The following is a 72,089-nucleotide window of genomic DNA, read 5'->3' on the forward strand; positions in this document are numbered from 1 at the left end:
CTACACATCTCAGTTCTTCACCAACAGCCATCATTGTTGTAAACTAATTGACCTTTCGCAAAGACCCGCCCCCCCTTACTGTTGCTTTGTCCGACAAGCCGTGGCGCTGTCACGCCACACAGAGTGGAAAATACATCGCGGAGCAAAGAGGAAACTGACAACACATCGACAGACGAGACAGAGCAGGTTACTTATGATATTAACCAAAGTCCCAGCTTTCAAACTGTGTAGTTATTAAAAAAATTCAAACAATAAAAACCGTTTTGTGGCTCTTTAATGTGTTGTGACCATGATCGTGACAGATTGCTGTAGCGCCTCAGCTCAAGAGGCTCGTTAACCAATAGTAATCAAATAAACAAGAATGAACATGAGAATGAATGTTGTTTCAAACGCGGAAAGATGTCAATATGCACAGTTTTTCAAGTTTAACTCCACCGAGGTTAATCTTCTAACTCTTGACTGCTTTGTCGGACAAAATGGCGGATGCGGCGTTCTGATTGGTTAGATCGCTTGTCAATCAAACTCCCCAAGCGCTCTTTGATGACGTAGCTGATTACGTTACTGGTGATAATCTGTCAATCATCGCCCTGACAATGTGATTGGTCCGAACAGTTTCTGTTCGGGCATAATTACTCCTCTACGGATCAAGTCCAGACCGAACTCCCCGACCTCAAAATGTTGTGGGCGGGGCTAAGTTCGGCTGGCATCCAGGCTATGAATAAATAGGCCTGAATAAACGAATTTCGGTACCGCCCAAGCCTACCGTCAGCTTGGTGTGTTCCTGCCTTAAGATGGTTTACTGGCATTTCTAAGGAAAAAGCTTCCATATGAAGCTTCAACACCTTCAGCTCCAGTAACTAAAGTCCAGCTGAACTCAGAAACTCACCAGACGCATGTTCTTGTAGACGTTGTGTTTGGACAGAGAGTGAAAATCACTGCAGAGAGAAACAAACAAAGAGCTGAAGATACACCAGACACATGATGAACACATCTGGATATGAGAAGAAACTGACTTGAAAGTTTCTAAACAGGCCAGAAAACACTACTGATATGTACATTTACCTAATCTAGAGCAAGAGTTTTCATACTGGGGCAGGAGTCAAAAAAAAGAAAAAAAAAGGAAAAATATATATAAAAACTAACAAACAAACAAACAAACATAAAATGTATATTTAGGACTGTTAACAAGCAAAATGTACAACTACCATAATATTTAATGTTTTGACATGATAAATTTGACACATCTGTGAAATTTGATACAATTTAATTTCATTATTTCATTCTGCTTTAATAATAAATTAAATATATATATATATATATATATATATATATATATATATATATATATATATATATATATATATATAGTTTACTAAGGTGATAGTATTAGGAAAAAACAAAATCTGTTTATAGTTTGGCAACTATTATAACAAGTTACCATAGAATATTATATGGTAAATGTTCACATGTTCAAAAAAAAAACAAAAAAACTTGTATTTTTATTATCACATTATACCATGACACTGAACATAAACTCATGGCTCAGTTACAGTAGATCGAAATAAACTCCTGATTCTTACAGTAGCTCGGGTCTGTGTTTGTGGATGATCGCACAGAAAGCCAGTCCATCAGTGAATGAGGAGCTCATATCTGTGAACTGAACATCAGAGTAGCCTTCACAAACATCTCGACACCAGTCCTGAAGAGCTTTCAGTGAACACATGACTGGATATACTTCAGTCAGTCCGGTTAAAGCATCATTGACGCGAGGACGCGCTCTTCAAACCGGAATAGAGACACCGGTCAAAAAAGGGAATCGATCAATCATGTCGCTGTTCAACGGTTTCAGGTTTACATTCCAGTTCCGTTCTTTTCACACAGCTGCAAAAACTTTTTTCTTTTATAAATATATAGGCTGCTCCATCAAAACTCAACCCCAGGATCCGCGTTTCTGTTTTCAGTGTCGCGGTCCGTCAATCTGTTGCTCCAGTTTAACCTGTAGTTTTCTGATTAGATCAAACCAAACAATGATCGCGTTCACAGAAGCAAATAAACACTGTATGTATACAGATCCAAAAACTTGCGCTGTAAATCCAACAGATGAGATTTTATTCCCATAAAATACTCCAAAAGAAACACTTCATCAGGACATGTCTGAAAACAAAATTATCTAACACACTACTGCACGAGCTTTAAGTCTGAAAAGGTAAAACAGTTCTTTTCAGGTTGTGGCAGAGCAAAAAAACTCAAGAGGGCAGCTGTGCGCATGCGCATGCGCAACACACACACACACACACACACACACACACACACACACACACACACACACAAACTTCTGTGTGTGCTTCTGATGCAGTGTTTACAGACGTCACAACGCCACCTGCTGGATCAGATCAGACACAACAGGAAATAGAGAGCGATTCACAAATCACAAATATTAAAGCAGAATTTACAGCAAATATCTAACATTCTAATCTATTAACCCAATTAACCCAGTGTTGCTGCTGCTAAAACATTAGAGATCATCGGCTATTATAGCAATGCCAGAGTCTTCATGGATAAACTGGAATTTAAAGACCTTAATGCAGTGAAACAGAGATCAGGGGCTGTATTCACAAAACATTTTATCTTACCACTAAGAGTTCTCCTAAATAGCAGTAAAAGTTCTTAGCTAAGAGTTTTCTCTTAAAACCTATTCACAAAGCTGCTGAGACAAACTTTTACTAAGGAATAGACTGAAGTCTTAAGCTAAGAGTAAGGGCGGGGTTGACCTCGTTGCTATGGAGTAAACACACAGTGATTGGCTGATGGGGGAGGAGTCAGTGATTTAATCATAGAAATATTGTAGAATGAGGTGTCATGTTTCCATATTAAAATAAAGGTTTTAAAATACAAATGTTGCCCTATTCAAATAAATATTTTTTTAATAAAAATGTTCCCACAGTCAAAATAAAATGTTGACGTATTGTTGCCATAAAGGTTTTAAAATGTAGGCTAAGTGTCACTAATTAAACTATACACTTAATTGTCCACCTCTTGGATGTCTGCATCTCAAGAGAATGCAGAATTCAACCGACAAATTATGTTTTATAAACAAAGTTTGGGAGAAACACATTCAAATGGTCTTTCTAATCAGCACGAGAAGAGGAATAAATACACAGACGATATATATATATATATATATATATATATATATATATATATATATATATATATATATATATTTTTTTTTTTTTTTTTTTTTTTACTCTATTAAATTATTTGTAAGTGTGAACCCATGAAAACCACTGCCACAGGTAATCAGACAATATTTATTTATTTGTTAAAGATACATTTTTGGCATCTCATCATAGATTCAAATCTATAAATCAATTTTTTTTTTTTTGCATTGCATTTTATTGCATTTATGAAGAAAAGGTTCAGCACCTAAGGCTCTGTCGCTATTCCCTCAATGGTGTACAGTGTCTTTGGGTAGATTAGGATTGTTTGTGATTTGGTCTTAGTGACTTAGGAGTCCTCTTGACTACTCCTAACGTTTCACAGATTTAGGAGCTAGTTTTAGCGCTAAAATGCTTTGTGAAATACTCTTAGAGCAAAAATTTAGGAGTCCTAAAATTAGGACTGACACGCCCATTATTTTTAAGAGTTTCTCCTAAATCGGCAATTTAGGAGCTACTTTTAGCCTTAAGATGTTTTGTGAATACGGCTCCAGAGCTCCACAAACTGCAGCACATGATTCAGTTGACAGCTGTTAAAAGTGAAAGAAAAATAACAATTTGTACAAACTCACTTCTGATGGAAAGTGTCTTTGAGCAAAGGGATAAACTTGAAATGGATTAAGCCAGTAAAGAGCATGAAAACAAACATAGGCAGGTTTGCACAGGGTGTGTCAAAACACTTAAAATACTGACTGTCACGGGGCAGATCAAAACATGTAATCATGCATGACCATTGTCTAAAACAACAAGGCAGCAGATGAGGAACTAGAAATAACGATACAGATACTCCCCCCATCAATGCCAGTCATGTTTGATTTGATGATTGTTTGGAGCTTTTCTTAATGTTTCTGGTGCACTATTAGGCTACTACTGTTTTCCCAGAGTCACTCACCTGAGCTCTCCAGTGAACCAGCAAAGAATCTCACATAATTCAACTACAAAATGCATGATTTAGGCTATTATTTCATATATTATTTCATATTTTAAGTGTTGAATAGCTCTGATATCACGATCTGTAATAAAATTGCACGTCGGCAAAACAAGTGAAGACATCACGCCAAAATACTGGGATTTCCGCACTATTAACCCTTAAATGCATACCTTGGGTCTTTAGTGACCCGGGACGTCATTCACTACCCTCCTCCTCAGTTTTTAAAGTTAGACTTCAATCTTCTTTGTATTCCTCAATCAATTCATTATAAAGAATATAACAAGAAAAAAATCATGAAATTATAAAAGAATACCTATTTTTGAATTCATTTTTGTAAAAATTGTATTGGATCGCTAACGACCCGAGGTGAGTATCAGTGTAGGCATATTTTTTCTGCACAACAATAATTGAATCTTAGATGACAGAATACGTGCAATTCACCTTTATTCCACAAGGTGGCAATGTCTGATACACAATGATGAAGTGACGATTCATTTAGACAGAAAACGAAATAATAAGAAAAACATGAAATGGCTCAGCGATTTACTGCAGAACAAGTACTGAACGCAATCAAATATGACTGTAACTGTTACTGGATGAATCTGGTGAAGCTGCTGCGATCGAAATATTGATTTTGAAGGTGTTGAAAATTATATAGTTTTGAGAATAGGCTACGTTTGAGATCGCGAATGGGCTCATATTGGTGACCTAAAACATAAAACTAGCCCATTATTTGCTGAATTTACTGGGAAATGAGCTCTGACGAGGACAGTGATGATGGCATAACACATCTGCTTAAAATGAGCACTTTCAAGCTTCAAAAGGTAACAAAATATTATTTATTTTATTCTTCTGTAATTGTTACTCTAATATCAGAGGAGTTTTATATTATCGCGACAGGTATTGATCCTTCCGTGTTATATATAGATTTGCGTCGATAAAGACCCGAATATGTAAGAATGATTGGCGAAACAGTCATGCATTTAAAGGTTAAAATAAGGGGAGATTTTCTCATTTTATTTAGCAAACATTACATAACAAGTCAGCCTTTTTATATGAAGTCTCCCTATATAATTCTTATAATGCAAATGTCCTTTTTTTGTATAATTACCATAGAACTAACAGTAAATTATGCACAATTACATGCAACTAACCGTTATAACCATATAGTAAGTACATGTTGTTAATTAATAGTAGGTACTCAGTATTTAAATATATAATATATAACGTTTTGAGAATAGCCTATATATTATTAAAGAACAAATGAAGGAAAACCCCAATTACTTCATTCATTAATGGATGGTTTACTGACAGACAAATACATTCGTAAAGGGTTAGTTACATTCATTTTAAATGTTGAAAAATAATGTTTCGCCTACGTCTGATTAATGTTACTGAGCTAAAACATTTCAACATGCTGATCTAGCACGGCACGTCGCTGTTTCGCTGGTGTTTCTGATGGAGTCACAGCGCCTCCCTCAGGAGACAAACAGCGGCACATGATTCAAAAGTGAAAGTGAAAGTTGTTCCGACATTTAAATTCTCTTCTGACGTTACACATTTCACCTTTGCTATCTAGTGTGTGTCTTTCCTACTGTTGGAGCGTAATGGGCTTTATCCAATGTACTTATTTATTTCACCTTCAGTGGAGATTTATTTATTGTTTTTTTGTTTGTTTGTTTTTTTTTGACAAACAGAATCCTGTTTTATGGAATATTCAGTTCTAATCATTGAGGACAGGCTGTTAAATTCCTAGAAAATAATGCTCACCCGAGGTGGTGATGCGGCCACGAGTTGTAAAATGTAACTTTTGCAATGTGTGTTAAGAGACAGCTATTCATTTGTTACTGTGCATGTCTGGCAAAATATACTTTTTTTGTTTTGTTTGTTTGTTTGTTTGTTTTTCGAAATAAAAAAATATTGATAGAAAATATTGATGGAAATACTATTTTACTGTGGAAGAAACATGCTGTTGCAAGTCAGAAAGACAAACTCACATGTTTGATTAATTGCATTTTTTTTTTTTTTTTTTTTATAGCTAAATTTCATAAAATTCAATTTGAGCCTGAAAAATCAGCTCTCTTCAAATGAAAAGATCTTTCTTTGGGCACTTAGTCTAAAATGTCAGTTTCTTGAGCTTCAAAATATCCAGATTAAATGAAATATGACAGAGATATAAAATATGAAAACAGTCGCCCTGATGTCTGGTGATTCTCCAGATCTCTCTTGTCCTGTTGGAGAAACAGTGTAATGTCAAATCTCCACTGCTGAATCTATTTGAAATTTGCCTGATAAATAACAAATCTTAAAAAGACATACCATCGATTTCTTTCTCAAGCAAAGGCTCTTCAGCATCAGCTGCACTTGCATTCAATGGTTCAGTAGCTTGTCCTGGAAAACCACAAGAATATCAAGTATAGTGGCAGTGCAGCACTATTCTGAGACATGATATTTCATACAGCTGAAACAATATCTTAATATTTAAATTCTAAATAATATCTGAAAAGGGCATTATGATGTATCTAATAATTGTATTAATGCTTACAGTTTGCCTACCTAATTTGTTGATAATTGGTTCTTTGAGGGAACTGTGGATCACAAAACAATCATATTCATCTTTTTCCTTCCCCTTGATCTCTGCACTCTTCCTCATCTGGAAGGATCCATCATGGTTTGGTCTGATTCCTGTGGATTCGATCTCATCTTCAGGCAGAGATGTGTGATATTTCCTAATAGTCAAGATCACGTCTTTTGGGTAGAAGCCAGTGACCAGACAGGTGAGTTTCAGCTTGCTTTTGTAAATGGATTTTCTCACAAACATATGAACATCTGGAGGAGCTGAAAACACAGGTATTAGTTTATCAATCAGCTGCAGATCATCAACAAATACAAATACTGCTCATTTACTCACAGCTGTTTCTGAGCTCCTTGTCTCTATATTCTCTGAATTTGTTGAGCCAGTCCACACACTCTTTCTCCAGGTATCCCTTGGTGTATTGGTTTACGATGGGGATATTGTCCCATTTTCTCTTGGTTGGTAGAGCTGCAACAACTGGAGCGACCCATTGAGCCTCTCCATCATCAAAAGACAAGAAGTTTTCTCCATCATAACTGTACTCATAAATGCCTTTGAGAAACTTTACTTCATCTCCCTGCTTCTCAACTTCACAACCAACTCTCCACTGAAGAACATGAAGATCTGAAATGGACACAAATCAAAATGTTTGTAGTGAGGTGGTGATAATAAAGATCATGTGTAGGTTAAACTGTATGGATGTTCCTCACCTGATTCATTGTGGTTCATGCGGTTCATCAGAATATGGATGTTCACATTAAACCACTGTTCTTTACTCTTTCTGGATTGAGTGCCTTTTTCCCAGTAATCCTCCTGCATTTTCTCTTTCATCCACTGTTGTTTGGGAATCTTTCTCTTTTCTTCACTATTGTAATAGTCGATCTGTGTGCCGTCCAGCAGACCCATAGCAGTGAATTCATAGATGCCGGGCAGATCCACAGGTTTAGACAAGGCCGTGTAAATGTAATACAGCGAGTGTCTCTCTGCAATCAAGAGAGATAAAATATGCATGAAATAGCTGATCACTAATACTTATAAACACACTCAGTACCAAATAGACTAAATGTATTATGATAACAAAGCCAGATCTGCAATTCAGAGACATTTTAGTCAAAATCCCAAGATATCCTAACAGGATCAAATGAGATCCTACTGGAAACCTTTTCCTTGATTTCAGTCCAAGAAAAGACTCTTACAACACAGTTAATGGAATTTCACTCATTGATTTAAAAAGAGCAGCAAATCATTCAAGAAAGATCCAAAACAACAAAGTGATCAACAAAACATCCACATTTATGCTGTAGATGGAAGCAGGTTAATATATTGCAGAACTGTTTTGAAAATGATGGATAGTTCCAGAGACCTGGTCTGTATTTGTAATCGCCCCATATACCCTCATTCACTATTCCTCACATCACTCTACTAATATAGTCCACTGAATAAATGAATGGAAATGAGTGAATGAATTTGGCAGACATTTGTCAAGCAGCTTATAGTGTAATAAGCAATTTTTCTGAATCTATTTTTTGAGTACCTTGCCCAGAACTGCTTTTGTGAGACTTCCTAACATATTATGATAATGTGGAATACATATTACAACATTTAGACATGTATAAAATTGTGTTTTATAGATAATACAATTTTGGTCACGCCTGTCAGACTAGAGTTACACCTCTTCCGCTAGTCATTTAGTGTAAATCGGTTATCAGAACATAACTTGTTAAATATGGATATTTTTCTTACACAAACGCATTGCTTCACTTCAGAAGGCCCTTATTAACCCCCCAGAGCCGTGTGTCGTACGTTTATGATGGATGAATGTGGATGGATGCACTTTCTTCAGCTTCATATACTTGTTGGTCCTGTTCACTACCATTATAAATCTTGGATGTGTCATGATATTTATTTATATACATCTGATTGTGTTCATCAGAAAGAAGAAAGTCATATACACCTAGGTTGGATTGAGGGTGAGTAAAGCTTGGGCTAATTTTCATTTGAAACTGAACTAATCCTTTAATGCTATATTTACAATTAACAAGCAGCTCCTGTAAGAAGCTCTGAATGTAATGATATTTCTCCTGTGCTACACTAGAGCCTATGGAGAAACAGAAATGAGTCAAAACAGCACTGATATTTCAGGTAAAACATACTTTGTTTGGTTTTCTCCCGAGAGACAGTCGCACTGATGTCTAGTGTTTCACCACTCTTGCGTCCTGTTGGAGAAAGAGTGAAATGTCAAAGTGCATCTCCAGTGCTGTGGTGTGAATCTACATGAAATTTGCATGGTTTATATTAAAGCAACAGTTCAAACATACCATCAGATTCTTTCTTGAAATTACAAAAATCAGTATTTGTGAAAATGTTGACGTCATTCACATGTGTATTATATGTTCAGTCTATAGGTGCGTAGTGTTTCTTGACATAGTGACATCGCCATCTATTGGCCTGGCATGAATAATACAGTGTTTTTAGTCGTTTTTGCAGATTTGTGTGAACGGGGATCGCTTTGACAATGTTTTTATGTGTACGTGAAAAACACAAAGGAAAAAGTGAAAGTGTTGTTCAAGTAAGGTAACACAAGGTAGTGCACAAACATTTATCAGTAGTGAGTCGTGAACACACACACACACACACACACACACACACATTTGGTGTCTTGCTCAAAGGAAGCTCAGTCCTTTCCTACCGGTATTGAGAATTGAACCCACAACCTCTTTAGGTTACTTGTCTGACTTTCTAACCATTAGGCCATGACTATCCTAACATTTGCCTTGGCAGCGGTGGGATAAAAACTTCACTTTTATAGTACACCATTGTCATGTAAACATACCCTAAGTTTGCATACCTAATTTGGTGATAACTGGATCTTTGATGCTCTTGTGGGACACAAAACAATCATATTCATCTTTTTCCTCCTTCTTGATCTCCACACTCTTCCTCATCTGGAAGGAACCATCATGGTTTGGTCTGATTCCTGTGGATTCAATCTCATCTTCAGGCAGAGATGTGTTATATTTCCTAATAGTCATCATCACATCTTTGGGGTAGAAGCCAGTGGCCAGACAGGTGAGTTTCAGCTTGGTTTCATCATTGGTATTCTTCTTTTCAAACACATAAACATTTGGAGGAGCTGAAAACACAGAATCAGTTCATCAATCAGTTTCATCAGCTGCAGATAATCTACAAACACACATTTACTCACAGCCGTTTCTGAGCTTCTCGTCTCCATATTCTCTGAATTTGTTGAGCCAGTCCACACACTCTTTCTCCAGGTATCCTTTGGTGTATTGGTTTAGGATCGGCACATTGTCCCATTTTCTCTTGGTTGGTAGAGCTTCATCAACTAGAGCGACCCATTGAGACTCTTTATCATCAAAAAACAATAAGTTTTCTCCATCATAGCCGTACTCATCAATGCCTTTGAGAAACTTCACTTCATCTCCCTGCTGCTCAACTTCACAACCGTGTCTCCACTGAAGAACATGAAGATCTGAAATGGAGAAGAGTCAAAATGTTTGTTGTGTCTTAATAAAAAATCATGTGCAGGTTAAACTGTATGAATGTTTCTCACCTGATTCATCGTGTCTCATGCGGCTCATCAGAATATGGATGTTCACATTAAACCACTGTTCTTTACTCTTTCTGGACTGAGTGCCTTTTTCCCAGTAATCCTCCTGCATTTTCTCTTTCATCCACTGCTGTTTGGGAATCTTTCTCTTTTCTTCACTATTGTAATAGTCGATCTGTGTGTCGTCCAGCAGACCCATAGCACTGAATTCATAGATGCCCGGCAGATCCACAGGTTTAGACAAGGCTGTGTAAATGTAATACAGCGAGTGTCTCTCTGCAATCAAGAGGAATAAACTAGACATAAAAAGGCATAAAAGAACTACACTCTAAAAATTTCCTGAATGAAAGTAAGGTTTGGATTACACTCTAAAAATGTTGGGTTAAAAACAACAAGATGGGTTGAAAATGGACAAACTTAGCAATTGGGTTGTTTTAACTCAGCGGTTAAATGTTTGCCCAACCTGCTGGGTAGTTTTATTTAATTCAGCGATTGCTAAAAAAATTACTGTATTGCTTGCTTAAAATGAATCCAAACAATTATTAATTTTCACAAAGTCTGCTGTTTCAGTGTTTTTAGATCTTTTTGTCAGATGTTACTATGGTAATCTAAAGTATAATTCCAAGCATTTCATAAGTGTCAAAGGCATTTATTGACAATTACATTAAAGGGTTAGTTAGTTCACCTAAAAATGACCTTCGTTCATCTTTGTTCATCTTCACTACAAATATTGACTCTTTGCATAAACTTAAAGGGTTAGTTCACCCAAAAATGAATTCTGCATTTATTGCTCACCCTCATGTCATTCTACACCCGTAAGACCTTAGTTTATCTTCAGAACGCAAGATATTTTTGATGAAATCTGATGGCTCAGTGAGGCCTCTATTGCCAGTAATGCCACTGAACTTGTCACAACTACACCGAGACTTGAATGGTTGAGGATCCAAATGAAGTTTAATTAAGGGTAATCCACAATCAAGGTCAAGAACAGGCAAAGGCTCATAAATACACAAGAAGGCAGTCCAAAACATACAACAAGGCAGAAACACACAGGGCAGGCAGGGTAATCCAGAAAACAGGCAGAGATCAAAACCAAGGGCAAGGGAACACAGGATTAACGCTCAGTTGTGACACCAGACAATACTTCACAGGGAATGGATGAGTGAACCAGGCTTATATTGACAAACTGTCAATGAAATGAGGAACTGCTGAATGCAATCATGGCTGAAAAGTCCGGGCAAAGGATGATGGGAACTGAAGTCTTTGATATTGATAATAGTTTGGGGTAGAGTGCCCTCTGGTGGCTATCAAGGGCACTCCAGCTGATAATCATGACAGATTCTCAATATCCAGAAAGGTACTCAAAACATATTTAAAAATTATTGTGAGTACAGTGGTTCTACCTACTTAATATTATAAAGCAAGGAGAATACTTTTTGTGCGGCAAAAAATAAATAAATAAATAAATAAAAATAAAAAATAACGACTTTTCAACAATATATAGCGATGGCCAATTTCAAAACACTGCTTTGGCAGTTTGATATGTGATCCGAATCACTAATTCGTAACAAAAGATTCAGCCCAGAAGTTGATTGACAGCATACCAGGGCGAATTGCAGAGGTCTTGAAAAAGAAGGATCAACAATGCAAACAGTGACTCTTTGCATAAACTTAATGTAATTGTCAATAAATGCCTTTGACACTTATGAAATGCTTGGAATTATACTTTAGTATACCATAGTAACATCTGACAAAAGAATCTATGAACACTGAAGCAGCAGACTTTGTGAAAATTAATATTTATTTCATTCTCAAAACTTTTGGCCAGGACTGTATGTTGGAAATTAACATTTATTAATATGTTTAATGCATGAACATTAATTTATAAGTTTAATGAATAATTAAACAATAAACATGCATTAAATTGCTTATTAATAAATGTTCACCTTTTGATTATTATTGTTGCATTTAGTAATTATGTGTCTGATTTTTAATTTCCAACCTATTTTAAGTTCATTTTAAGCCAGCCATATAGTAAATTTTAAAGAATAGTTGGGTTAAGTAACATTGGGCAAACATTTAACCAAACTACTGGGTTAAAACAACCCGATTGCTGGCTTTGTCCATTTTCAACCTAACTTGGGTTGCTTTTAACTCAGCATTTTTTAGAGTTTACATTATTATGACTTACTAAATTGAGATAATGACTTTAAAAGTCATAATTATGAGATAAAAACTTATTATGATATGAATTATGAATGGTGGTGGAAAATTAGCCACTGCTTATAGATCAAAATTTTGGTCCAGTTATTAGTGGATTGACAAAACTGGTAAAAATACCTGTTCACTTGTATCAAAATATATTCATGTTACCATAAATTTGTAATCGTATTTCCATTCGGTCATTACAAAGACATTTTAAATTGACACATGCTCATTAGTTACTTTGACTTTGGTTCGCTGATAAACTTTTAATCATTTACCTGCTTGAATTGAAGGCAAAGTCCCATAAAGAAGAAAAACACAAAGCAGAGCGAAGATCTTCATAATAACACTCGGGCCCATGACCGAAAGTCTATTTAGATGTGTTTTTAAGCAGGAAGTGCATCGCCTGAAATCTTCAGAAACAGGCATGAACACCGCAGTGACCTGTAAGTCTGGCGGGTGAAAAAACGACCACAGTGGGGGAGGGGAAAAACACTGTCAGCTGTGAAAAAAATTCACTTTTGTATGTGTGATGCACTCAAATGCCTGTCATGGGTCAGACTTCAAAAACAAAAAATGTAAACTGCAGTTGTTTACTGAAATAAATAAGCTTGTACTGAACACCCAAGCCATGCATATAGTTGTTAATAGAAACTCATAATCTGGTCTGCTCTTTTAACATTAATTTAGTACAATTATATAATAATAATAAGATCTGACTATTAAAGGACTACAGGGACACCTACTGACAGCACAGAATGAGGAAGTGAGCTAGAAACACCCGAGTTTTGATAAAGTGCTATACAGTTATAGAGTACATAACATTATGAGCACTGACAGGTGAAGTGAATAACACTGATTATCTCTTCATCACGGCACCAATATTAGGCAGCAACTGAACATTTTGTCCTCAAAGTTGATATGTTAGAAACAGGAAAAATGGGCAAGCGTAAGGATTTGAGTGAGTTTGACAAGGGCCAAATTGTGATGCTAGAAGACTGGATCAGAGCATCTCCAAAACTGCAGCTCTTGTGGGGTGTTCCCGGTCTGCAGTGGTCAGTATCTATCAAAAGTGCTCCAAGGAAGGAACAGTGGTGAACCAGCGACTCATTGATGCATGTGGAAGGCTGGCCCATTAAGAACATACCAGAACACATTTTCAATGACCACATGCTGTACACCCCCTTACACATTTATATTACTTACAAGATGTTGGGGGCAAATAAAAGTGTGGAAATTGTAGGTCCTGTGAACCTTAACTCTGCCCTCCTCTTGTCTGGTGTGTGAGTGAGTGAGTGTGAGTTTTGTGTCTCTACCGTTCCCACACAAAGTTGCAACATGGTTGCAAAATTCAAGCAGCAACACCATCTGCTTTCAGTTTCACTGATGGGTAAAAACAGAATGTCACAAAAAAACAGTACAGTTTGAGGCATCAGTATGTGCCTATTTATGATTTCATTTATTTATTTGTGTTATTTTTTTGGGAGAGCTGGTGTTGCAACAATGTTTGCAACCAATAAATATAAATACACAATAAATATAGCTTTGCCAGTTTGATTCCTTATCAAGATCAAAGATTTGCTGCTCAGAGGACCTTGCAGTTGATTTTGGAAGAGAGAGAAGCTTTTGATGATATAGAGGAAGAGGTTTCTGAAAATTCAGTGTCTGACAGGGACTTTGAAGAAGAGGATAAGATTGAGCATCAGCTCAAAAGAAGATTGACGTCCTGCACATGAGTAACTGCCATCTGTGTTGGCCCTGGTTGCATCTTTATCACATTGGCAGCCATGCGGGGTGGCTCATTTCTTGGGTAAGACCATTCAATTTCACCATTTTTTGACATCCATATTTCTTCACTTACGAGCTGCTGATGGACTTGTTCTGGTCCTGGAGCTGGCTGGCTGCTGATCCGGTCCTGTGTGCTTCTGGGCCTTGAAACATTGTCTGTATTCAAACCCTTATGGTCACAGATCACCTGGCAGTCATAGCCTTTGTGGCATATATGTAGCCCCTCTACCCAGGTCCTACTCGGCCCACTCTGCACGGGCCTCAAACCTGAGTCTCTGGGGTGGGAGTTGGACGCTCTAACAAGGAGGCTAAAGGATGCAACCTCTAGCGTCAGTCACCAGAGCATCTCTTGAGATCAGAGGAGTGAGGTTTACTCGCACAGCGACTACTAGCTGGCCTCTGTTAAATATATATGCATGGCCATCCACAGATGGTGTAAGGATCAGGATCAAGGTACCCTCGATCACTCCGATGACCTGTGGATTGTGATGATGTGTTAAAAAATACTGTTGTATTTCTGTGAAGTCCTGTCGTGATGCTGGAAATTTAATGTGTTCCACAGCAAGTGTAAGTAATGCATTGGTGACCGCTTGAGCAGCTCTTGACACTGATGCCTTAGTCTAAGCCCATCACCAAGTACCTGGAGAAAACTGCCTGTTGCATAAAATCAAAAGGCTGCTAGGAGTTGGACTTCAGAAGACAAGGAAAAATTTTTCCTTGTGGCACGCATCAGCTGAGGTCCAATGCTATTCAGCAGAGGCTGTTTGTCCTCTTGGCACACAGTCTCCCCCAATTATAGCTATGTCATCAAGGATACACCCCATAATCAATTTCAGTAATCACATTAGGCCCTGCCTTGAAGAAAGTGAAGGTGTGGCATGCTTAGAAATTGTATAGATTGCATCTTCTTCTAATCGATCCATGGACTCAAAAGAACATACCTGTAAATAAACGCAAGGTACGTTTACAATCAAATATGGCGCATTCACAGACTAATGCTAATCGAAACATATACAATTAAATGACAAAACAATACAGTTAATTATGGTAGCAAAACACATGCACCACTCGTGCATACTTCAATTTCCACGCCCAGACGCATCCGTGCATCTTTCAAAGTGTACTAAACCACGGATGCGTGTGGATGACTGAGTACGACACATGCACAGTACAATTTTTCTATACTCTTTACCAGACATTGTGTTATCAATGGGATATTCGCTTGGCAGGATCGGAGGAGAAAAATAGTGCATCCACCATTGCAACATAGTTCAGAAGATACACCAAGAGAACAGGAATCAAAAACGATGGAGACGGCATACCTCCGAGTTTACTCTTTACACACTCTTCCTCAACGACTGCACATTGTGCTCAGTACTGTGTGTATTGCCACCTAGTGGACTCTTCTGTCCTGCTTGCGCATACCCTGTTGCAAACGCACCGTCCGTGTGGTCTCGAAATTTGGGCTGCACACAGATGGACACAGATTTTGCGGTGTCGGCCGCAAAAATTACGCCATGCATTGGTGCACAAACGTGGACGGCCGAAGTATACCTGGTGCATTAGTTGTGTTGTTACAGTACTGCTGGCATTTTAATCTAATAAATGTTGACTGCTTTGATAATTAAAAGTCATGTTTGCATGTGTTTTGTATTGGAATTTTTCAGGTAGGCTAGTCACGTCATCACCACACTTTTTTTTGTATTTTATTTTATTTATTTTTTTGGTGATGAAAGTTACAGGAGTGCATATGGTGTATGATATGAACTATAAACACAATAATCAATAATCTTCTGTCCTATGTTCAAGTGCTTCTGGAGGAAAAAAAAAACAGCTTCCTGCGCAAGGGGGAGGAACAGTCCAAACATATGGACTGTGTGTGTCTGATTATTATTAACTGCCAGTTTTCAGTAGGCCTACTTGTGTTCAACTAAAATATGTTAAACCAACAATATCTTATCAATTAATTGTGACATTCACAGCCGCCGTTTTTTCTTCTTCTTTATTAAATCCAGGCAACTGGTTGATAAAACATTGATTAAAATTAAGATACAATTTATACAAAACAAAATTACCTTTCAAGAAAGGCTTCTTACAAAACAAAAATTAGGTGTATCAAGTCTGACCCACAGCATGTCTTCCGACATATTGTGCATCTTATTAGCCTTAGTCATGTCATTTGTTTCAAAGTGGTGGAACAAACAGCAGAACACAGTGCAGCCATTAAGTTGCCCCAGCATGGCAGTGTGTATCAAAAGTTAAATGAAAATAAGTAATAAAATAAATAGAATGAAGAAAATATTACACGGGACATTGGGGTGGGACAGTAGAGCTGTGGAAAGATTTCTCTCTCCTCTCCATCTTTTGACAGATTTATTATTCTATTTATAGAGATGTCAGTTAAAATGGGGTTAAAAACAACCCAAAAAGGTGGGTTGAAAATTGACAAACTCAGCGGTTGGGTTAAATGTTTGCCCAACCTGCTGGGCAATTTTTTTTTTTAACTCAACAATTGTTTAAAAATTACTGTATTGCTTGCTTAAAATGAACCCAAAATATTTTGGAAATTAACCTTTATTTAAGGTTTGTCATTGATTAAGTTTAATGAATAATTAAACAATATACATATTTAATTTCTTATTAATAAATGTTCACCTTTTGAATATTATCTTTCAAAATTTCAAGACTTCCTTTTTTGGAAGTTCTGTTATGTTATGACATGTAATAAATAAAACAAGACTATTCATTCTGTGGAAGTATTCATTTCCTCAAAGTAGCCTATTGTACATCTTTTTGCAACAAGCATGCATGGATGTACCTAAAAGAAATAAACATCTCCATTCGATAAGAAATTCATTGGTCTGTGTTAAATAAGAGGCGATGTCTTACTGGAAGGAGTTTTGCCTGTAGCCGCTGTTATCAGTTCTCTTGGCGCTCAGACACAATACACAGTCTTTACACAGACAAACAAGCGCTTTTTCTGGAAAAAAGCACAAAACAAAATGCACACAAACATGTCCTTGGTCTTGATATACAATAACTGATTAACACCTTCTGTTTTATTGACAAAAAAAAAAAAAAACTGTACGAGGACAGAATTATTAAAAGTTTCAACAAGTTGCATTTAGACGAGTGCGTTATATACAAATGCTGGTCATATAATTAGAATATCATCAAAAAGTTGATTTATTTCACTAATTCCATTCAAAAAGTAAAACTTGTATATTATATTCATTCATTACACACAGACTGATATATTTCAAATGTTTATTTCTTTTAATTTTGATGATTATAACTGACAACTAAGGAAAATCCCAAATTCAGTATCTCAGAAAATTAAAATATTACTTAAGACCAATACAAAGAAAGGATTTTTAGAAATCTTGGCCAACTGAAAAGTATGAACATGAAAAGTATGAGCATGTACAGCACTCAATACTTAGTTGGGGCTCCTTTTGCCTGAATTACTGCAGCAATGCGGCGTGGCATGGAGTCGATCAGTCTGTGGCACTGCTCAGGTGTTATGAGAGCCCAGGTTGCTCTGATAGTGGCCTTCAGCTCTTCTGCATTATCTGGCATATCGCATCTTCCTCTTCACAATACCCCATAGATTTTCTATGGGGTTAAGGTCAGGCGAGTTTGCTGGCCAATTAAGTACAGGGATACCATGGTCCTTAAACCAGGTACTGGTAGCTTTGGCACTGTGTGCAGGTGCCAAGTCCTGTTGGAAAATGAAATCTGCATCTCCATAAAGTTGGTCAGCAGCAGGAAGCATGAAGTGCTCTAAAACTTCCTGGTATATGGCTGCGTTGATCTTGGACCTCAGAAAACACAGTGGACCAACACCAGCAGATGACATGGCACCCCAAACCATCACTGACTGTGGAAACTTTACACTGGACCTCAAGCAACGCGGATTGTGTGCCTCTCCTCTCTTCCTCCAGACTCTGGGACCCTGATTTCCAAAGGAAATGCAAAATTTACTTTCATCAGAGAACATAACTTTGATTTTAACATATTATTTGATTTTGATGGATGGAGAAACAGACAGACAGATGGAGAAACAGACAGACAGATGGAGACAGACAGGCAGACAGACAAGACAGATGGATGGATGGATGGACAGGCAGACAGGCAGATGGACAGATAGACAGACTGACAGACAGATAGACAGACAGGCACATACCTGAGTGTGTGTCTCTTCTTGTCTTCTGGTACTGATGGGTTCAGCCTCCACACAATTCTTCAGACTGTCTGATCAGATCCAGAGATTATCAATACATTAAAGTCACAAATTTCAGCTCCAGTGAATCATGATGAACACATGAGATCTTCAGTAGTTAACTATCATGATCCATACCATGAGATTTTCCATTGAAGACACAGTAGAGCTGTGAGACATAAGTGACGATGGACAGAAGATCCGGCTCTTCCTCACACAACAGCTCATCAGGATCCAGCAGAGCAGGAATTCCAAGTTCACGCTCCGCAACATCAAACGCCTGATGATGATGAGATATAAACGATATGAGATGGACAAACTACTCAACCAGAATATTTAACACAGGTACAATAATCACAGGTAGTTTATTTGGAGTAAAAAAATTGAGATCTAAAGGCCGGAACACACCAAGCCGACATTGACCAACTAGTGGCGACGAAAGCAGACTGCGGGGTTGGTTTACGTCGGCAGCATCTGTGTCCAAAGTTGGCCTGACACACCAAACCAATGCTCGACAGCCGATGGCCAAGTAGCACGTCAGTTCTGCGCCTGCGTAAGATGTAATGCCTTTCTGAACCAGCGGGTGGCAGTATCTGAACAGCCAATCAGAACAATCAGATGGACCGACAAGCTCTGACACCGATTCAACGTGTCGAATCGGCCGAAAAAAGGCGACGAGGACCAACTTCAGCCGACGGTGCAGAACACACTGAGAAAACTTAGTCGGCCGACGAACAAAAACTGCCCGACGGCCGACTGTCGGCTTGGTGTGTTCCTGTCTTCAGATGGTTTACTGTCATTTCTAAGGACAAAGCTTCCATATAAAGCTTCAACACCTTCAGCTCCAGAAACTAAAGTCCGGCTGAACTCAGAAACTCACCAGACGCATGTTCTTGTAGACGTTGTGTTTGGACAGAGAGTGAAAATCTCTGCAGAGAGAAACATACAGAGCTGAAGATACACCAGACACATGCTGGATATGAGAAGAAACTGACATGAGGTTTCTAAACAAGCCAGAAAACACTACTGATATGTACATTTACCTAATCTAGAGCAAGAGTTTTCAAACTGGGGCAGAAGGGAGTGTCCAAAAAAAAAAGCAAATTATATATATATATATATGTGTGTGCAACTACCATAATATTTAATGTTTTGACATGATAAATTTAACACTCACATCTGTGAAATTTGATACAATTTAATTTCATTATTTCATTCTGCTCTAATAATAAATCATTTAATAGTTTGGCAACTATTTTAACAAGTCACCATAGTTACCATAGAATACTATATGGTAAATGTTCACATGTTAAAAAAAAACCCTTATATTTTCATTATCAGATTATACCATGGCACTGAACTATTATAATACCATGGCAAAAAAAAAAAAAAAAAAAAAGTTGATTCTTACAGTATAAGATATTAATCAAATTATGAGTATAAGTAAATTGGTTCTTACAGTAGATCGTATTAAACTCATGAATCAGTTCTTATCATAAACTCATGACTCAGTTACAGTAGATCGAAATAAACTCCTGATTCTTACAGTAGCTCGGGTCTGTGTTTGTGGATGATCGCACAGAAAGCCAGTCCATCTATGAATGAGGAGCTCATGTCTGTGAACTGAACATCAGAGTAGCCTTCACAAACATCTCGACACCAGTCCTGAAGAGCTTTCAGTGAACACATGACTGGATATACTTCAGTCAGTCCGGTTAAAGCATCATTGACGCGAGGACGCGCTCTTCAAACCGGAATAGAGACACCGGTCAAAAAAGGGAATCGATCAATCATGTCGCTGTTCAACGGTTTCAGGTTTACATTCCAGTTCCGTTCTTTTCACACAGCTGCAAAAACTTTCTCTTTGCCTGCTCCACCAGAACTCAACCCCAGAATCCACGTTTCTGTTTTCAGTGTCGCGGTCCGTCTGTCTCTCCGGTTTAATCTGTAGTTTTTTTTTTTATTAGATCAAACCAAACAATGATCGCGTTCACAGAAGCAAATAAACACTGTATGTATACAGATCCAAAAACTTGCGCTGTAAATCCAATAGATGAGATTTTATTCCCATAAAATACTCCAAAAGAAACACTTCATCAGGACATGTCTGAAAACAAAATTATCTAACACACTGCTGCACGAGCTTTAAATCTGAAAAGGTAAAACAGTTCCTTTCAGGTTGTGGCTGAGCAAAAAACTCGAGAAGGCTGCTGTGCGCATGCGCGCCACACACACACACACACACACACACACACACACACACACACAAACAGGCGCACCTATCTTAGTGGGGTCTCTCCATAGGCGTAATGGTTTTTATACTGTACAAACCGTACTTCCTATCCCCCTACCCTACCCCTATCCCTAAACCTAACCATCACAGGAAACATTCTGCATTTTTACATTTTCAAAAAAACATCTTTTAGTATGTTTATTAATCCATTTCCCTCATGGGGACCGCTGGCTGGACCCCACAATGTAGGTGATCTCAGGTTTTTATTATATCGTGGGGCCATTTGGTCCCCACGATATAATATAAACAAGAACACACACACACACACACACACAAACTTCTGTGTGTGCTTCTGATGCAGTTTTTACAGAAGTCACAACGCCACCTGCTGGATCAGATCAGACACAACAGAAAATAGAGAGAGATTCACTAATCACAAATATTAAAGCAGAATTTACAGCAAATATCTAACATTCTAATCTATTAACCCAGTGTTGCTGCTGCTCAAACATTAGAGATCATCGAGGCTATTATAGCAATGCCAGAGTCTTCATGAATTAACTGCAATTTAAAGACCTTAATGCAGTGAAACAGAGATCAGAGCTCAACAAACAGCAGCACATGATTCAGTTGACAGCTGTTAAAAGTGAAAGAAAAATAACAATTTGTACAAATTCACTTCTGATGAAAAGTGTCTTTGAGCAGAGGGATAAACTTGAAATGGATCAAGCAAGTAAAGAGCATGAAAACAAACACAGGCAGGTTTGCACAGAGTGTGTGAAAACACACTCAAAATACTGTCACAGGGCAGATAAAAAACATTTAATCATGCATGACCATTGTCTAAAACAACAAGGCAGCCGGATGAGGAACTAGAAATAACGATACAGATACATATCCCCCCATCAATGCCAGTCATGTTTGATTTGATGATTGTTTGGAGCTTTTCTTAATGTTTCTGGTGCACTATTAGGCTACTACTGTTTTCCCAGAGTCACTCACCTGAGCTCTCCAGCGAACCAGCAAAGAATCTCACATAATTCAACTACAAAATGCATGATTTAGGCTATTATTTCATATATTATTTAATATTTTAAGTGTTGAATAGCTCTGATATCACTATTTGTAATAAAATTACATTTTGGCAAAACAAGTGAAGACATCACGCCAACATACTGGGATTTCCGCACTATTAACCCTTAAATGCATACCTCGGGTCTTTAGTGACCCAGGACGTCATTCACTACCCTTCTTGGTATTCCTCAATCAATTAATTATAAAGAATATAACAACAAAAAAAATTATAAAATTATAAAAGAATGCCTATTTTTGAATTCATTTTTTGTAAAAATTGTATTGGATCGCTAACGACCTGAGGTGAGTATCAGTGTAGGCATACTTTTTCTGCACAACTATAATTGAATCTTAGATGACAGAATAAGTGCAATTCACCTTTATTCCACAAGGTGTCAATGTCTGATACACAATGATGAAGTGAAGATTCATTCAGACAGAAAACGAAATAATAAGACAAACATGAAATGGCTCAGCAATTTACTGCAGAACAAGTACTGAATGCAATCATGACTGTAACTGTCACTGGATGGATCTGGTTAAGCTTTTGGAGATTGAAAGGGCTCCGTTTGAGTAGATGTTTAATGTCATCATCACTGAGCTCATTTCCCAGTACATTCAGCAAATAATAGGCTAGTTTTATGTTTGAGGTCGTGAATATAAGCCCATTCGCGATCTCAAGCATATTCTCAGAACTATATCATTTTCAACATCTTCAAAATCAATGTTTCGATCCCTAACAGCTGACAAAATATGCTTTATTTTATTCTTCTGAAATTGCTACTCTAATATCAGAGGCAGTGGCGTAACTTTGTTTTAAAAAGTGGGTGGGATAGGAATGTGTATGTGTGTGTGTGGGGGGGGGGGGTATTGTAATTGTATTATTACAATAATAATAATATGATATTAAAATTAATATGATAGTTTCTTCCTTACATCTGCTATACTACAATATAATAAGAGAGTATGTATATTAGTTAATAAATACGTGGATCCGCTATTAAAAATAGATTGTCCTGATGGACTGGAGGCAATATTTTCATTTAGCATGCAAGAGATTCTGGGTTCGAATCCAACTATGTATGATTTTTTTTTTTCTCTCATTAAAACCAAAGATGTTCGTCAGTGATTGTATATCAAGAGCAGGGACACGTTTATTTGTATTTTGTTTTGTGATTCAACGTAACGAATAGAGAGTCTCTGCAACAGTTAAGCGATAGATTGAAGCGCTCGTCCGTGTGAACACTGCGCAGTGTGCACGAGCGCCAAGAGAACACTATTGCGCCTCTGATAACAGCGACAACGAGCACTCAACATGATTTCAAACACAACATCCCAGCGCCAGATCGCCTATTATTAACACAAATTGATAATCAACTAGAGGTGTTTCTTTTGTATTAGATATCCGCGAGATGTTTCAGAAAGTGGTGGGGACAATATCGACCCTTACAAAAAGTGGTGGGGACATGTCCCACCCGCAAATTACGCCTATCAGAGGAGTTTTATATTATCGCGACAGGTAGAGATCCTTCCGTGATATAGATCCGGGTCGATAAAGACCCGAATATGTAAGAATGATTGGCGAAACAGTCATGCATTTAAAGGTTTAAATAAGAGGAGATTAGATTTATTTAGCAAACATTAAATAACAAGTCAGACTTTTTATAAGAAGTCTCCCTATATATTCTTATAATGCAAATGTCCTAAACATGTAGGTTTTTGTTAACACTTCATTCAAGTGTCATTATTACATGTAGGCTAATTACCATAGTAATAACAGTATTATGCATAATTACATGCAACTAACCCTTATAACCGTAAGTACCTGTTGTTAATTAATAGACCTTATTTAGCAGAGAAACAAGTGCGCCGCCATTTTTAGAATTGTCTTTGAACTTCCGTATTTGCGTAAGCTCTGTATTTCTATGGCATCGTTGTTGAAGAATAATTAGCTGGAGAAGTGGATTTACCTGTTGTATAGTTAATGAAAGTCATCATGAGCATTGTTATGTTTAAAGCAGATGTCTTAATAAATGTCAGTAGACCGGGAAGATTTTAAAACGAGCAGTTCATTCATAAATATGTAAGATCGCTGTGGAAATTAAGTCAAAAGACAACGAGCGCAGCGCTGAAAAGGGGCGGAGCTACATAAGCTCTATAGTAGGTACTCAGTAGGCTATTTAAACATATAATATATAACGTTTTGAGAATAGCCTATATATTATTAATGAACAAATGAAGGAAAACCCCAATTACTTAATTATTGGATGGTTTACTGACAGAAAAATACAAATAAAAAGGGTTAGTTACATTTATTTTACATGTTAAAAACAATATTGTTTAAATCTGATTAATGTTATTGAGCTTGTACGTTTCCCTCCTAGTCTAGGGGTTAGGAGGGAAGGTAACAAAAGAAAATAAGATAAGCTAAGGGTAAAGGTAGGCCTAAACGTGGAGGACACACTTCAGCCTCAGACTCAGAGGGAAAACACAACACCACTTTAAAGGAAAGTAAAAATGTTTATATCCTTATACCAAAAAGAGAGCTTAACAAAAGAACATGAGGGAATAAATCTTCAGGAGAGAGTATGACCTAAAATAATAAACAAAACAGGAGCTAACTAAGGTTTATAGAATCTACTTACCCTGCTCAAAATCGAAGATGAAAAACAACAACACAAACTTCCCTGAGCTCCCTCTCTGATCAATAAACAGGAGAAAACAATTGTACACAAAAATAAAAAGGCACTCTCTCCCTACAATTCCCAGCTAACCGAATACTAATTAAGAGTTAAATGATACAATACCTTGTAGTTACCCACACATGGATAGACCCGTAAGCAAGCTAAAGAATTACACACAGCAGAAGTATAGGCCCACACCTAACTCAAAACTGTAAGCACTTGTTCTCACACAGCATACACAGGCAGACAATTCAATTTCCACTAAGGCTGGGGAGAAGTGTTCCTCAGCACAGGATCTTCTGAATGCACCATATATACTGCTCTGCTCAGACTCAGGCATGCTCACAACGAGTTGCAGCTGGTGGTAATTAACCTGAGTAAGAGAGTGAGGGAGAGAAACAGAGCACAACACAGGACACACAGGGATTTGACAATAAAGTGATATTAAAACACTCTAGGACGTAACAAGTTAATACATTTCAAAACCGCTGATCTAGCACGGCACGTCGCTGTTTCGCTGGTGTTTCTGATGGAGTCACAGCGCCTCCTTCAGGAGACAAACAGCGGCACATGATTCAAAAGTGAAAGTGAAAGTTGTTCCGACATTTAAGTTATCTTCTGACGTTACACATTTCACCTAGTGTGCTTCTTACCAAGATGTCTTTCCAACTGTTGGAGCGTAAATAGGCTTTATCCAATTTCACCTTCAGTGTGGATTTATTATTATTATTATTAATAACAGAATAATGTTTTATGGAATATTCAGTTCTAACTGAGGAATAATTGACGACAGGCTGTTAAATTCTTAGAAAATAATGCACACCCGAGGTGGTAATGTGGCCACAAGTTGTAAAATGTAGCTTTTGCAATGTGTGTTAAAGGCTTAGTTCACCCAAAAATGAAAATTCTGTCATTTATTACTTACCCTCATGTCGTTTCACACCCGTAAGATCTTCGTTAATCTTCGGAACACAAATTAAGATATTTTAGTTGATCCGATGGCTCAGTGAAGCCTTCATAGGGAGGGATCACATTTCCACTTCACATTTCCTCTCTCAAGATCCATAAAGGTAGTAATAAAAACACATCTAAGTACAATGGTTCAATATTAATATTATAAAGCGACGAGAATATTTTTAGTGCGCCAAAAAAAAAAAAAAAAAAACAACAACTTATTTAGTGATGGCCAATTTCAAAACACTGCTTCAGAAAGCATCGGATCATTATGAATCAGTGTATCGAATCATGAATCGGATCGCGGGTCAAACCCGCCAAACTGCTGAAATCACATGATTTTGGCACTCTGAACTGCAGATTCGACACACTGCTTCAGAAAGCATCGGAGCATTGTGAATCAGTGTTTTGAAATCGGCCATCACTATATAAGTCGTTATTTTTAAAAAGTTTTTTTGGTGCACCAAAAATATTCTCGTTGCTTTACAATATTAATACTGAACCATTGTACTCACATGAACTGATTTAGATGTGTTTTTAGTAGCCTACCTTTATGGATCCTGAGAGAGGAAATGCCATTGTTCCCTATGAAAGCCTCACGGAGCCATCAGATTTCAACTAAAATATTTTAATTTGTGTTCTGAAGAATAACAAAGGTTTTACGGGTGTGAAACGACATGAGGGTGAGTAATAAATGACAGAATTTTCATTTTTGGGTGAACTAACCCTTTAAGAGACAGCTATTCATTTGTTACTGTGTGTTACGAATGGGAGGCTCAGGCTGGAGATCCAAGTGCAGCGTTTATTAAAGTAGAGTGGTCGTACAGGCTGGGTCGATCAGGGGCAAACAAGAACAGCAAGGAACAGGCAGAGTCGTAGTCAGAGTACAGGCAGTAGATCGAGGCAGGCGGATATCATTCACAGGTCGGTATACAAGGCAAGAGTCAGGACAGGCAGCAACGGGTCAATAAACAGGAACAGGCAAGATCAAACACGGGCAGACAGGAAACACAGAAACGCTCAGAAATGACACACTGGGAAATCAAGACTTCGCGGTGAGGTGGTCTGAGTGAAAGTCCTTTATAGTCCTGATAATGAGCTGCAGCTGGGTGTGGTGATTAGTGTGGAATGATTATGAAGTGAGTGCAGGTGATGAGCAATGGAGGATAATGGGAAATGTAGTCCGGGATGTGACAGGAACATGACAGGAACAGATGGTGATCGTGACATAACGCCCCCCTCCCGGAAGGCGCGTCCTCGCGACGTAAATGGAACAGCTAGGGAGGGGGGGTGGGTGCATTGGGGACTGGTATGCGGACATGAACAGGGTCCCCAATGCAGGTTCCAGGAACTCGACCACCCTGGCGGGTCAGGTGGCTCAGGCGGCCACGGCAGGTCAGGTGGCTCAGGCGGCCACGGCAGGTCAGGTGGCTCAGGCGGCCACGGCAGGTCAGGTGGCTCAGGCGGCCACGGCAGGTCAGGTGGCTCAGGCGGCCACGGCAGGTCAGGTGGCTCAGGCGGCCACGGCAGGTCAGGTGGCAAGGGCGGCCACGGCAGGTCAGGTGGCAAGGGCGGCCACGGCAGGTCAGGTGGCAAGGGCGGCCACGGCAGGTCAGGTGGCTCAGGCGGCCACGGCAGGTCAGGTGGCAAGGGCGGCCACGGCAGTTCAGGGACCGCTGATGACCGCGGCCGTGCAGGGTTCCCACCCACAAACTCCCCACCCCTAGGTATACTGCCCCCCCCAAAAAGTTCTTGGGGATTTCAGCGGGGCCCGTCGCAGGTTCGTGGGCAAGGGGTTCGGGTGGCGGCGGCAGGGCCAGGCGTGTGGGTGAAGCCGTCAGGGCAAGACTCCTGAGTGGCGCCGGCAGGGCTGGAAGCGTGGATGGCGCCGGCAGGGCTAGAAGCGTGGATGGCGCCGGCAGGGCTAGAAGCGTGGATGGCGCCGGCAGGGCTAGAAGCGTGGATGGCGCCGGCAGGGCTAGAAGCGTGGATGGCGCCGGCAGGGCTAGAAGCGTGGATGGCGCCGGCAGGGCAAGGAGCACAGGTGGCGCCGGCAGGGCAAGGAGCACAGGTGGCGCCGGCAGGGCAAGGAGCACAGGTGGCGCCGGCAGGGCAAGGAGCACAGGTGGCGCCGGCAGGGCAAGGAGCACAGGTGGCGCCGGCAGAGCGAGGAGCACAGGTGGCGCCGGCAGGACAAGACGCTTGGACGTAAGAGGGGGAAGAACAGAAGGAGCCTTCTTCCTCCTCCTCCTCCTCTTCCGAGGATGAGGCGATGGTTCACCGACTGGAGCGGTTTCTGGAGCAGACTCACTGGCTGAAGCGGGTTCTGGGGTGGACTCCATGGCTGGAACGCCCCCTACCTCCGTGAGCACCGAAGGGGCGGCCATCTTGCCCGTAGGCACTGGCAAAGCAGCCATCTTGTCCATCGCGTCCAGGGCGCTTGAGTCCATGGCAACCGGTGAGCTTGAGTGCGTTGCAACCGGCGAGCTTGAGTGCGTTGCAACCGGCGAACTTGAGAGCGTTGCAATAGGCGAACTTGAGAGCGTTGCAATAGGCGAACTTGAGAGCGTTGCAATAGGCGAACTTGAGAGCGTTGCAATAGGCGAACTTGAGAGCGTTGCAATAGGCGAACTGGAGAGCGTTGCAATAGGCGAACTGGAGAGCGTTGCAATAGGCGAACTGGAGAGCGTTGCAATAGGCGAACTGGAGAGCGTTGCAATAGGCGAACTGGAGAGCGTTGCAATAGGCGAACTTGAGAGCGTTGCAATAGGCGAACTGGAGAGCGTTGCAATAGGCGAACTGGAGAGCGTTGCAATAGGCGAACTTGAGAGCGTTGCAATAGGCGAACTTGAGAGCGTTGCAATAGACGAACTTGAGAGCGTAGCAATAGATGAACTTGAGAGCGAAGCGGCCACCGGGCTTGAGAGCGAAGCGGCCGGCTGGCTGGGGTGCGAAGCGTCCGGCTGGCTTGGGTGCGAAGCGTCCGGCAGAGGCTTGAGAATGCCAGCCGCTCATGCTGAGGTCAGTGGAGGATCAGCCACACTGGAACGTAATCCTCTCCGCTTTCTGACTGATTTAGAGACGTGACGTGGCTCTGGGCGATCAGCGGCGACGTGACATTGCTCTGGGCGATCAGCGAAGGCGTAACGTTGCTCTGGGCGATCAGCGAAGGCGTGACGTTGCTCTGGGCGATCAGCGGAAACGTGACGTTGCTCTGGGCGATCAGCGGAAACGTGACGTTGCTCTGGGTGATCAGTGAAGGCGTGACGTTGCTCTGGGCGATCAGCGAAGGCGTGACGTTTCTCTGGGCGATCAGCGAAGGCGTGACGTTGCTCTGGGCGATCAGCGGAAACGTGACGTTGCTCTGGGTGATCAGCGGAGACGTGACGTTGCTCATGGAGATCAGCTGGGACATAGACTGGTGTTGTTGTGATGATAGCCGCCATTTTGTGAGTGTCCATTGGCGCGGCGGCCATTACGTGATTCAGTGAAGTGTCGCATTTCTCCGCGACACCCACAGTAAACGGAGAGCCAACAGTCAATAACGCATAATCCAGAAAGCAGGTAAGTGATGAACGCGGTCCCTCTTGTCTAAGTTTATTCTGAAGGGGTTGATTAATGCCATCACAAAAGAAGTCAATAAGAGCACAGTCAGGCCAGTCTGCATAATGGGCAATATCCAGAAACTTCTGAATGTGGTTCTCCAGGGTACTATTACCTTGACGAAGGTGGATGAGACATATAGCTGGGTCCATGCTGATGCTGAATGTGATGGAAACACTCACGGTAGCTGCTGGATCTTGGTGTGGCAAAGTCTTCTGTTACGAATGGGAGGCTCAGGCTGGAGATCCAAGTGCAGCGTTTATTAAAGTAGAGTGGTCGTACAGGCTGGGTCGATCAGGGGCAAACAAGAACAGCAAGGAACAGGCAGAGTCGTAGTCAGAGTACAGGCAGTAGATCGAGGCAGGCGGATATCATTCACAGGTCGGTATACAAGGCAAGAGTCAGGACAGGCAGCAACGGGTCAATAAACAGGAACAGGCAAGATCAAACACGGGCAGACAGGAAACACAGAAACGCTCAGAAATGACACACTGGGAAATCAAGACTTCGCGGTGAGGTGGTCTGAGTGAAAGTCCTTTATAGTCCTGATAATGAGCTGCAGCTGGGTGTGGTGATTAGTGTGGAATGATTGTGAAGTGAGTGCAGGTGATGAGCAATGGAGGATAATGGGAAATGTAGTCCGGGATGTGACAGGAACATGACAGGAACAGATGGTGATCGTGACACTGTGTATGTCTGGCAAAATGTACTTGTTTTTGTTTTTCGAAATAAAAAAATATTGATAGAAAATACAGATGGAAATACTATTTTATCATGGAAACAATCCTGTTGCAAGTCAGAAAGACAAACTCGCATGTTTGATTAATTGCATTTTTTTGAATAGCTAAATTTTATAAAATTCAATTTGAGCCTGGAAAATCAGCTCTCTTCAAATGAAAAGATCTTTCTTTGGGCACTTAGTCTAAAATGTCAGTTTCTTGAGCTTCAAAATATCCAGATAAAATGAAATATGAGAGAGAGAAAAAATATGAAAACAGTCGCAATGATGTCTGGTGATTCTCCAGATCTCTCTTGTCCTGTTGGAGAAACAGTGCAATGTCAAATCTCCACTGCTGAATCTAATTGAAAGTTGCCTGTAACGAAATGTAGCGGTTATTAATCAATTTATGGATGAAATATGCATATAATTCATAAGGTTATGAATAAATTATGATTCATATATCGACCCAATGGGGAATTAAACATATATTGTGAATCAATTACAACGAATTATAATCAATTACATATATGATTAGTTCTGGTTTAATAATTATTTAGAGAAACTGCTCGTTTGTCCAGCAAACTAAGTCCCTCACAGAATATTATAAACGGAGTTATTCTCTGGCCATGAAAATAACTAAAGCATAAAGCGATCGAAAAGACGTTAAAGTGACTTGGGTTTTCCGCTGAAAGAACAAACAGAACAATCGAGCATGAATAACGTTTTAATATATGCAAACTACGAATACAGAGGTTATACATCTAAATATATATACAAGAAAATACACACCTATGTACAAGAATAGAAGTAGAGAAGGAAAGAGAGAGAAGGCAAGTAGCAAACTCACAACCAGTCCTAAGCCAGCACGGAAATCAGTTTCATCATCTAAGATTGAGAAACGGCAGTATACTTGCATTGGTTGCGTGTGTCGAATTTCAGGTTAGCGCTGGTGCAGTTCGTTGGCTTCCTCCGTTCAGCGGGAAGGTTTGAACTGAGGACGAGAGTGAGTTTCGCTGGAAGATGGCGATCCCGAAGCTGAGCGCGATGACAGCGCGTGGTCACCGGAGGGGTCTGGGAAAAACGTGCACGAGATGCTCGTGAGACAATCGGGAGAGCACACAGAAATTGTGCGTCTTTGCTTTTATGACAGATAAGCCGACACACCTCCTTGAGGTGGGGTAGCCAATAACATGGGTGCAAAGTTGGCGGGAAAGCTTTTCCTTTGTTTGGCCTCACGACTTAATCTGCATGATTTATGACTCTCAGATCAGATCTCCAAATGGAGTGCGTTCTTCACAGTATCATTAAACACATAGAAAAATGCATTTATCAGCGGTGTGACATATCTCAGTGAATAGCTCGTGTCCGGAGCTTTACGGAGAGACCAAACTCGATAGGTCAGAAAGGCATAGGAGAGAAGTTATGGTTTACAGACAAAATTATATCGTTAAAATGCACACTAGCACAAATACACTCATTTAAACACTAGGAAACATGTATAGGCCCTAAAAATATATGAAATATATATTTCAGCATAGTGGTAGTTTACAAATACAGTTCAAAATGTATGATTGTGTGTTTCTGTGTCTGTCTGTGTGTGTGTTTTTGTGTGTCCCTGTGTGTGTGGGGTGTTGGAATGTGGATCTGGTCAGTCTCTGGGGGGGTTTTACAACCCAGTCCAGCATGCTAAAAGCGTTCTGAACATTCCAAAGTTTATTGATTATCCTGATACGTGTACATACGCTACACCTGATAAATAACAAAGCTTACAAAGACATACCATCAATTTCTTTCTTGAGCAAAGGCTCTTCAGCATCAGCTGCAATGGCATTCAATGATTCAGTAGCGTGTTCTGGAAAATCACAATAAATTGCAGTGTGTAGTGGCAGTGCTATTCTCAGACATGATACTTCATACACATTTAATGTTATTGTGTCAGGTCACATAATATCTAATTCAGATTTTATGGGCTGTTTACACGATACCATTTTCAACTAAAAATGGCTATTTTTATTTATTTTGGTCATTCATTTACGTGACAACAGTGTTTTGAGAGCCTGAAAAGGGGTTTCAAAGTGCAAGTTTTTGAAAACGATACTGTTATTATCATCGTGTAAATTACAAAAATGAGTATTTGTGAAAATGTTGACGTCATCCACATGTGCATTATATGTTCAGTCTATAGGTGCGTAGTGTTTTTTTTTTTTTTACATAATGACATCGCCATCTATTGGCCTGGCATGAATAATACAGTGTTTTTAATTGTTAATTGAAAGTGATGGTCAAGTAAGGTAACACAAAGTAGTGCACAAACATTATCACACACACACACACACACACACACACACACACACACACACACACACACACACACACACACACACACACACACACACACACACACACACACACACACACACACACACACACACACACACACACACACACACACACACACACACACACACACACACACACACACACAGTGTCTTGCTCAAAGGCAGCTCAGTCCTTTCCTACCGGTATTGAGAATTGAACCCACAACCTTCAGGTTACTTGTCTAACTTTCTAACCATTAGGCCACAACAACCCCAACTTTTGTCTTGGCAGCGGTGGGATAAAAACTTCACTTTTATAGTACACCGTTGTCATGTAAACATACCCTAAGTTTGCATACCTAATTTGGTGATAATATGTTCTTTGATGCTCTTGTGAGAAACAAAACAATCATATTCATCTTTTTCCTCCTTCTTGATCTCCACACTCTTCCTCATCTGGAAGGATCCATCATGGTTTGGTCTGATTCCTGTGGATTCAATCTGATCTTCAGGCAGAGATGTGTGAGTTTTTCTAATGCTCATCATCACATCTTTGGGGTAGAAGCCAGTGGCCAGACAGGTGAGTTTCAGCTTGGTTTCATCATTGGTATTCTTCTTTTCAAACACATAAACATTTGGAGGAGCTGAAAACACAGAATCAGTTCATCAATCAGTTTCATCAGCTGCAGATAATCTACAAACACACGTTTACTCACAGCCGTTTCTGAGCTTCTCGTCTCTATATCCTCTGAATTTGTTGAGCCAGTCCACACACTCTTTCTCCAGGTATCCTTTGGTGTATTGGTTTAGGATCGGCACATTGTCCCATTTTCTCTTGGTTGGTAGAGCTTCATTAACTGGAGCGACCCATTGAGATTCTCTATCATCAAAAGACAAGAAGTTTTCTCCATCATAGCCGTACTCATCAATGCCTTTGAGAAACTTTACTTGATCTCCCTCCTGCTCAACTTCACAACCAACTCTCCACTGAAGAACATGAAGATCTGAAATAGACACAAATCAAAATGTTTGTTGTGAGGTGGTGATAATAAAAATTATGTGCAGGTTAAACTGTATGAATGTTTCTCACCTGATTCATTGTGGTTCATGCGGTCCATCAGAATGTGGATGTTCATATTAAACCACTGTTCTTTACTCTTTCTGGACTGAGTGCCTTTTTCCCAGTAATCCTCCTGCATTTTCTCTTTCATCCACTGTTGTTTGGGAATCTTTCTCTTTTCTTTACTATTGTAATAGTCGATCTGTGTGTCGTCCAGCAGACCCATAGCAGTGAATTCATAGATGCCCGGCAGATTCACTGGTTTAGATAAGGCAGTGTAAATGTAATACATCGAGTGTTTCTCTGCAATCAAGAGAGATAAAATACCCATAAAAAGGCATAAAAGAAAATCCAGAGTTACTTTTTATTTTTTGTTTCTTGGAACTATAATGACCATTTGGTAGCACTTCACAATAGGATCTCATTAGATAATTTTTGTTAGCCAATTGGGTAATTTTATTGGGTTATATTTGACTATTTCTTACCCAGGTGCTGGGTAGTTTTTGTGTAACCCAGCTACTGGGTCAATGTAACCCAATATTGGGAAGTCTGTGCCAAACTGATCAAAACTGGATTAATTTGTCAACAGTCATTTTATGTTCTTTTCTGAGAGAAAAACTTCCAGAGGGTAAATTTCCTGAATGAAATTAAGGTTTTAATATTACACTCTAAAAAGTAATTGAAAATTTATTAAAAGTTGGGTAAAAAATGGACAAATATATTTATATTTAGTTGTTTAGAATATTTATTTGTCAATTTATTTTATAAAACACTTTTTTCAACAGTTTGAACAATATGAAAATTAAATTAAATAAGCATAATAGAAATTCTCAACATAATGTAGCAGTATTCATGTTTCCAATCCAGCTGTTTTTATGCATAAATTCAAAATATGCATAAAAAACATCTAAATAGAAACACAGCAAATTCATAGGTGGGTGTGGAAAAGCTAAGGTATGGCTAAAAAATAATGTGACTATGGTAAATGCAAACAGATTGACTGAATAAATGGTGACATACAGAAATAAGCAACATATGTCCAGAAACGCCCTCTTATAAACATCTGGCTGAATCAGACCTCGGTCTGTCTTTCTAACTCTCACTCTTGGCATGTTCTGCTAGTATAATACGACATGAACATGTTTTAATAAATGCGGCAACGCAGAGAAAGCCATCACATTAACAGTGGGACAAAATAAACACAAGTGTTACTTTCGTCCTGACAGGAACATCTGACATTTAACAATTACTTTTATACTGAAACATACTGACAAAAAGTTAAACTTCAGGATGTGTTACAGCACTAAATAACCTGTAGATTGTCCATTATTGTGACACATAAAACGAGAAACACAACGTGTAATTAGAAAAAAGTACAGCTTCAGCAATTTATTTACCGCACTTGAAAACTGTTTTCCGGACCAAACCGCAGGAAACGATGACGAAATCACATGATATTTGGCAGCTCCATCAAGGGTTGAGTGCTGAATGTGCTGTCAGAACTTGAAATGCAAATGTAGTCAGAGCTCTGAAAAAATCACTTTGTTACTTTCGTTCCGGTTCTCCCCTATTTATTTCATTCTCAAAACTTTTGGCCAGGTCTGTATGTTGGAAATTAACAGTTATTAATAAGTTTAATGAATAATAATTAAACAATAAACATGCATTGAATTTCTTATTAATAAATGTTCATCAGTTGATTATTATTGTTGCATTTAGTAATTATGTGTCTGATTTTTAATTTCCAACCTATTTTAGGTTCAGTTTAAGCCAACCATATAGTACATTTTAAAAGAATAGTTGGGTTAAGTAACATTGGGCAAACATTTAACCAAACTACTGGGTTAAAACAACCCAATTGCTGGGTTTGTCCATTTTCAACCTAACTTGGGCTGCTTTTAACACAGCATTTTTCAGAGTTTACATTATTACGACTTAGTAAATTGAGATAATGACTTTAAAAGTCATAATTATGAGATAAAAACGTAAGTTATTATGATATGAATTATGAAGGGTGGTGGCAAATTAGCCACTGCTTATAGATCAAAATTTTGGTCCAATTATTAGTGGATTGACAAAACTGGTAAAAATACCTGTTCACTTGTATCAAAATATATTCGAATTTCGTATTTTCATCCTGTCATTACAAAGACAAAGACATTTTAAATTGACACATGCTCGTTACTTACTTTGACTTTGGTTCTCTGATAAACTTTTAATCAATTACCTGCTTGAATTGAAGGCAAAGTCCCATAAAGAAGAAAAACACAAAGCAGAGTGAAGATCTTCATAATGACAGTTGTGCCCATGACCAAAAGCCTATTTAGATGTGCTGTATTAAGCAGGAAGCAAATCACCTGAAATCTTCAGAAACAGGCATGAAGACCACAACAGGGGAGGGGGAAAAACACTGTCAGCTGTGAAAAAAATTCACTTTCGTATTTGTGATGCACTCATGCCTGTCACAACTTGAAAAACAAAACATTTAAACTGCAGTTGTTTATTGAAATAAAGAAGCTTGTACTGAACACCCAAGCCATGTATAGAAACTCATAATCAGGAGTGCTATTTTAAGATTCATTTAATACAAACAGATTTAATCACTCTCTCTGACTGTTAAAGGACACCTACTGACAGCACAGAATGAGAAAGTGAGCTAGAAACACCTGAAAAAACACCTTAAAGTGCTATATAGGTATAGAATATACACTGATCAGGCATTACATTATGAGCACTGACAGGTGAAGTGAATAACACTGGTTATCGCTTCATCACGGCACCTGTTAGTGGGTGGATATATTAGGCAGCAACTGAACATGTTGTTGATGTGTTAGAAGCAGGAAAAAATGGCAAGCATAAGAATTTGAGCGAGTTTGACAAGGGCCAAATTGAGATGCTAGAAGACTGGGTCAGAGCATCTCCAAAACTGCAGTTCTTGTGGGGTGTTCCCGGTCTGCAGTGGTCAGTATCTATCAAAAGTGCTCCAAGGAAGGAACAGTGTTGAACCAGTGACAGGGTCATGGGCGGACAAGACTCACTGATGCACGTGGAAGGCTGGCCCGTGAAGAACGTATACCAGAACACATTTTCAATGACCACATGCTGTACACCCCCTTACACATTTATATTACACACAAGATGATCAGGGCTAATAAAAGTGTGGAAATCGTAGGTCCTGTGAACCTTAACTCTGTCCTCCCTTTGTCTGGGCCTGCTGTTAGAGTGTCTTTGTGTGTGGGTGAGAGTGTGTGTGTTTTTTTTTTTTTTGTTAGTTTTTTTCTCTGGCTTTCCCACACAAAGTTGCATCATGGTTGCAAAATTCAAGCAGCAACACCATCTGCTCTCACTTTCACTGATGGGTAAAAAGAAAAGTGCAGTTGGAGGCAACTTTATGATTCATATGTGCCTATTTGTGATTGCATTTCTTTATTTGTGTTATTTTTTTGAGAGAGTCGATGATATTGCTTCTTGGATGCTGGGTTAAAAATAATCCAAAAAGTTGGGTTGAAAATTGACAAACCCACCAGTTGGGTTTTGTTTGCCCAAATGTTTGCCCAACCTGCTGGGCAGATTTATTTACACACTGATTCATTATGCTTCGATGCTTTCTGAAGCAGTGTTTTGAAATCGTCCATCACTAAATAAGTCTTTATTTTGTTTTTTTTTGGCACACCAAAAATATTCTTATTGCTTTATAATATTAATATTGAACCACTGTACTCACATGAACTGATTTAAATGTGTTTTTAGTACCTTTATGGATCTAGACAGAGGAAATGTCATTATGGATTAAATTTTTATTGGCTTTTAAAGAGAGACACGCAAATGGGAGTTTTATTTTATAAGGCGCGCTAGTGTAACAGGATGGCTGGAACGATCGCGTGCCTGTCAGTCGAAACGGGGCTTCCCATTGTCAAAAATCAGCGTTTAGGTCAGTGTGTTTACATTTCTAAGCTTTTTGATTGGTTCTATACAAAGTGTAACACCATATTTGTAGAGCAGAGATAATGACGTTTCAGGGGATACCGGGAAATGCTCATAAGTGACGAGAGGAGTTGAGAAGTTCATTTCCAGCGAATTTAGTAAAACCATGTCAAATTTAATAGCCATTTAAATACCTTTACTCAATTATCTGGACTACGAAACTTTGGGAGATTATTTTTGAAAGTCTGTTCTTTGAAATTAGCTTAAAAAAAAAAAAAAAAAATCAATGTTTTTCCACATAATCGGCCCATATCTTAAAATAGAACGTTGCGACTTCCGACTCATTTCGCCAGATCGGGTCACATATGTCATTTATGTGAATTGTGTAGATCCGATTTTATTTTTTATTTTTTCGGGGGTGGGGGTCTCAGGGTGAGTTTGCAGGCACAATAATTTAAAAAATGGGCTACTTTTCCATAGACTGGAGTGAGACCATAAACGTCTCTTGAGCTGTCGTTATCTTTTTGGCACTGTGGTGTGACTGACACATCGCTCTAGCGCTTCAATTCAAACAGAGGCAGAGCGCATGCGAACCGATCATCTCTTCTGCTTTACAACGCAAAATAAACATGAATGGATGTGCCAAAAACAAAAACAAAATAAAATAACAACTTATTTAGTGATGGCCGATTTTAAAACACTGTTTCAGGAAGTTTCAGAGCATAATGAATCAGTGTATCGAATCAGTGGTTCGAAGTGCAAAAGTAATTTATATGCAAGTAGCTTCCAAATCAATTAATTTTAACCTTTAATATTATAATGATGAACCAGTTGTGGTTCCCTGTATAGGTTACAGCATTAGTGGAGAGATTTTTCTTCTTTGAGGAAATTTGCCATGCACTGTATCTGATTGGCCCCCAATTAATCTTTATTGAATTGAAGGTAATCAAATCGCAAGCTTCTGAATCAAAATCAAATCAAATTGTGAAATTTGTGTCAGTGCCCAGCCCTAGTGTCAACATTTTTTTTTTTCTTTTCTTTTTTTTTTTTTACTTGAAGCAAATGTTATTGTTTTTTTCTTGTGGGAGTGCACCAGAGTGCTTAGTTTACATGTTAAAATCGCAAACATTTTCTCCTGGGGGATGATGCCCCCAGACCCCCCTACAACTATTTACATTGTACAGGTCACCTTTTTCACCACTTTGGAGTTTGCAGGTATGTGTATGGGCAGTTTAATGAGTCGTTAATATTAAATGATTTACATTTTAGACACAATATTGCCTGTTTTGCTCAATTTCGTCAACAGAATAGCTCCAAACAAAGCCACAGCAGAACTGTCTATGAATCTGAATATAGTTCAACATTCTACGTTCATTGTGATTAGGTAACATGTTAGTTTTACATGTACAGAAAATAACAATGACCATAAAACCTTTGAAAATAGAGAGCACCACAAAGTTTTCAGTGTCAAACTTCACTTCATCTTTAGTGGTTCGTTATTACTGCTTAAAGTATAAGCAGTATCTGTTACAGCATATGAAACTTGAGGTCCATTCCCATCAATTCCCCTCACAGATCTGAAACTTTGACATTTGACTTGGCATTCAGTAACAGTTTACCACAATACAACATCGAAACAATCACACAAACGAACACACAAAAGCATCTACAAAATCGCTCAGGTCTGAATAAATTCAACATATTTTACTCACATACTCGCTGCTGCTGCACTAAATGTTTGTTTCAGTAGGAATGATTAAATATGTCGCGTCGAAAAGATTCACTTAACCATCACTATCACCATCACAATAAATTTGTTCATGAGATTCAGCGAGAAAAACCAAACATGCCTGATCTGCCGGCGATTTGATTTCGCTCGGCAACTCAGTCTGGAAACCTGTACATTCATTTCTACTGCTCTCTGTTACACTTTTGCGGGAACCAATCACAGACTGGCTTATCCACCTTGCTCGCTATTGGCGGGTATAACACGATGACGATAGAGAAGCGACGGCAAGCAGCTTTCAAACTCATATCTGATTTACCCGTCACTCCAAAATAACAATGCACAATCACAGTGACGCCGATTGTGTTAAGCATTTACCTTATCTGAGAGAAATGTAGCGGAGCGTTGATCCGACAGTCTCTTCATAGGAAGATTACAAACAGCGATTAATGACACACAATGATTTTCTGCTGTTATTTTGGTGGTTTGCTTCACGATGTGAGTACAGGACTCTTTTACTTCAATGCCCCTTGATAGTAGACAATATTTTATTATTTTCTCTATATGTTTCGTCTCCCTGCTTCTTGAATCTCGCGCCGCCTGAGCTGACTGGGATTCTTTTTGCTTGTCATGACAATGACGTAGTTTAGGGCGGCTATATTCCGCGTTCATTTACACTGAACCAGAACAGTATCAGAGTCGCCTTTTAACCTCTCGACGATGCTGAATGAATTCTTTAGTTAGCAAACAAATTGCTCGAGTGGGTGTAAACACCGATCACTTTCATTTTTTGCACAACCTGCAAAAATCGCTCGATGCCATTGCTGCTTCTGCAAACCGCGGATCAATGCTACAAACCAACACAAACTAACCCTGCGTCTCAATCAGCTCCCTAGTTCGTGAATCAGTATATCATGAAAGTGAAAGTGGCTGATTCCCTGCAGTGCCCTGACTACTGAACTAGGGAGCTGATTGAGACACACGGTAAACCTGTCTGGAGTTTTCGCATCGCTCTGCAAAGTACGTCACCCGGATCGTTGATCTGATTGGTTGAAGGACTGTCCAATTGCGTGACTAATGCTCATTGATCACGCCTCTTGTGCAGTAGGAAATACATAGCAAACTCCCCAGACCAATGTTAAATTTTAAAATGAGCTTGGTCTGGTGATAGCCAGACTAGTATGGCAAGAGAAGAGGGACAAAATGCATTGTCTGTAGTACCATAAATAGCCACAGGAGGAACCCTCGAACACCAATGAATTTAACCAAATAAATCACATATCAATACTTTTTAAAATAAATGTTCTCTTTAACCCTTTTACATCAGCAGATAGGCAGCATTCCATTGCATGTATGCATATAATATAATAGCATTAAGCTATAATATAAAAGTAATACACTGTAACATGATAACATCACAAAAACTCACATTCATGTCGATGCTTTGAAGTCACAGAGTGTGTTTTTTAAAGAGTACTTTCCTCTCAGTCTGTTAAATCAAGACGACATTGTCTGTTTTTGATTGATTTGAATCAGATAGATCAAGCAAATCTATCTTAAAGAGCATGAAAAGAGGTTTTGCACAGGCTGTGTGAAAATATACTCACAAGACTGAATGAATACATTTAAAGGTACAATCTGTAATATTATTTTCCGCTAGAGGTCGCTAGAAGCCTATTGAAAACAAAGGCGTAGTTTGATGACGCCAAGTTTTAGAACGGAAACTTGGGACATGTGGTCTCCATCTCAACGGACGGTGCAAAAGAATAGGGATTGGAGTCAGGAAGAACTCATGTTCGTGGATGCGATTATTAACGTTACTGTAGTATGAAGCAGAGCAGGACCGAGTGTTGCGGGAGCTGAACGAGGAGCTGGAGCGATCGATCAACACACGCCTCACGAGCAGCGGGACTTTTATTATGACACAGTCGCTGGCGCCGCTTCCGCTTTTCCGGTCATGAGTTTACGGGAGCTGTCCTTGTCGACAGAACCAGCGGCAGATGGTAAACAGTAATTATGTTCCATAAATAAGTAACACAATCCACCATAAAACGTGCAAGAAGTAAATAAGGAACTGCTTGAAGCAAGCTAGTGGTTTGCTGGACGCTAGACTCTACTTCCGCATTTGTCCACGGCACTGTTGTCATGTGGTTTCTACGTCAGTAAAGGCAGTAACAAAGGTAACTGACGTCATTGACAGGCGACTGCACTGCCCCGTGTCACTGTTTAGAATGGGAATTTTCTCATGATTTACAAGGAGTTGAAAACATTAAAGAAAAAACACACAAAATCACATTATTTACCTGTTTGCCTGTGTCTGTTACACATTTTTTGTGTGTGTGTGTTAATACTTCTGGAGGAGTTTGCAGAGGTCTTTAGTGCAGTTTGAGACTGGAGACTGGATTCTCCCTCCTCTTTAACCATCCTGCTTTTGTAGGGCGAAATATGTTTTTCACAATAATAACTGCTCAATTAAAGCCCTGTTCCAAAACAACACTGTTAAAACGACCAAATGTAATTACTGGAGACAATTTGTGGATGATGTCAAAGAAGAAAATTTGACTTTTGCCTAATCGTTATTTTATAACAATAAGATCAAATAAGTGACATATTCATGGAACTCTGCTAAACATGATATTGTTCAATTTTAAGAAGATATGGATGTAAAATGTAGCCTTTGCAATGTGTGTCAAGAGACAGCTATTAATTTGTTACTGTGCATGTCTGCATTACTTGATTTTATGACTGAAAATATTGAAGGAAATTATATTTTACAGTTGAAACATGCTGTTGGGTATCTATGGAAATCAGAAAGACAAACTCACACGTTTGCATAATTCATTTTTAATGGCTGAAAATTTCATTATATTCATTCATTATATAAAAGATCTTTATTTTTTTGTACTTAGTCTAAAATGTCAGTTTCTTGAGCAAAGTGCTTCAAAATATCCAGATTAAGTGAAATATGAGAGAGAGATAAAATATGAAAACAGTCGCCCTGATGTCTGGTGATTCTCCAGAACTGTCTTGTCCTGTTGAAGAAACAGTGAAATGTCAAATCTCCACTGCTGTACTTGAAATTTGCCTGATCAAGTCAAGTCACCTTTATTTATATAGCACTTTTTACAATGCAGATCGTGTCAAAGCAGCTTTACAGTGACACATAACAAAGCTTAAAAAAAGTAGTGAAGACGTACCACCAGGTTCTTCAGGATTAGTTGCATTCGGTGATTCAGCAGCTGGAAAACCATGATAAAATGAAGTGTAGTGTCAATGCAGAACTATTCTCAAACATAGTATTTCATACAGCTGAAACAATAACTTAATATTTAAATTCTAAATAATATCTGAAAAAGGTATTATGTAATAATTGAATTAATGCTTTCAGTTTGCCTACCAAATTTGACGATGATTGGTTCTTTGATGCTCTTGTGGGACACAAAACAATCATATTCATCTTTTTCCTTCCCCTTGATCTCCACACTCTTCCTCATCTGGAAGGATCCATCATGGTTTGGTCTGATTCCTGAGGATTCAATCTTATCTTCAGGCAGAGATGTGCGATATTTCCTAATAGTCAAGATCACATCTTTGGGGTAGAAGCCAGTGGCCAGACAGGTGAGTTTCAGCTTGCTTTTGTCATTCATATTCTTCTGTTCAAACACATGGACATCTGGAGGAGCTGAAAACACAGAATCACTTCATCAATCAGTTTCATCTCTATATAATAAACAAATACACATTTACAAATACACATATACACAATAACACATTTAAGCCTTATTCAGACTGTCAGTTCAAATATAATTTTTGTGCACATCCGATCACATTTAGCATGTGTGAAGGGCAAAACAATCAAACAAGGAAAAATAAAAATAAATAAATCACTTTAACATGCCAGACATTGCTATAGGAAACATGCTGAAAGTCGTTGCAGAAACAAGGTTGTTGTTACAGTCACGTTTGTCCCGGACTCTGTTTCCCAGAATCCCAAAAAACAAGCAAGGAAACATGCTGAAAGCTTGTGTTGTTGCAGTTAGATGCAGGTACAGGCAGAAAATTACTATATAATGGTGACATGGCCTCCTTCAGAAGACACAGTAGTTCAGACTGTCAGCTACACATTGTGTCGTGTTTTAATTAAGAACACATCAGTACTGCAAACCCCTTTATGTTGCTGCTGCTGTTCTGTTCTGTTCAGTTTTGTTTTTTTCCCAAATACAACACAAGGTCATTGCAAATATTCCAGAAAATGAAAGAACCACAGAAAAGAAAAGCACCACAGGACACACAAATCAGATCTGAACTGATACACATAGTGGAAATTGAATCATTTAAGATCACATTCAACACGGGGGTTTGTGCGTATAATATGCCATAAAGTGCGTATCATATGCACGGCAAAACTCATTTTCCACGAGATTGCACACTCATAACTGATACGCATTTGTGTGTGATCGGGCTCTCACATTATATTTGGATGCACAGATAATCAGATTTGGACTGACAGTGTGAACACAGCCAATCTCACAGCCGTTTCTGAGCTCCTCGTCTCTATATCCTCTGTATTTGTTGAGCCAGTCCACACACTCTTTCTCCAGGTATCCTTTGATGTATTGGTTTATGATAGGGATATTGTCCCATTTTCTCTTGGTTGGTAGAGCTTCATCAACTGGAGCGACCCATTGAGTCTCTTTAATATCGAAAGACAAGAAGTCCTCTCCATCATAGCTGAACTCATAAATGCCTTTGAGAAACTTCACTCCATCTCCCTGCTGCCCAACTTCACAACCAACTCTCCACTGAAGAACATGAAGATCTGACATGGAGAAGCAAAATGTTTGCAACAACAATAATAAAAAAATAATATGAATTATTAAGCTGGGTATATTCATGTAAACTGTATGGATGTTTCTCACCTGAATTATTGTGGTTCATGCGGCTCATCAGAATGTGGACGTTCATATTAAACCACTGTTCTTTACTCTTTCTGGACTGAGTGCCTTTTTCCCAGTAATCTTCCTGAATTTTCTCTTTCATCCACTGCTGTTTGGGAATCTTTCTCTTGTCTTTACTATTGTAATAGTCGATTTGTGTGTCGTCCAGCAGACCCATAGCAGTGAATTCATAGATGCCCGGCAGATCCACAGGTTTAGACAAGCCCGTGTATATGTAATACAGCGAGTGTCTCTCTGCAATCAAGAGAGATAAAATACCCATAAAAAGTAAAGAAAAAACTAATTATAATTATAAAACCATTGCTTTTTTACTATTTTAGATTCAGCCAGTTGAATAATTTTATATGATTATTTTTATTACTTTTACCCAGGGGCTAAGTAGTTTTTGTGTAACTGGGTCAGTTTTACTGACAATAATCTGGTTCAATGTAATCCAATATTTAAAACCAAACAACCCATTTGTCGATTGATATTTTATGATCTGATCCTGAAAGAAAGTAAAGTTTTCATTAGTATGACTTACTAAAGTATTACTCTAAATTATTAATACATTTATAATTATAAGATAAAAAGTCAAAATTATGACATACCACATCAAAATTATTTCTTAAAAAGAGGAAATTATGACTTAAAAATATAATTTTGACTTTTAACAAAACAAGATAACAGTATACAGAAATATACAGAAAGATTAAAAAAAATCATGAAAGATATTAAACTCTAAAAAACACTGGGTTAAAACAACCCAATATGGTTTGTTTTTAACCCAAGGGCTGGGTAAATATATACGGAGCCTGGCACGTCACCTGTAGGAGAAAAAAAAACAATTTGTGCCGACGGTTTTGAAATTTGTTTAGTTTATAGAACTTGTTCAGTTTATAAACCGTGCTCACAAATTCTTAAACTGTTCCCTCTGTTTAAAAAAATCGTGCCAACGGATTAATAAACCATACCCACGAATTTCCAATCCGTGTGCTCTCCAACACCAGCTGCATCTGCCATTACCATGCGGCAGAAACGCCACCACAAGTTAACCCCCGACTATCCCTACCTGAGAGATTCGACGGCGATCCAACGGAATGTAAAAGGTTTATTCTACAATGCTCACTCTTTGTCAACCAACAACCCACGTTATATTCCACTGAGGCTGGGAAGATCGTTTTTGTCTGTTCATTATTCACCGGTAAAGCATTGGAGTGGATTATCGCTGTATGGAGAGAAGATGGCTCCGCCTTTCCATCTTTTGAGTTCTTTATGTGTAGATTCCGTGGGGTTTTTGACCATCCCAGCGAGGGTAAAGGGGCAGGTGACCGTTTGCTGGAGCTCACCCAGGGGAGAGAACGGCCGCGGAGTATGCCCTCACATTCCGCACACTCGCTGCTCAGACGACATGGGTGAGTGACACAGTACTGAAAGTACTGTTTTGGAGGGGTTTGTCTCAGGAATTACAAGCTGAACTGGCCTGTCGTGATGAGAGAAGGGATCTAGACTAATTACTTGAGCTCGCCATACAGATTGAAAACCTCATTAGATCTAGAAAACCCAGCCACTGAAGTACTGTCAACGGATGAAAAGAACCGACAGCTCGCTTAGCGTCTGTGTCTATACTGTGGACAGCCCGGTCACCTGAGAAATTCTTGCCCATCACGTCCCAGTCCTGAGAATCAAAGATCGGTGAGTGTCATTACTCAGACTTTCAACCCTTACTTGTGTGTTACTGTACCACCATGTCTCATGGTTTTGCCCAGCATAATTGTATTGCTCTTACTGAATGCTCCTCTTCCCTGACAGTGGAGGCGATAGACGGTCGACCACTGGGCATCGGACATGTAACTGCACTCATGCAGGAGCTTGTGATGCAGATGGATCTCCTCCATACCGAGACCATCCAGTTCTACATTCTGCCTACTTCCACTGCATATATCATTCTTGGATTACCAACAGACACGACCCCCATATCTCTTGGAGAGAGGGTCTGATCACCCACTGGAATAAAGCCTGTCACCCCGAATGTCTGTCTCATGTCTCTCCTCTCTACATTAGAACCATGCACATTAACGAACAGTCTCCTGATACCAACCTTCCTGAGGAGTAAAAGAATTTATCAGTAGCCTTCAGCAAGGTGTGTGCTTCCAAGCTACCACCCCATCGTCCTTACGACTGTGCCATCGACATCATTCCAGGGTCCACACCTGCAAAGATTTGTATATTCCCACTCTCACAACCAGAGTCTGAAGCCATGAACAACATACACTGAGAAGTAGCTAGCAAACGGCTTCATTCATCCATCTATGTCCCCTGCCTCTGCTGGTTTCTTTTTCATATATAAGTAGGACAGTGGTCTTCGGCCCTGTATCGACTATCAGGGACTTAACGAAATTACAGTAAAGTTTATATATCCACTACCTCTGGTTCCAGCAGCCCTTGAACAGCTACGCACAGCCAAGTATTACACCAACCTCGATCTCCACTGTGCTTACAATCTATGAGGGCACTATGAATATCTTGTCATGCAATTTGGGCTGGTCAATAGTCTGTCAGTATTCCAGGCTTTCATCAATGACATCTTCAGAGACATGCTTAACAAGTTTGTCACAGTCTACATCAATGATATATTGATTTATTCCCACACCTTCAAAAAACACATTCATCAGGTCAGAGCAGTAGTTAAAAGACTCATTCACTATCAAATGTACGCCAAAGCAGAGAAGTGTGAGTTTCACAAGATGTCAACCGCCATCCTGGGTTATATCATCAGTCCAGAAGAAATCGTAATGGATGAACAGAAAGTTACCGCCGTTCTCAACTGGCCACAACCCACCATGCTGAAGGAACTGCAGAGATTCTTGGGATTCTCAAACTTCTACAGACGGTTCATCAGGAATTTCAATGCTGTGGCCAACCCACTAACATCCATGGTAAAGAAAGGGAACAACCACCATTCAGGCTTTTTAACAATTGAAAGAACGCTTCACCACTGCCCCCATTCTACATCACCCTGATCCAGATCTCCCCTTCATTGTCAAGGTTGATGCCTCCAGCTCTAGTCTTGGCGCCGCTCTGTCTCAAAGACGAGGTAACCATCCTAAGCTGATGGTTAAATGGCTAAATGATTCAATTCAGGGAACCGTTGATTCTTTTGAAACAATTCGAGTTCAAAGTTTATGTCCTTTGATTGTGAATCCAGAGGGAAAATAATGAAAATAACAGTTCTCAATGAGTTCAGGTCCCGTTTTTCAAAAAAGACAAAATGAAAAGGATTCTTCTACCAGTTTGGTGGTTCAAAACACAGTTCAGCAAAGAAAACTGTTCCGTGGGCGGCTCGCCATGTACAAATTCATCAAATTCAAACAAATTCATACAAATTCAAATTCATCCAGCATGAATTCAGGAAACTCGTCACATAAGAACTAAAATCTCACAAAAAAACCCAGCCTTGTAGAAACAAGGCAGAACAATAATTAATGTTCATTTCAAACAATTTCATCATCAAATCAAGTGTGCACTTCAGATAATACATTAACTTGACACTTTAACACTTATTGAACACAATGAGACTTAAATAACATATTTTATGATACTTCGTTAGCTCATTTGCATTTTTGCATGTGCGTTAGCTTTAGCCCATATGCTATCAACTTCGGCACACATGCGGCCTATATAAACACACTTCATGCCGATTCTCTATCAAATTCACAGCACTTTCTCTGCATCAATATCAAGGTAGTGTTTGAATCGTAACTCACCAAGGAAAGGAATTGATATATTTCTAAATAAGGACTTTCAATTGTGGCACTTTGATGCTCTGTGCGTCTGCATCGGTCTTCACAAGCCCCCCATCTCATCCGCTTCTTAAACCGGCGACAGCTTCTTCATATTATAGCATCAGCTCAGAAATTCAGGTTTTCTGTTGGATCCGAACGATTTCATTTATAAATTGATTATTTAATGTGGAAGGGATTGAAGATCACTTCATGCAGCTGCCTCGTCTCACTCTCTCGGAAAAATGGAGAACTCTCTCTCACGCTGACAGTGCAGCAGCGCCGGCGAAGCCTGTGGGCGGGACTTAAGAGTGCTGCTAATACTGGCTCTTAGAAGAGTCAGTCACTGGAATGAGAGCAGTGATTGGACAGAGTTTTCCTTTTAGAACTTATCTCTTTCTTCCTCCTTCTTTGCTTTCTTTAAATGATTTTTAAATCATCCTTTTAATCATCAACTGGTAATCTGATTAGCCGGGTTACACTTACCACTCCAGAAAGCTCAATTCAGCAGAAGAGAATTATGACGTCAGTTACGGTGAACTATTGGCCATGAAGGCCGCCTTTGAGGAGTGGCGACACTGGCTAGAGGAATCTACTTACCGGTTCGTGGTACTCACTGATCATAAAAACCTTAAATATATCTCATAACTGCCAAGGGACTCAATCCCTGACAGGCTTGATGGTCATTATTCTACTCCAGGTTTGACTTCATAGTCACATACCGTCCTGGGTCCAAGAACACAAAAGCTGATGCCCTATCCAGGCAGTACAATGGTGGATTAGCACCTCAACAGCCAGAAACCATAATTCTGTCACTGTTCCAATTACAGTCTCACAATGATATCCCAAATCAGTGGGATATCATGACCGAACTGGAACAGGCCAATTCTCAGGTCGAAATCCCCACAGAGTGTCCTCCACAGAATGTCCTCCTGATAAAGTCTTTGTCCCAGAAACCTTCTGCATCCTGATCCCAGGTCCACAGCCTACCCTCCTCAGGGCACCCTGGAATAATGGCCACTATTCAGTTGCTGCAGAACGATTTCTGGTGGCCAATCCTGGGTAAAGACACCACCCTATTTCTCAAACAGTGTGGCAGAGGCAGGTCAGCATGTGTCACTCTGCCACAACATCCTTGGTCCCACATTGCCATAGATTTCATCACAGATCTCCCTGCCTCCAAAAAATTATACCACCATACTAACCGCCATAGACCGCTTCTTCAAAGCATACCGTCTCATACCTCTACTGAAACTACCCACAGCCATGCAAACTGCCGAACACCTTTGAAACTGGGTCTTCTGCATATATGGACTTCCAGAGGACATCGTCTCCAACAGAGGGCCGCAGTTACACTGAAGGAGATGCATATTTACAGTAGGCCTAGTTGATTATAACAGGTTTGTGTAACATTCTGAGATTCTGAAGTTCCTGGGCATCGAGAGGATCTTACCTCATAGAAGAGGCAGAGACAGAGACAAGAAATTGTTGCAAAGGGAGGCATTTTGGATTTTTGAACCTAATTTCCTGATGGCATGAATTAAGAACTTGCACTCTTGTTTTCTGTAATTATTTTCTGTAACATTATTATTGTTATTTTCATTACTCTGAATGTATATTTCATACAGTTTGTGCTATGTTTGTTACTAGACTCTCTTGCAGTGACACTTGTGATAATTGATTGATATTGGTGTTAACTAATGATTGGATTAAGCTGATGACTTTGAATTGCTAGTCTCTCTAAAAAGAGGATAATTGTTTGTTGCATATTGAACACTGAGGAGAGCAATTTGCTGAAACGTCTACTCATGCTCATGTTTTTAACTCACTTGCACTTTGCACTTTATTGCACCATGCAATTTATAAAATAAATTTATACAGGTTTGGAAAAATCTGAGGGTGAGTAAATGATGACAGAATTTTCATTTTTTTGGGATCCCTTTAATTGATAATAATAATAATAATAATAATAATAATAAACATTATAAACCCCCCCAATGGGAAAATCTTAAATGAACCAGTGGCGAAAAATTGTCTTCCAGGAGCTGACAGCACACTTCCACCAGTCTAGCAATAAGAAAGCAGGCGCAGCCATTTCTAACTTGAATGTTTGACTTGCGATGTCATTCACTTCCAGTTCTTTTACCAGTACTAAAACAGCCCTTTATACTGCTTTATATTGCAAACTTTTAACCATTATCATATTATTTTAATCTCACTCTGTGGGAATGTAATATTTTTCTATCTCTATTTAATTTGTCTTGTATCTTACTGAAGGGCTAGGATCCCTTTTCAGACAATGCAGTTTGCAAGACCTATTTCCCGTTTTGCTATCAAAGGCAAAAAAAAAAAAAAAACGGGAACCAATATCCAAAAACAAAGAACTGTTTCCTTGCCTAAAAACCCACATGCTAGACTCAGAAGTTTCTTCTTCTTTTCTGCTTCCACTCGGCTCATCTTTACTGATCAACAATAAATAACATTGATATTCTCAACCTCAGGCTTTTGTCTCTTCATTCGAACTGGCCCAACATAATCATAACACCACTTTAGTGCAAACCGTTTAACTGTTTACGGCACTTTGTTATTTTTCTAGTTATTTACAAGAGACAATATATGGTTTATAGCCCAATAGTTTGTCAAAAGCGTAAAGGGATGCTTTACTTGATCTTAAAAGATATCCTACTGACAACTACTATCCTACTGCCATTGTACTTCAACAAACTGCAGATTATGGAAAGGAAATTTGGAGAAAATTGAATGTATTTTATGAATGTTTACTTGCTGACCTTACTAACAAATTTTAAACCTACCTACATTCACTCTAAGTTGTTGTAACATTTTGAAAAGGGAGAAATTGCTCCTTTATTACTCCTGTTATATATCTACCAAAAAGGTCTGGATCAGGGGCGATTCTAGGATTTTGATTTTAGGGGGGCTCAGCCCCCAATAAGGGTATGATTAAAAAAATATTATTTGACTGACTGTTGCTCATTTGCAGACCTACTGCCGCACGACAAGAAAAAATGTTGTATATCCATCTACAATGAAATATAAATTATTTTAGTTTTTTAGCTTTTTAGCCTTTATAATCAACAATACGGTTGGATATTCATAAAGTCACCCCATGAAAATTGATGTCATTTTAAGTATTTTAACCAGCTAATATTCATTAAGAATATAGACAAACCATGTATTAATGTAATTGTCTATTGGCAATATGATTAATCTGTTCTATATTTATTTCTATTTATTAAAAATAACAACATGAATTATCAATTTGCCACTTCTATAAATCAAGTACAAATCTAGTATAAATAGTATAAATCAAGAAAATCAAAAATCCCTTTACTCTACGCTTACTCTAATTTATCATGACACTCCTCCTGATTCATTATTACTTAATACAAAACAATATTTAATAATACAAAACAAAATAACTCCACATTCTCTCTCTGGGCCATCTAGTGCTTTCAGACAATGATGTGTCATTTCTGTGCATGGCTGCATAATGTAATGTCAAAATACATTATAATATGTCTGTAATTGTAAAAAGTAAATTAAAATAAATCATGATCGTTTTCTGAATCTAAAGTATGTTTTCATGGGTGTTAATCACTTCATTTTTGTAAGAATAAAAAACAACTATCACACAAGGGCTGAAGGTGAACGCAGCGAAACGTATTGGTATTGGATGAGAAACCGAGCCGTCCCGTGTGCTCCCAATGCTCCAGTAACATTACATTATGTAAACTGCAATGCATTTATGACAAAGAACTGCACCGATGCAGATATAATATCATAGCATTAGCAATCTATCAATAAATGCACGCACACACGACACACACCTTGTGCTCTCTGATGTTCGCTCTGCTCGGCGCCCCTGCAGATTGAAAAATGCGCTAAATCCAAGCAGACTCAGATAAGGGGAGGAGCCGAAACTTGACGCAGCTTGCCGCCGTTTCAAATGAGTTTTTTTAAAGGGGACTGAAGCGATAAAAAATTTATTAATCAAATATTTTTTTTAGGGGGGCTGGGCAGAAGTTTAGGGTTGAAGCCCCCCTAAAAAGGGCCTAGTGACGCCCCTGGTCTGGATATGATTTTGAAGAAGCAACATATTGTGAGTGGCATTGATAGTCTCTGGCACTGAGAATGACTATTATTTTATTGAATAGTTTGTACCTACTTTGCCATTGTATGTAAGTGATTCCATGGACTTTACTGAATCACTATGCTGCTGTTGTTGAGTTTTTTTCTCGCCTCGTTTGATGTTCAGAATTTATATACTAACATCCCCATACAGATGGTTTATGGGTAAAGGAACAAAAACAAAGATCGGCTGATGCAAAACCAATTATGTCTATTGGATCTAATGAGTGTTGTTGTTGTCCTTTCCATTTCCAGAATTATTTCTTCTTAAAATTGAACATAACAGTTATTGAGATGGATTGAGATTGAACCTAATGATGGTGATCACATGTTGTCTATAAAGAGTTGTATCCTATTTCACAAAGTTTGTGCCTGATGAAGACCTGATTGTCGAAACTTCTAAGCTACGAAAAAGTGTTGGAGCAGTTATATTAGTGTGATCATCAGGATTTTTATTATTATTATTATTATTATTTTGGCCAGCAAATAAAACAAGCAAATAATCAAAATTTCATTCAAGTTACTTGGACTGCAAAAAATCACACATTTAGATACATAAAATACTCATATGTTGGCATAAATTTGTAATTGTAAATGTAATTACATTTCTGCCCTAACAATAATGTTAAAAAAATACACATGCTTGTTACTTTCACTTTGATTCCCTGAAAAATGCAGAAAATAATAATAATAATCATCATCATAATAATAATAATAAATACCTGCTTGAATTGAAGGCAAAGTCCCATAAAGAAGAAAAACACAAAGCGGAGTGAAGATCTTCATCATGACACTCGTGCACATGACTGAAAACCTTATGTATACTATTTCATGGTTATAGGCAATCTAGCCTATTTGAAATGTATTTAAGCGAGAAGCGCATCTCCTGAAATCTGGTCTGAAAGAGACATGCGCACTGCAGTGATTTAAAAAAAAAAAAAAAAAAATACTGAGGTTTGTAAAAGCTGTGTGAAAGTTGCCCTCAAATGCCCGTCTGTCACGGGACAAACATCAAAAACACACTTCAAACTGCAGTTGTTTACTGCGATAAAGAAACTTTGTACTGAACGTAATCCATGGACATGGATATAAATCAAGTCTGCCATTTTCACATTCATTACACAAAAAAAAAAAAACATTTAATCACATTCTCTGACCGTTAAACCAGTACAGGCAACATGTGACCCACTGGCAGCAGAGAATGAGGAAATGATATAGAAACATCCCAAGAAATGGATAGATGTACTTCTCATTTATTATTTGTGAATCCTCTTTTCCTCTCCTTGTTTCCTTTCCTTGTGTTTTAGCTCCACTCCCTTAGGATGTGAGGGAAGATACACCTGTGTCCTCGCTCATTACTCCTCAAAAAAGCTTTCTCACTCCTCTTTCCTCATCTCCTTGCAGTGCAATTAGAGAATTGAGATGTCCTTCAAACTGAGTTCAATCTGCTTGCAGGTCACAGGCTGGGGGACAGAGGTTTTTGGCAGATTTCACACAAATTCAGATGATGGATGGGCAAACAAGCTCAGATTTCTGAGGATTTCTGTGAGCTAGCTAACCATAAAAAAACCTCACAAAATACAGTCACGGCCAAAATAAAAAAGCTGCTTCAGGAAACCATCGGCACAATGAAAAACGGCCATCTGAACATCCATCGGGTGTATTTGCTCAGATCGACTTGCTCCTTTGTTTGTCAGACATTCTTTCAAAAATATCATGGACATTTTCAGTCCTTGTTTAAAACGAGTCTCTTTGTTTTGTTTGAACCTGTTTACTGGTCTCTTTAGTTTTAATGTATCTTGCTCTAGTTCATCATCAATAGTTTTTGAATGAAAGTTCGAATCAGCTCCTCTTCAGTACAAGACTCATTGGATTGTAAAGAATGTGCAGTTATCTGAAGAATATCTGCAGGTCTCATGTTATTGAAATGCCTGACTTCAAGATGAAGTTTGTGAAACAGATTATTCTTTTTTTTTTTTTTTTTTTTGATGGTGTTGATCTGGACTGACTCCTGATGCTCCAAAGTCCTTGTTTGCCCTGTTGATTAAGTAAAAGTGACACATTTTTGTGTTGGTTTTGATCATTGTCCTTGTGAAAGATCCAACCACAGCCCATTATTGAATTTCTAGCAGAAGTGGTCAGGTTTTGATTTTTTTATCTGTTGGTATTTGATAGAATCCATGATACCATGTATCTGAACAAGATGTCAAGGAACTTTAGCAGAAAAATAGGCTCACAACATTAATAAAAAAAAAATATTTGTTCAAAAATACAGAAAAAATATATTGTTAAATATTATGATAATTTAAAATAATTTTGTATCTGTTTTAATGTACTTTAAAATATAATTTATTCCTGTGATCAAAGCTGAATCTTCAGCATTATTACTCCAGAAACATCCCAAGATTTACTTACCCTCAAGTCTTCTTTCAGATGAACACAATCAGATATTTCAAAATCTTGCCCTCTATTCACTGCCATTATAAAGCTTGGAAGAGGAATTTTTTAAATAAGCACCCATAAAAAAACAAAAAAACAAAACAAAAAAACAACAGCAAGAACAACAACAAAAACACATCCATCCATCATAAAAAAAAAAAAAAAAAAAATACATATGACTCAAGGGGGTTAATAAAGGCCTTCAAAATCTCACCCCTCATTCACTACCATTATAAAGCTTGAAAGAGCCAGGATATTTTTAAATATATATCTTGATTGTGTTCATCAGAAAGATCAATTTCTTGAGGGTGAGTAAATCATGGGATAACTTTCATTTTTGGGTGAAAACAACAAAAAATAAGCAATATTAAATAGATGCAAAACAGGATATTTGTGTTATTTTCTGCCATGACATTATTTATTCATCAGCGAAATGCTGTAAATTTTGTTTTATGATGTCTACTGTACACAGTACCGTACAACATCTGCTGAGTGCAGTTGTGCTGCTGGTGTTGTGCACAGACTGACTGTAGGCTAGTCTAAAGATAACTCCTGTCATAGGCTTTCCAAGTAATGAAAAATTATATTTAAAAGATTGATTTTGAAGGAAACGGTAAGATATCCACTTTTAAAATGTTTATCCATTTTAAAATGGATATCCATTTTTAAAATGTTTTGCCATTGACGCACTCATATGCGCTCATACTCATACAATGATTACAATAATTTACAATGCAAAAATAAGTCTGTCTATCTGTTTCAATTAAAAATGTATAAACATCCTAAAATGTAGGCTATGTTAATCTTATAGGCAAAATTGACTTGTACATTTGATTTGTATAAAACCATTAAAAATATTATTTGTCTAGTGAAACTAAAGACATTCTGAACAGTATTTTATTTAAGTTTGATTCTTTCTTCTTTTTTTTTCCTTCTTTTTTTTCCAAAACAAAACAATGATGGCATTTATAGTCATATTTTTACTAATGTTACCTGGTGTCATGAGGATGGGAATATGTATGGAAAATATATGCAGATGACATAATGCATAGTAAAACTAGGCTCCAGAGATGGTGATTTTGGGGAGAAGATGGGGTGGAGGTTCATGTACGCAAATCTTCAGCTGACTGGGATTTATAACTGCCGTAAAACTTTAAAACAGATCGGACATTGTATGCCTGAGTTACAACAAGTTCCTTTTTCATGGCAAAATTTTTACAATATTGTACAACATCACTCAACACTTAAATAATATATTAAAACTGTAAATGAGTCCAGTAAAAAAAAAATTTGGCTAAAGGTTGCTAGCCTGCCTTCCGGTGGCTTTGGCAAAACTCTGCAGGACAGCGTAATACAGGGACCAATGTTGCCTGTCCCTGGGGCAGTCTCGTATTTGGTGTGAGATGTTGATGGATGAGCGTGTTCCATCCCAAACGCATGAGAGCTGGCAACCAACTCTGATTAATCACCAGGGCTCCGCCCTAACGACTGCTTGATTGCCTGTGAGTGCGAAATCAACCTGTTCTGATTTATTAAGAGCATTTAAATAACACTGGCAGATGATTCAAAGTTAAGCTGTAAAGCATTTGAACAGTGTGGTTTTTTTTTTTAAAAGTACTGTTGGGTTTTTGAAAGAAACCCTTGATTTCTGTCTAGTCTTGGATGATTACTCTTCATGGCTGTGAGAGAGATTTGTGTTTGGAAAGGGCTCATTTTAGCCCTTTTCCTCTTTGCTGTTGAAGGACAGAAAAAGACGTAAGTACCATGAGTTTTGAAGTGAACAGAAGGGGTCTAATGTCCATGCTGCTTTAGTCTTAAAGATGGCAAAATGACTCCAGTTTAGTTGCATGTTAATGTGCGTTAGTCAGTACTTTAGCCATCTAGTGCTCAAGTGATTAAATATAAATAAGATCCAACTGTTCAACTTTTCTTGTGCTCTTATTTTGACCATGGCAGCCCAGTGTTGCCAAACCTGTGGTATCCATGTGCATGTTTTTTTCTGCATGCTTGTCCCATTGAGAACCAAACCCAATTACTTACAAATTTGATGCTCGAACATACCACCCTACCTGCCCACTCCAACCCACCCCCTGATGGAGAATCACTTTGGGCTAGTTTTGATCTGCAACCCTGTTAATCCAACATCTACATGTTCTGGCCTGATTCCTTTTTGGTCTCAACCTAAATTGTTTACACAGGTCATTCATGGTGACATTCCCTGCAGTGATTGAGTCTGGATCTGATGCCAAATTGTGTGCAAATCTTCTGAATCCACAAGAGCATCTCACCATGACGGTTTCTCTGCTTGATGACAAAAATGGAATGACTGAACTTGTGAACGTGTGCTCTATGATGCCATTTCACCGCTGCTTTGATTTCAAGGTCTGTTATTAGATGCATGTGGCTTTTTCATCTGGCTCGTTTGTTTACTGAATTTCTCTGCAGGCTCCTCGAGTTAATGGAGAATCCGTGCAGAATCTGAAGGTAGAAGTTCAAGGGAAGGTCTTTAGAGCGACCGAAGAGCGGAAAGTCATGTTCAAGTCTTACCTACCTTTGACCTTCATCCAAACAGACAAACCCATCTACAATCCAGGACAAATGGGTGAGCTGTGAACGAATCTTTGGATGAATCTTAAGCTGTGCACACACTTAGTGATTGTAAGGCCAATTATGAATGTAAATTGACGCTTATGAGTTATGACTGATCACACTCAAATGCTTCCAGTCAGAGCCAGTAGTGTTCAGTCTGCGATTACATTCGGTGTTCAAATTCCATGTGCAAGTATGTAAATCTGCTTCAGTCGCAGAAAACGATCGCTGTATGTTAAGCACACCCTGCGTTCCAATGTCCATTACAATTCATCCTAAATAGTATGAGTTTACATTAAGAGTGTCCCAAAGCATAGTATGTTGTAAAGAGTATGCCAAAAGTCCCCGGATGGTCTATTTCCGGTAGATTTTCAAAGTGTGGATCTGTGCACACTATAAAGGCTAATATTGCCCACAACCCACTGCACATTGGATGAGGATACAGTTCAGAACTAACACGAGTAAACTACAAAATATGGCGGATACGCGCGATCGACGCTGAGGTTTGAGCGACTAATAATCAGTTTAATCTGAAATTTATATTTAATGTTATCCGTGTTTTTCATCTGCAAATACCAATGTGGACTTTTATAAAGATCTGAGTCGCCATTAACTTTTAAATGCATCATCATGCATTGAGGAGAGTTCTCCACATGAGAGACCCGCGACTGCATATCAACGTGCTGCATTTCTCTCCGTTACGGTAGGAAATTAACTAAATGCAATGTGGAGGATGTAAGATGATTGACAGGCCAGTTTACGGTGACTGGATGCGACAGAAAAGACGCGATTGTATGACGTGTTAGTATGTCCCAAAGCTTGTCTACTCTTTTGCTACATACTCAAAAGTACTTTTTGTTCACAGAAAGAGTACATACTTTTAGGGTGTAGAAGTAGGTGAATTGGGACACCGCAATGGTCTTAGAATGTTTTGGCTAGTCACTGAATTTCTACACCCAATTCTGGGCACACATTTAATTGCGCTATGAGTTATTGTTTTCAAGTGCATTATGCAACACATATGTTGGTGTTTTCGCAGTGAATTTCAGAGTTGTCACCATGGATGTCAAACTTGTTCCTCTTGATCAGATGGTAAGGTCTAGCCATGAGCAAACCGTTAATTTTTTATATTGCTACATCAATGTTTGTGCTCTTCAATTCTTAATATTTCCCTTTCAGTACAATCTGGTCGTGGTTGAGGTGAGCGTTCTGATGCAAGTGTTTTTAATGGAGCTTTTTGTACTTGATTGATGATTTTCTCTGAGCTGTTGTTTTTAATAGGACAATAATAATAACCGGATTGGTCAGTGGACCAATGTTTCCTCAACGGGGTGGATATTGCAGCTTTCGCACCAGTTGAACTCAGAGGCTCAGATAGGGATGTACACACTAAAGGCTTTTATTGGTGACCGAGAGATCTCCCAGGTTTTTGAGGTGAAAAAATATGGTAAGTTGATAACTCTGTGCAACAGTACAACATATCAGAGGTCTTAATCTGAAGGATTGTTTCTGGTTTAGTTTTACCCAAGTTTGACGTGACTGTAAACGCGTCAGAGACCTACAGTGTTGCAGATGTGGGACTAAAAGTTGAGGCTTGTGCCAAGTAAGTGAGGTTTTTATTTTCTTGTCTTGTGTGTAGTCTATTCTTGATCTTGTGCTTTATCTCCCAGATACACATATGGCCAACCTGTACCTGGTCAAGCATTGGTGGAAGTGTGCCGTGATCCACTTCCATACGTTCCAGACGTGACCCGTCTGTGCCTGAGTAAAACCGCAAAGGTGTGTAACTCCTGCCTTACAGTGGAGGGTTTTTCTTCTGCTTGTGCTTGGCTTAAACGTGACCCTGTTCTCCTACCAGATGAATGCCACTGGATGTGCCTCCTTTACCATCGAAACATCAGTGTTTTTCAACACCAAATTTGAAAATGGTCTTCAAGATTTGTTTGTTGTGACTGTGAATGTCACTGAGGAGGGAACAGGTGAGCTATTGTCTAAACTGAACCAACAGTATGTGTATGGAGGATGTTGACTTGGTGCTTTTTTTTTTTTTCTCCTCAGATGTAGTAATGTCAAAATCTGCAACCGTGTCCATTACATTTGAAGTCGGCAAGGTCACATTTGTGGACCTCCCTGATTATATTGAACCTGGGTCAAAGATTAATGGAAAGGCAAGTAAAATTGTATCTCTTGTCATAACCTTCTCATTGGTTCCGTTTCCTAACCGAGATCTTTCCTGACAGATAACAGTGTCTCGTTTCGATGGGACTCCATTTGTGAGAAAAGCTGTGTATCTCCTTAATGGTAATGACGACAAACCGCTGCTAAATCTGACCACAAACCAGAAAGGACTGGCCACATTCTCTCTCAACACTGCTAATCTTCCTAAAGCAGATCTGAATCTGGTGGTATGATTTGCTCATTTGTGAAATGTAGACTTCTTTCAGTCACTCTTGCAAAAACCCATTGCATTCATTGCTCCCCAGGCTAGTGCGACTCCAGGGCTTGTTTATGGTTCCAAATCACCATACTTCACTACAGATACGAGGATTGTTCGGCTTCTCCAACCTGATTCTCCCAACAACCCATCACTTAGTGAACTGACTATAGTGACGCTTGAGCAGCCACTCAAATGTGGTGCTACCTTTCCAGTGACTGTGAAATAATCCTTTGTTGGGGAGTCTGGTGACTACAGTGCTGATGTTGTCTATATGGTGAGTGAACGTGTAGTTGGTGGGCTTTATTTTTTTGTTGTCCATCTTCAACTTTCCTCTTCTGTCAGGTCTTGTCCAGAGGCGTGATCGTCCTCCATGGATTTAAGACCGTCAAAGTGAAGGCTTCTAATAAAGTCACAAGTGGCTCAGTGTCGTTCCAGCTGTCTGTTGGTGTTGATATGGCTCCAGCAGTGCAGATTCTGGTCTACTGTGTTCTGCCCAGTGAGAATGTAGTTGTTGGTAGTGCATCTTTTGACACGGAAGCATGTTTCCAAAACAAGGTATGTACACTAGCTATTTTTGGCTTCAAGTGGGGAATGGTGACGTGTCCTACAGCATGTGTTGCTCCTTGTTCCAGGTGTCTCTGCAGTTCTCTCCAGCTACAGCTGTTCCTGCTGAGAGAAACGTTTTGACGGTCTCTGCTCAAGCAGGATCTCTTTGTGGCCTCAGCGCTGTAGATCAAAGTGTCTGGATATTGGAGCCTGGAAGACGTCTGAGTCCTAAAATGGTATCAATTTGCAGCTGATTTTAAAGTCCCCCTGTAGTAACACAGTTGGGCTTTAAATCCTTTAAATCCCTTAAGGCCTCTTTGATCATCGTTGACACGACTACTTCCAGTGAAAAGTACTTAATCCTTTAAAATGGCTTGAATGTACACCTTTGCCTCATTTAATATACACTGATCTGACTATGCTAATTATCCCTGCCTCCACTCACTCGCACAAGCTCAGACAAGATCCACCGTCGAGTTACTGAGGTAAACTCTGCACGATGCCATCAGTTTTTACAATGTCAGATGCATAATGGTAATTTTATGATTGGCCTTTTGACTTGGTCATTTGAAAATTGATAATTTGATAATAGGGTAAACAATTGATACCCTTAGAAATGCTTCAAACAGCTCGGAACGTCAGTGGAGATGCATAGTTCATGACATTTGTAATAGGCATCATACACCCGCCATATTGCTAAATCTACATGACTTTTCATATAAATGGGAAAAATATATCAGGATAACATTTAAGACTCCTTGGTTGCAAGGTAGTTTGAAATTACTTATGTTTCAGACAGTCTAGTTTACTATTTTAAGGATGTTAAAACCCCAGATGGACATGAACAAGTTCCTAACCTTTTGACACAGGGGGTCTTTAAATTCTTACTGGACTTGACTGACCTTCAGGTTCAGCTTTAGAATGAAGAATCCTGATTGATTGGACACTTTGTTGTGATTTATACTTAAACTTCCCACTTGAACCTCCTAACTCTTCCATCCAGATAGTGGAATTCTTATTACTTTTTCTATTATGTGATCCTTATTTTATATATATTTTTTGTATTGGGTTCTTCATGTAAAGCACTTTGAATTACCATGGTGTACGAATTATGCCTTGTAGCAGCTCTAGTGTACTCTGTGACTAATATACCAACAACTAATGCGATGTAATGCATTTAGTTCAAGACTCCAGGAACCTGACATTATATTTTTATATTTATTTTTTTTGTCCCTTTTCCCCCTGGTCCCAGGTGTTTGACTTGCTCCCAGTGCGATCACTATCGGGTTACCCATACAGTGTTGAGGATGAGCAGGAGTGTACTTTTCGACCCCGTCGAGCTGCTCGTGCACCTTCTGACTTCATTCTTCCTCCAAATCGTGGCCCTTTTGTTCCTACAAATAAAGCTTACACAACCTTCAAGGTACAAAGCCATTTATGACCATGTAGTCACTGAGGAATATGCAGTCACTGACTTGAACTTGGGCTTGTTTTGATTGTTACCATGACAGAGCCTGGGAATGAAGGTCGCAACAAATCTCGCTGTACGAGCCCCTCCGTGCTGGTGGCATCGGCCCGTCTTGCCAATGGGTTGGTTTATGAAGTTTCATTCAGTAAAATGTGTTTCCTCTTGAACTGTCCTTGAGTTATGGGATGTATTCCAATTTCTTTGCATCTATTGGCATAAGATTAACACCACACTTTGTATATAGTGCATGCAGAAAGTAAGAACTTGTATTTCAGTCAACTAACTGTAGTTCTTTTAGCCTTTGAAAGGCTTGAAGCACCTGACATGGTGGCTGCGGCTGCTCCTGCTCCTCCAGAAGCCAGAAGTGATGGAGAAATGCGCTCTGTTAAAGTAACTGTCAGATCTTACTTTCCAGAAACCTGGATCTGGCAGCTTGTTCAAGTGGGGTTAGTGAAGAATCTCTTGTTGCATCTTGTTTAGTTCTTCTGTTCCCCTTATTTCTCTCTCCTGTACTTTAGAGCTACTGGATCCACACAAGTTCCCCTCACGGTTCCTGACACGATCACCACATGGGAGACAGAGGCGTTCTGTCTGTCCTCTAAAGGTCTCGGTCTGGCTCCTCCTGCTCAGCTGACGGTCTTCCAGCCCTTCTTCCTAGAGCTCTCCCTGCCATACTCCATTATCCGTGGGGAGACTTTTGAGCTGAAGGCCACAGTCTTCAGTTACCTGTCATCATGCATCATGGTCAGTCATGGTCAATTTTTTTTATTTTTTTTAAACCCTTAAATGCATACCTCGGGTCTTTTGTGACCCGGGACATCATTCACTACCCTCCTCGTTCATTTTTTAAAGTTAGACAACCTTCTTGGTATTCCTCAATCAATTCATTATAAAGAATATAACAAGAGAGAAATCATAAAATTATAAGTGCCTATTGTATTTTTTTGTAAAAATTGTATATATTTTTCTCCACAATAATTTGAATCTTAGATGATGGAATAAGTGCAATTCACCTTTATTCCACAAGGTGGCAATGTCTGATACACAATGCTGAAGTGACTACTCATTCAGACAGAAAACGAAATAACATGAAATGGCTCAGTGATTTACTGCAAAGTACTGAACGCCATGAAATAGGACTGTAACTTACTGGATGGATCTGGTGAAGCTGTTAGTGATAGAAATATTGACTTTGAAGATGTTGAAAATGAAATAGTTTTGAGAATGTTTGAGATCGCGAATGGGCTTATATTCGTGACCTGAAACCTAAAACTAGCGTTTTATTTACTGAATGTACTGGGAAATGAGCTCTGACGAGGACAGTGGTGACTGCATAAAACATCTGCTCAGAATGAGCCCTTTCAAGCTCCAAAAGGTAACAAAATATGCTTTATTTTATTCTTCTGTAATTGTTACTCTAATATCAGAGGAGTTTTATATTATCGCGACAGGTAGAAATCCTTCCATGTTAGATACATATTCGGGTCTTTATCGACCCGGATCTATAAGACTGATTGGCGAAACAGTTATGCATTTAAGGGTTAATTAGGGGTGCAACTTAGCCTGACTTCGTCATACTCATATTCTAGGCAGAATGTGAGTCTGATACTGCTCCACTGCACTTGAATTATGGGGCGTGTCTTAACCGAACCAGTAAAAAAAAAAAAACCTCTGCACTCAATTGGATAGACATGCAACCAATCAGAGCAACGCAGTAAGTGACGTATGTTGAACTTAAACCTTTGCCAAATCCCGTTGCAAGGACTGCAAACACATCTTTCCCATCGACAAATGCCTTGATTGTGTGCTATGCATACGACAGTCCCAATCATGGCTTTTAGTGAGTTGCTGTTTGGGCATGAGTGCTGAAGAGCTGAATGAGTACCAGGAATCTGAAGCGCTTTTCTAGTGCCTTTTACTCTAAACTTGTCATGAGATTAATAGTCATAATGTCACGTTTGTAATATAGCCAATTACTACAAAATGATGCAAGTGTATAAGCAAATTCGACTGTTCTGGATGCACTCCCCACAAAGACCCGCTAAAACGCATTGGCAAGTCAGTTTTAGTACAATAGTGTTCTATGCATCACTGTCCCAATCATGGTTATTACTACGCACTAAACTATTACATCTTGGAATAGCACAACACTGAATGAACAAGTGAACTTGATTGTGCTAGTCATGATGACGTACCTCTGTGGGTTTCTATCGGATCAATAACAAATCTATTTTCCATTTATTAGCACTGTGCATCCCTACTTAATGGCTCTGTATAGAGAAGGTAATGGGTCTTTTGCTCCATGTACTGTTTCATTGGCAGGTTAAAGTAACTCCAGCTTCATCCACGGCCTTCACTCTCGGAGCATCTAAGGGGCCATATTCATCTTGTCTCTGTGCTAATGGGAGAAAGACCTTTAAATGGATTCTCACAGCTTCTGTCCTTGGTCAGTTTTGGACTGTCTCTAGTTTTAAAGTGCAAGTGTTACGTCTTGGTTGCTAACTGTCCATCACTGCAGGACCTGTCAATGTGACAGTCAATGCTTCAGCTGAACCGTCCCGTACTCGATGTGGAACTGAGACTGTGACTGTGCCAAAAAGGGGACGTGTTGATGTAGTCACTCGAAGTCTACTTGTCCTGGTGAGTGTTAACCAGCCACCTTGAGTTTGATCATGGAGATCATGCGGTTACTGATGTGGTGTTACTGCTTTCTTTTAGGCTGAAGGAGTTGAGAGGACAAGTGCCCAGAGTTGGTTATTGTGCCCAAAGGGTTTGTTTGCAATCAATGTTTCTCAAACACTTTCTTCTTGTACAGCCAAACATTAGCCTAATGCTCAATGCTAATCTGTTCTATTTGGCTGGCAGGAAATGTTCTTTCTGAAGATGTGACTCTGACGTTTCCAACAAATGTGGTTCAGGGATCAGCCAGATGCTCAGTTTCAGTCCTTGGTAAAGCATTTTCACGGAGAATACTGTTACGTTTTCCAGAATAACTTGTTTCTGATGTGGGTTTTATGCTTGACCTCTTATAGGGGACATAATGGGTCGTGCACTGAAGAATCTGGATAAGTTACTACAGATGCCGTATGGCTGTGGAGAACAGAATATGATTGTTCTTGCTCCCAATATTTACATCTTGCTGTACCTGGAAGTCACTGGTCAACTCACCACAGCCATCCGAGAGACCGCCATTGGCTACCTTCGAAGCGGTATGGATGACCAAATCCTCTTTATATAAATAAAATAAAAAATAAATAAAGACTAAATTCCAAGGCAGTTTAGTCCTGGGGCCCATTTCATAAACCGAGTATACCAAATAACACAGGCTGATTTCAGTAAATCTGATTGTCAGTTGATTTGGTTCAAAATGATCAAACAAACTGATAAGCCTAGCTTATTTGGCAAACTTGTGTTATGAAACGGGCCCCTGCTCTTGCCTCATACAATCCCTTCCTGACCAATTTACATGTAGCTTTTGACCTGAACAGGATACCAAAGACAATTGAACTACAGGCACAACGATGGCTCATTCAGCACATTTGGTTATGATGAATCGAATACATGGTAAGTTTGACAGTTTTTCTCATGTAATCTGTCATGACACCAGCAGTTTGTAATTGTCAGTTTGTCAACTCCATGGCCAGGTTGACTGCCTTTGTCGTGAGGACTTTTGGTCTAGCCAGGCAATTTATCTTCATTGATCCACAAGTCCTGCAGAGTGCAAAGGATTGGTTGATCAGCAAGCAGGGTTCAGATGGTTGTTTCATTCAGCAGGGAACTCTGCACCACTATGACATGAAGGTGCATTACTTGTCTTAAATGCCCTATAACCAATTGGCTTGGTGCGGAGTTCCTGTAAATCAATTTGTGTGTGGGTTGGTTTTTTTTTGTTTTAGGGTGGCGTTGGGGACAGTGTGACCATGACCGCCTACGTTGTTGTATCACTGCTTGAACTAGGCATCCCTGTCACGGTAAGGGCATCTCTAGTTGATGTATGAGCAGCTTGTGGATAACCTTCCTGTTCAGGCTGTCATAATACTTTTTTTTTTTTTTTTTTTTTTTTTTTTAGGATCCTGTCATCACCAATGCTCTGTCATGCTTGAGGCCTGTCGTTGGTAACCTGGGAAATACTTACGCCACTGCTCTGCTGGCCTACTCCTTTAGTCTTGCTGGAGAGGCCAGCACTCGATCACAGCTTCTAAATGCCTTGAACAACAATGCCATTTCTGAAGGTGAAATTTCACTTGCCTCCTGATGTTGCTTCATCAGGTTTTGTCATCAACTTGCTCTCCTCTGTCTTGCCTCTTAGGCACTAAGCTCCATTGGTCTCAGACTTCATCTGGTGATACTCTGGCGGTGGAGATCAGCTCTTATGTGCTTTTAGCGGTTCTCACTGAACACCCTCTCTCAACAGCAACTCTTGGCTATGCTAACCGCATTGTCAACTGGCTCGTGATCCAGCAGAATCCCTACGGAGGCTTCTCCTCCACCCAGGTACCTCCAATGGCCAAACATGAGGTCAATCATTTATGAGTGGAGTTTTTGATCTGGTGCTTGTTTTTAGGACACTGTGGTGGCTCTTCATGCCCTGTCTGTGTATGCTGCTAAAGTGTTCAGCTTGGACGGCTCCAGCACTGTTACTGTACAGTCCTCTGTGGCAGGAGGAGAGTCTTATAGCTTCACCGTGAATCGGGACAACAGGCTGCTGTTTCAGGAGATGCCGCTGAAGAACGTTCCTGGCAAATATAGTGTTAAAGTGTCAGGATCTTCCTGTGTGTCTGTGCAGGTCTGTATCTTCATCCCCCTCAATTTCTGTGTTCGGGCTGATTACAGAGCTCTGAGCCCTCTCCCCGGATGGCACGCCAAATGTTTACCAATTTACCTGACTTGTAAGTGAACTCGTGAATTATCATTTGCTCTGAACTACTGTAGGTTGCATGTTTCTACAACATCCCAACACCCGTTAAAGTCCCCAAAACGCTGAGTGTCGAAGCAAAGGTGAAGGCAGACTGCCAACCACTGGGAGTCAATCTCATTTTGAGCTTCACTGTGATGTAAGAATAGTTTTGGCTTTGTCCTGAAACCAGCTCATGTTTGACTCCTACAAAAGGAACAGGAGCAAGAACAGCTTGACTAAACCCCTTTATTCCTTTTATCACCCTCATTCAGGTACAATGGTGCAAAAGCAAGCACTAACATGGTTATTGTAGACATTAAGCTCCTGTCTGGCTTTACGGCAGATACGTCACTGGTTCGTATGTTGAAGCCAATCAGACTTTCTGAATCTTAAAGCATCTTGGGATGTAACTTATGTAAACAATGGTCTTTTTTTTTCCCCTCAGCTGGGGTCTTCACCCCAAACATTTGCCCCACTAGTGGAGCGGGTTGATGCTGGAGATGATGGTGTTCTAGTGTATCTGAAAGAGGTGAGACTGTATATTGGGGTATTCAGGAGCTGCCATCTTGAGTGCTGTCTATGTACTAATCTTTTCCATCTCTTAGGTTCCCAAAGGCGTCCCCATGACTTACTCTTTGACGCTGAATCAGGTTCTTGCAGTGAATGATCTCAAGCCAGCGGTCATCAAGGTTTATGACTACTATCAGACAAGTATGCTTGTGCCTTTTAATAAGGTTTTGCTCTTGCTAAGTTCACTGAATATGATCCAGCACATTTCCTGTCCCTCTTTTAGGTGATGCATTTGAGACAACCTACATCTTCTCCTGTCCAATATGCCTGCATTGAATAAAATCCATTTTATAAGTCTTTGTTTTTTTTGTTTTTTCAATTGCAAAGTTCTTCAGTTCTAATGACCTGAAGGCACTCAAGCAAGACTTAAAGGGTTTCACTTAGGCAGTGGCTGCCTTTAACTGGTTGAGCTTTCACTTATTGAAGTTAAACCCAAATTAACTAAATACTCCTGCAGCTGTAGTGGATTTCTCAAAGGTGCTTTTTCAAACATTATGCAGAGTAATTGCCTAATCTGTGTAAATAAGGTTATAATTCATAGTTTGGACGGAAAATGGGTTGAAACTAGGATGCACTTTGCAGGTGACATTCACTCATTTACAAAGCTTACTTGGTTATAGACCAATATCTAAATATAGCTAATTTAGCAATACCAAACCAAGAGGAAATGTACAAATACTGGATTGTTTAGTGTGGTCACTCAATGTTCAATTTACCTTCTCATACTTAATTTCTCAGTGTAGATAACTGCATCTTCTAAAATGACAACAGCCTAAAGCTACTGCTGTTCATTTAAGAATAGTCACCTGCTTTTTGGTAACTTTAAGGATTAAGTTATTCAAGCATCAGATGGCTGTTAATGCAGTGATGGGGGCATTACATTTCTAAAATACTCCAACCAATAGGCTTGGTGTTAGACCATTGTTCTAAATCAGTGTTGTAGTGGAGTTGATGTGACTAACTGCCTACATTGTTGAACTGCTAGCTGTCCCCATCAGACATTCAAGTCTGTGACAAGCACAAACTTTTTTTTTTATTGGTGTAATAATGAAGCGGTCCTACATCTCAGTTTTGTGCTTGGAAAACGGCTACATGCCAAAATGTATAGGCCTGAATGCGTGTTTGCAGTCAGTGGGATATTTCCACCGGTCTCTCTGCGAGCACGACGGTTACTGTACGAACTTTAGTGCTACTGATGTCCTCGTCATCCTCAAACAGCGAGACACTGACTGACGGTGCGTTGGCACGAAGTGAACGGGGATGAGCGAGCTTTTTCAGTTCACACACGTGTCCTTTGCAGAAGTTTCTCGTCAAAAAACCTGATGCACAAATTCTCCTTCCCCTTCATATGTCACAATTTAAAATGTACGCTTAACTTTTGCAGTTTAAACTTTGCATCTCACATACTGTATTTCAATGGGGCATCTTGCTTTTTTTTTTTTTAATTAACCAAACTTTAACAACATATAGGCAGATACCTCCAGTGCAGTTGATGATGCTATGAAGTGAAACGCTAAAGGGAGTGAGGATATCATTTCACTTATTTATCAAGGACAATGCACAGAAAAACATTAATCCCAAGTAGAGAGAAGATGCTCTGTACCAGATTTAGCTATTAGCTAATTTCCATCTGTAGTCCTTGGGTAGGTCACTAGATGAACAATTTCTCTAAAAAAAAATTATATATATATATATATATATAGCATACACAAATTTCATAAAAACAATACCCTCCAGAATTAGCACTTCAAAGTTACATTAAATTCATCAGTAAGACCTCCCACTAAAAATACACAATTTCAATTCAACAATAACACTAGCCACTAAAATAGAGTTAACAATATAATCTGTGTCCAGCTCTTATTTGATAAATGATAATATTGACATCAATGTTAATGTTGACATGTCTGTTTGCTCAATAGCCATTGTTTTAACCAATATGAAAAAGTATGAAAAACTTCAAATTTTATATTTTACCTCCCATCCTGAAGGGATGGAGCTAAGACGTGAGAAAGGAAGTGAGGAAAGGAAAAGAGCATGCACAAATAAGAACTGAGAAGCATTTAGGAAAACAGCACGGTAGGCAATATGCATTTAAGTACATAAATACAGGAGGACGACTTTAGTCATTTGTATTTGCCACAATTCCTGCTACCAGCTGGTGGCGCTATGACCAACTAAATTTTGTTGAGTAGATGACTTCAGGTAGGGCACTTATCAAATGTGAAGTTTTAGGCAGATTGGACATTGTATGATTGAGTTACAACAACTTCCTGTTTCGTGATGATAATAGCATGCTTTAGCATTCAGATAAGTGTTGCTAGTATAATTTAGAATGTTTGTAACATGTTTAGCACTGTATAATTTAGTATGTTGCATCACAGTGTTAAAGGATTAGTCCACTTTTAAATAAACTTTTCCTGATAATTTACTCACCCCCATGTCATCCAAGATGTCCGCGTCTTTCTTTCTTCAGTCGAAAAGAAATTTTAACCATAAATGCGCATCTTGAACTAGCTCTCTTCTTCTTCTCTATTAGAATTCTGGCAGTGTAGAAAAAAAATATATTTTTGTCATAATTTCTTAATTTAACTGTTATATATTCAATTAAACTGATTCACTTTTATTAAGGGTTCATGTTTTACATTCATCTTACAATGATTCAGGAAGTGCCAGCAACGCTGCAGGAGGGAAACGCTAGTTAGCATGGTATAACTGGGGGAGGAGAACTTGCTCAATCTTCTGATAGACTTTTATGAACTTAAACATGTTTATACCTTGCAAATAACATTGGAAGGTCAACTTAAAAGCACACATTATCCCATTATTCATTTTATATCAATTTAAAATAGGTGTAGGCTATTGGTGTTTGTGGCAGTTCTCAACACTATTCAAGCTAGTTAACACAGCTTTATGTGGAAATTACTATTGTACAAAACCATAAAAAAATAGAGTATGTGTTTTAAAGGGATCACAACATGAGAAATAAGATCTATAAGGTCTAAGAGTTCTTTTGTATCAGTATACATACTGTAAGTTCCATAACTTTAAACATCCTTGTCATATAATCAAGCTGATTTAAATAATCGAGCTGTAAAAAAAGATTTGTTTGGATCTTAATGTACAAAGATAGTGACATTAAAAGACCAAACTTGGTTTGTACAGAATTTAATCTTTTATTATCACTTAGGCTACAAAAAGGAATGTTAAACGTATTTATAATAACTGGTTTCTATGGGAGGAAAACGCATTGCGATCATATTCATGTTTACTGCATTTTGTCTGTTAATATCTTCAATTAGTACATTAAGCCATGTTAAGCGTTTTTCATGGTAAATGTTTTAGAATGCCCCACATCATCACAACGCTGTCCCCGTCCACTGGGCTTCAGTCACTGTAGTTTCTACATGTGTTTACACTGTTTTTATATTTATAATTATAGTTTATTATCATTTATTTCAGAAACCATGGAAATGAGAAGCATTTACGATCTCCTCCTTGCCCCATGGGAAACTGGTAGTATGTCTCTTGATGTAATCGTAAACTCAATCGTAGCCGTAAACTCGTAAAATCGCAAACAAAATTGTTGGCACCCTTGATAAATATCAAGGGTGTTTCTCTGCTCTCTCCACATCAGTTGTTTAACCCACTCCCTGCCACTGGAGTGGCGGGGAGGTCTGGGCCAGCCTGCTGGCATTGCAGAGACCCGGAGCATTTTGTGGACAGGTGCCCTGTTATGGAGGTGGGGACAATAGTCCGGGTCCCAGATGTCCCACAGGCTGCCCCCGGTCAAGCACCTATCAGGCATTGGTGGATTCAGGATGTAACCAAACCTCGATCCATCAAAGTCTGATACAATCCGGGACATTGGATATAAGCTGCTTGGTTAAGGTGCGGTATGTGCATGGGGATGTGGTGGAATATCCTATCGTGCCAGTCATTATCCAATTTCGGGGCCAAAAGCATAATGTTGAGGTGGCAGTTAATCCGCACCTCCGGCATCCGTTAATAATGCCTCTTGGGGGAAAAATGCACCAGAAGGGTGCCCCTCCCATTAATGCAGGTCCCCTTCGAGAGAATTGGTATAGACCTCATCGGGCCATTGGAGCGCTCAGCGAGAGGACATCGTTTTGCATTAGTCATTGTGGATTACGCAACACAATATCCCGAAGCAGTGGCACTCTGCAACATTTCCGCTAAGAGTGTTGCTGACGCACTGTTTTCTTTAATCTCCCCGGTGGGAATTCCTAAGGAAATCCTCACTGATCAGGGCACGGCGTTTATGTCAAGGACGTTACGCAAACTTTACGAGTTATTGGGCATTAAATCGATTCGTACCAGCGTCTTTCCACCAAAAACAGACGGGCTGGTCGAACGTTTTAATCGCACGCTCAAATTTCAAAATTTCAAATTTTGATTCATAAATTGTGATAAATGGTTGGAACCTCTGTTGTTTGCTGTGCAAGAGGTCCCACGAGCCTCCACGGGGCTTTCCCCCTTCGAGTTACTCTATGGTCGTCAGCCCAGGGGGGTGTTAGACGTCCTAAGAGAAACTTGGGAGGAGGGACCTTCTCAATCTAAAAATGAAATTCAGTATATGCTGGACCTGAGAACAAAACTCCACACTTTGGGGCGGCTCTCTATGGAGAATTTGTTACAGGCCCAGGACAGACAGAGCCGGTTGTATAGTAGGGGGACCAATTTGCATAAATTTTCACTGGGAGATAAAGTGCTTGTACTCCCAACGTCAAGTTCAAAATTACTTAAAGTGGCAAGGACCGTTTGACGTCACACGGCAAGTTGGGGACCTCGATTATGAGGTAATACAGTCCAATAGGAGGGGAGCACGTCAAATTTATCACCTCAATCTCCTGAAAAAAAGGAATGAGGCAGAGGCAGTGATGCTGGCGACGGAGATTAGCGGAGAGGATGATCTCGGGCCAGAGGCGAATATAAAAAAACAATCTCTCGCTCCGGCCCCAGGGGGAGATCATCTCTCGCCCTCCCAGCTCATTGTTTTAACTACATTACAGGCAGAGTTTGCTGACATATTTTCTCCCCTACCGGGCCGTACAAACCTCATTCAGCACCATATCGAGACAGAGTCAGGCGTGGTGATTCGCAGCTGGCCGTATCGCTTACCTGTACACAAGAAAAAAGTAGTTCAGAATGAATTAACTGTAAAGTAACTGGGTGAGCCCAATAGTTTTGGTTCCTAAAACGGACGGCTCAGTGTGATTCTGTGTGGATTATCGCAAGGTGAATGCTGTGTCGAAGTTTGACACATATCCAACACCAAGGGTTGATGAATTGCTTGACCGGCTTGGTACGGCTCGTTTTTCTCGACATTGGACTTAACCAAGGGTTATTGGCAGATCCCCTTGTCTCCATTATCCAAAGAGAAAACAGCTTTCACAATGCCATTCGGATTACACCAATTTGTTACACTTCTGTTCGGTCTGCAGGCT

The 72,089-nt window shown here is 39.3% G+C and overlaps 5 protein-coding genes and 1 pseudogene across 7 annotated transcripts in view; 1 reads left to right on the top strand and 5 right to left on the bottom strand.

The window, feature by feature from the left end:
• LOC137017085 (MICAL-like protein 1) overlaps positions 1–2,225 on the bottom strand; it is a 14,308-nt gene extending 12,083 nt beyond the window's left edge. For all 3 annotated transcript variants that reach the window (XM_067381037.1, XM_067381038.1, XM_067381036.1), the window contains exons 1-2: positions 1,581–2,225; positions 887–935 (exon numbers count right to left, since the gene is read on the bottom strand). In XM_067381037.1, the coding sequence (XP_067237138.1) occupies positions 887–935; positions 1,581–1,723 (192 nt within the window). In that variant the 5' untranslated portion in view covers positions 1,724–2,225. The remainder of the gene's footprint in view (positions 1–886; positions 936–1,580) is intronic.
• A 2,395-nt stretch (positions 2,226–4,620) lies between these two features.
• Positions 4,621–12,879, bottom strand: LOC137017089 (uncharacterized). Its single transcript, XM_067381044.1, has 10 exons — positions 12,779–12,879; positions 10,299–10,571; positions 9,930–10,217; positions 9,573–9,857; positions 8,878–8,940; positions 7,435–7,707; positions 7,061–7,348; positions 6,706–6,987; positions 6,469–6,540; positions 4,621–6,380 (listed from the first exon to the last, which is right to left on the bottom strand). Exons 1-10 carry the CDS (start codon positions 12,858–12,860, stop codon positions 6,289–6,291), a joined length of 1,998 nt encoding a protein of 665 aa, XP_067237145.1. The 5' UTR covers positions 12,861–12,879; the 3' UTR covers positions 4,621–6,288.
• Positions 12,880–17,173: 4,294 nt separating this feature from the next.
• On the bottom strand, positions 17,174–20,670 carry LOC137003363 (uncharacterized). The gene is made up of 6 exons (XM_067363494.1): positions 20,057–20,670; positions 19,391–19,439; positions 18,649–18,790; positions 18,475–18,542; positions 17,877–18,243; positions 17,174–17,268 (listed from the first exon to the last, which is right to left on the bottom strand). The coding sequence occupies exons 1-6, from the start codon at positions 20,197–20,199 to the stop codon at positions 17,174–17,176; spliced, it is 864 nt and encodes a 287-aa protein (XP_067219595.1). The 5' UTR covers positions 20,200–20,670.
• A 2,996-nt stretch (positions 20,671–23,666) lies between these two features.
• Positions 23,667–35,466, bottom strand: LOC137003374 (H-2 class I histocompatibility antigen, Q10 alpha chain-like). The gene is made up of 5 exons (XM_067363508.1): positions 35,385–35,466; positions 33,188–33,460; positions 32,814–33,101; positions 32,455–32,741; positions 23,667–23,753 (listed from the first exon to the last, which is right to left on the bottom strand). The coding sequence occupies exons 1-5, from the start codon at positions 35,464–35,466 to the stop codon at positions 23,667–23,669; spliced, it is 1,017 nt and encodes a 338-aa protein (XP_067219609.1).
• Positions 35,467–40,538: 5,072 nt separating this feature from the next.
• LOC137008546 (H-2 class I histocompatibility antigen, Q10 alpha chain-like) lies at positions 40,539–52,479 on the bottom strand (the record flags this gene model as incomplete). The annotated part of the gene is made up of 5 exons (XM_067370361.1): positions 52,398–52,479; positions 43,727–43,999; positions 43,339–43,626; positions 42,205–42,489; positions 40,539–40,552 (listed from the first exon to the last, which is right to left on the bottom strand). Coding segments are annotated over exons 1-5 (942 nt in total), but the record flags the coding sequence as incomplete, so codon positions are not given.
• Positions 52,480–55,786: 3,307 nt separating this feature from the next.
• Positions 55,787–66,915, top strand: LOC137008562 (alpha-2-macroglobulin-like; annotated as a pseudogene).
• Positions 66,916–72,089: the final 5,174 nt, after the last annotated feature.

Source organism: Chanodichthys erythropterus, chromosome 3 (genome assembly GCF_024489055.1).
Source record: "Chanodichthys erythropterus isolate Z2021 chromosome 3, ASM2448905v1, whole genome shotgun sequence".
In the NCBI taxonomy this organism is placed as follows: Eukaryota; Metazoa; Chordata; class Actinopteri; order Cypriniformes; family Xenocyprididae; genus Chanodichthys; species Chanodichthys erythropterus.

Excerpts from the sequence above, each read along its gene's own strand:
- LOC137017089 (XM_067381044.1), bottom strand. The coding sequence starts at position 12,860 with ATGGGCCCGAGTGTTATTATGAAGATCTTCGCTCTGCTTTGTGTTTTT. Across the intron at positions 10,572-12,778 it reads TTTGCCTTCAATTCAAGCAG|AGAGACACTCGCTGTATTAC; the intron begins GTAAATGATTAA and ends TCTTGATTGCAG. Across the intron at positions 6,988-7,060 it reads CAAGGAGCTCAGAAACAGCT|CTCCTCCAGATGTTCATATG; the intron begins GTGAGTAAATGA and ends CTGTGTTTTCAG.
- LOC137003363 (XM_067363494.1), bottom strand. The coding sequence starts at position 20,199 with ATGTGTTCACTGAAAGCTCTTCAGGACTGGTGTCGAGATGTTTGTGAA. Across the intron at positions 18,543-18,648 it reads CTTCAATGGAAAATCTCATG|ACAGTCTGAAGAATTGTGTG; the intron begins GTATGGATCATG and ends GGATCTGATCAG. Across the intron at positions 17,269-17,876 it reads ATGGGGTATTGTGAAGAGGA|AAAAAGCGCTTGTTTGTCTG; the intron begins AGATGCGATATG and ends GCTTTTTTCCAG.
- LOC137003374 (XM_067363508.1), bottom strand. The coding sequence starts at position 35,466 with ATGGGCACAACTGTCATTATGAAGATCTTCACTCTGCTTTGTGTTTTT. Across the intron at positions 33,102-33,187 it reads CATGAACCACAATGAATCAG|ATCTTCATGTTCTTCAGTGG; the intron begins GTGAGAAACATT and ends TGTCTATTTCAG. Across the intron at positions 23,754-32,454 it reads ATATTATCACCAAATTAGGT|AACGATGCCATAGAAATACA; the intron begins ATGCAAACTTAG and ends TTATTCTTCAAC.